The sequence below is a fragment of the Melozone crissalis genome, unplaced genomic scaffold (assembly GCF_028551555.1).
Source record: "Melozone crissalis strain CALT ecotype California unplaced genomic scaffold, PUWL_Pcris_2 ptg000018l_1, whole genome shotgun sequence".
NCBI lineage: Eukaryota > Metazoa > Chordata > Aves > Passeriformes > Passerellidae > Melozone > Melozone crissalis.
Window position 1 is genome coordinate 44,565,038 of NW_026535796.1, and position 65,620 is coordinate 44,630,657.

A 65,620-nucleotide genomic window follows, 5' to 3' on the forward strand; every position below is an offset into this window, starting at 1 on the left:
CCAGCACAAATCCATCCTCTGTAGGAGAGCTTAGCCTCTCGCTGTTTGGGTGTGGTCAACATAGAAATTCAGAAGCACAGAGGAGAAAAACAGTCACAAGTATCAATATCCAAGTCTGATTTTGTATTGGAAACATGCCAGTAGTCCTCTCTAAAGGTCAGCGTGACATGTGAGGTGCATTGGCCCCCTTAGATACTTTCAGACATAAACACACATTTTTCCATATCAAAAGATGCTTACACCTCTTTCATAACTACTAACTGTGCTCCAAATTTAAGCTTTAAGAAAACATAGGTTTTTTCCCTCTGCAAACCAACAAAACATGGAACCCATTTGATGTGTGTTCATACCTTGCTGCCTCGTACATGACTTTCCCAAGGCTCTCATGTCTGGGGCACAGGTGCAGATATAGAGCTGCCTCGAGCAATGTTTCAACATTGTCAGAAAAGCAGCTATGATGGAGATGGCAATCATTCCTTTGCAATAATGTGGTAAATAGGGATGCTATTTTTAACCAAAAAAAAAAAAAAAGGCTGTGGTGTTCAGTCAGTTGTGCAAGTATTACATCAAGTAGTTTGTTCCTCAGGGGCATTAGCTGTTGGCAATCACTAAACCCTTAGACTGTTCCTGTTAGTAATAACATCTTGCCATTCACTTGTCCACTCCATGCTGGAAATTTTTGTTGACTGAGAATGATCAGGACCTCAGTGTATAAGGGCTGGGGGACAACTGCTCAGGGTGAAAATCACTGCAAAGGGCTGTATTTGGCAGTGCTGGGTAAGTAACACCTAACCCACTGCAGGTTTTTTTTTTGACTCCTATATCCAGTGTAATCTGTGGCTAGAGGTGTGGTTTTAGATCAGCTAATTTATCATTATTAGCTTGTTATTAGAGTTTTCCTGTCCACATCTGGCATGGTAAATTCTGAGTGACCAGGACGCTCAGCCCTCTATTTGTGTGCTGCTGAAGGCATTTCCCAGCACAAGATCTGCCTATGCTCTGCCTTCTCCTTGCTGTTCTCACTTACAACTTAAACACTGCTGCACCTTCAGAGAGAGAACAGAATGTTTTCAAACCTAGATAACCATGCAAAGCCAAGCAAAAGAGAGCAGGGGTTCGGACCAGCCCTATGTCTCACCAGTTTTTCAAATATGCCTTGGGACTTGACCTGTTAAGAGTTCCCAGTTCTCTGCTCTCGTGGTCGGCTCCCAGATCTCTCTCGCTCCTCGCCTTTTCCCGGGAATGTGCAGGTTGGCAGAATGTCCACGCGGTGGCAGTTCAGTCCCCAGCAGCACGGGGACACGCGGGGAGGCTCAGCTCAGCCCAGCCCAGTCCAGCCCAGCTCAGCCCAGCTCAGCCCAGCCCAGCTCAGCCCAGCTCAGCCCAGCCCAGCCCAGCCCAGCTCAGCCCAGCTCAGCCCAGCCCAGCCCAGCCCAGCCCAGCCCAGCTCAGCCCAGCTCAGCCCAGCCCAGCTCAGCCCAGCCCAGCCCAGCTCAGCCCAGCCCAGCTCAGCCCAGCTCAGCCCAGCTCAGCCCAGCCCAGCCCAGCCCAGCCCAGCCCAGCTCAGCTCAGCCCAGCCCAGCTCAGCCCAGCCCAGCTCAGCCCAGCCCAGCCCAGTCAAGCCCAGCTCAGCCCAGTCCAGCCCAGCTCAGCCCAGTCCAGCCCTGCTCCTTTCTTCCAGCGCAGCGTGTGGCTGCCGGGCAGATCACAAACACAGGAGTGTCTCGGGATCATGTCCTTCACTCGAGGGTATAGAAGCACGTTAGAATAAAAACAAAGGGTTGTATTAAAGTTAGTTGGAACACAAACAAAAGCTTTTATTGAAGGTCATCTTTAAAGCACGAAAAATAAGATCATTTCTGCAGCGTATCCAGGCTGAATACTTAGGGGAGTTATCAGGATAATTATATTTGCCCGAGATTGTGAGAGCATACCTGATTTACTCAGGGATTACAACTGTACCACATAGCCTCTCTTCCCCATAAAAATGTATAAAATACAAAATATTTTATCACCTCCCAGTTAGCTGCTCACAAACAAGGTACAAGCAGGACTTTTTCACAGGAATTATTCTGAGACTGATTCCAAATGAAACAACAACTTACACATAGTTATGATGTATTCTTGAAGTATGCTGAAAAGACATTGATGACACTCCGAAAATCAATGTTTCATCAGGAAGTTCACTGAATGTCTTTAAAATCATGGTTTCATCAGCTAGCTTAGTTTTTAAACATCAGCTAGTTTTAGTTTTTAAACTTTGTCTGGGTGATGCTATTCTTGTTATCAGCTATATCTTTCCTATATGGATACTCATACTATGTTATCATTATATGCACTGCCTGACCAGTGGGAAGGAATGGTAGCCTTTTTTTGAAAATAGGCAGTTTTAAAAGCACAGCCTTAACAGGGAAAAAAACCCCAGTCTTGAAGACTTCCAGGGATGTGGCATCCACAACTCCTCTGGACAACCTGTTCCAGTGCCTCGCTATTCTCATAGTAAAGATTTTATTCCTAATATCTAATCTAGATCTACCTTCTTTAAGTTCAAGGACATTCCCCCTTGTCATGCTCTTGTGACAAGCTCTTTTGCAGCCCCTGCAATAAGGTCTCTCAAGAACCTTCTTATTCTATGGGCTGAACAGCTCCGACTGTCTCAGCCTGTCTTCATAGGAAAAGTGCTCTGTGAGCATCTTCGTGTCTTCCTATGGACCACATCCACATCTACATCTACACATGCACACACACACAGACAGACACCCACACACCCATACCCACACACACACACCCCCACACACACCCACACACACAGACCCACAGCCAAACCAACATCAACATACACACACCCACACCCATCATCACACACCGTGCGCGTGTTTCACAGCACCGCGCCCCAGCGCAGGCCGCCGCCGCCGGGCTCTTTAAACGGGGCCGTCCCCGCCCGCCCCGGGGCCCGGCTCGGCCCGCCCGCCCCTTGCTCCTCGGGCGGCGGGAGACGCTGTCAGTCGGCCGGGATGGAAGTGCTGTGGGCGGCGGTGGGGCTCCTGCTGGCGCTGGCCCTCCTGGCCTTGGTCCTGTACTGCTGCTACGTGCAGTACATCCACGCCAAGTACGACTACATCCCCGGCGCGCCGCGGCAGAGGTAAGGGCCGGCCGGGCAGGCGCGGCGGCGGCGGGCAGGCTCGGGGACTCCGCTGCCAGGCCGGAGCCGTGAGGCGGCCTCAGAGCAGGAATCTGCCCTCCAGCCGCTGTCCGGGCGAGGGCGAGGAGTCACACAGGCTGGGCACAGCGCTGGTGGGTGCCCGCTTCCCGGGCATCGCTGCGATCCCGCAGCCTGCTCAGCAGCACGGCCTGCCCGGCCGGGGCTGCGCGTCCCGACCTACACGGCCCGAGCGGCTATAGCGGCACTAAGGGGCGCTTCAGAGCCGCCCACAGGAGCTGCGCCATTGCTCCTGACCCTGCAGAGGGGCCTGACAGCGGCGTCGGCCGCGCAGGAGGGACCGCACCGCCCCCGGGCCTCACTGCGCCGGGAGGCACACTGACACTAACTCCAGCAGGCGCCTTCCGTGCCCTCCTTCATAAGCCGGGTGTTTAGCTTCTGCCAAAAATAAATAAAGAGGTCTTAAGTGATAAGGGGTGATGAGAAAGCTGCCAGCAAGGCAGTGGCAGAGCTGTCACAAGGAGTCATAGCTCCTGCAGGAGTGTGTGAGCTCCCCACTTAACCTCACCTGTGGGTGCACATGCCCTCCCTAACAGGCCACAGGAAGAGACACCAGCACTCATACACAGCCTTACAGGGACACCAGCACTCTCCTGCCCACCTCCAGGCTTCAGCCTGCTTGTGTAATCAGGGTCAGACACCAAAAGTAGAGAGAGGATGATCTTGTCATACCTGAACCTGCTCGTCCTTGGGTTCATTTGTGAAGTAACACCGTGGTGTGATGGCACACCAGAGGAGCCATGAGTGGGACCTTGTTTGGACCCTGTTTCCTTCACTGCAGATAGAGCAATTTCCAGAGCTAACAAAGGAGTTGTGTTGTGTTTCAGGCTTTCACATCTTTTTGGGATACTATTACAAAGGAAGAGTCAAACAAGTGGAGGATTAAAAGTTTCTGTAGATGTTGAGTAACTTTGTAGAGTTCTTGTTATTTTAAGTGCCTCCCAGTTCCAACAGTAATAAAATAAGAGCCTGTTTTTCCCCATAGCTTATTTATACTGAAAAGGATGATAACATGCCTCTCTGTCTCTCAAATGGAAAACAGATCTTGAGTGCAGCTTGCTTCATTTAGAGAGGAGCTTGGCCAAATCTTCCCTCAGATTTATGCAAAGCCAGTGGGAATTCACCATTCACAGTTGAAAGAAGGAATTGATCTCTAAGTTTTTAATGCAGCTATATTTGAAGAGTTAACAGTTTTTATTAGTTTCTTCAATTTCAATATTAACCAGTAATTATCCTCCTCAGTATTTGAAATTATGCAGTTTGGGACAGAAGGAGATGATTCCTAATTTCTCTTAACAGAAATCCATTGACAGAAAGGAAGTTACACTTACCAGGGATAAGCATGTATTAAGGAGCATTTAATGCAAATACCTCTTTCATGTACAGCAATGTAACAGCTGCAGTCAAGATTCACTCAGGCAAAGAGCAAAGCAGTTCATGGGGGATCCCATCCAGACCCAAACATCTCCTACAATACAGCATAAGAAAAAGATCTCATCCTTCATCTCTGTGCTGCTCTCCCTGGCTGCATGTGAGCACCAGCCTGTCTGTGGTGCCCAGTTCACCAGCTTGGTGAGGGCTGGGCATTGGCACAGCTCAGAGTTAGTTTCATCTTCCCTTTCAAGAAAAACATGAGCAACACTCACTGAGCAACCAGGCTTGCAATCCATACAAAACCCTATGCTGGCATTCTCATGACACTCTTAACCTTCATATTCTGCAGCTTTTTATTTGGACACCTGCCAATCATATGGAGAATGGTGAGGAAACAGGAGTTCACACCAGATGTCTTGCTGCAGTGGTAAGTTGAGGCACATCAATAACATTGAATGGGGTAGTCCTGTAGCACATATAGAGAAATCAAGGCACAAAGACCTTACAGAATTACATCAGTGAGAAGGTTGGGAAAGGAGCCAGAGAGAGAGCATTGACCTTTCAGATCTGATTAGATATTAGAAAAAACTTTTTTACTGGAAGAATGGTTGGCCACTGGAATAAGGATAGTGGTGGAGTAACTTCATGAAAATGTTCAAGAGGCATCTGGATGTGGCACTTGAGGATATGGTTTAGGGGTGATTGTGGTGGTGATAGGTTGATGGTTGGATCAGATGATCTTGAAGGACTCTTCCAACATTGATTATTCTGTCCTGTGATTCTCTCTTAATGGCTTTATTGGCAGGGGACTGCAGTATTTCCCACTGCAATGTGCTCTGGTCCTTCAAGGTTATTAGGTCTCAGCTGTTATGTGTTGGTGTTTGTACCATAATTCTCTTTTTTTAAATGTTTTCATCTCACAGGGCAGAGAAATACGGACCTGTTGTACGAATTAATGCCTTTCACAGAATCTCAGTATTGGTTGTGTGTCCTGAAGGAGTGAAGGTACTGAAATAAAGCCAAATCAATGGTGGGGATAGGCCCATCCCTCCTCAACAGAGGAGAGCTGGTGCCTGATGATCAGAGCAGCACAGAGCAGTCAATCTGTGCTTGGCTCTGGCTGGGTTAGGAGAATGAAGTGCTTTGCTCTCCAGGCTGCCCTGATTTTTTTTTTCCTTGATCAGTTAATTTATTTTGTAACTTTTATTTAAACAGCACATATAGCAAACATTTTCCATTTGTGAAAAGCAGGCTGTCTGAAAGAGCTTAGTGTCTCAAATGAATGGGGCACAAGAGACCAAACTTCTTTCTCTTAATCTTTGCAATTACAACAGAGTGAAATTTCAGGTCATTGGGCAAAAAAGTGCTAGAGGGATGCAAAGCAAGCTAGCAGCACAGGAACTGGGGAATCAGGGCACACCAAATAATTCACCTACTCTTAAGACAATAGCTGCAGAAGAGGAGAGTAGATATGTATGAGTGAAATTTTGTATTTTGTCTGGGAAACAGATTGCACACAGTACTCACTGACCTGAGGTTTGATTTTAGGAGTTCTTGATGTCACCACAGCACCCAAAGGATCCAACGGTGTATGGTAGTCTCTTCAGCCTGTTTGGTGAGAGGTAGGCAAAACTCGTCTGTAGCCACTGTGATCTGGAAAAAAGTGCAAGATTAATAATATCCAAGGAATGTCATTTTGACTCAGACCATTTACCTTAGTGTGGGGATTAATTTCTGATTCCAGACACACATAAGCAGCATGTACCTGTTAAACTACATGTCAAGTCAAATGTCTTCCCAGTCAGGGAGGAGGATATGTTTGAGTTTGTTTTGCCTTGATCATGTATCCTTTTTCCCTCTGGGGATGTCCGGTTAGTCTCAGAGCAGTCTGCTCAAGACCATCATCAAAGTTCTCAGATTTTAGAGCACTCCATAAGGCGTGGAAGTTTGCAACTTCTAAATTCAATTCCAAAAAAAGGGAATTTTTCTTTGTTAGTCTGAAGCTTTTAAAAATAAAATAATCCAGTTGTAATATTTATTATTTACATAACAGTTGCAATGAACCAGCATCTTATTGGACTCAGCAGTCCACACCTACCTGGAGAAAAAAATCTGTGGTTCGGTTGTCATCCACAGTGATGCAATGGTTGCATACTCAAAGGTGCTCCCTACACATGGAAAAATAAAAGAAAGCAGATGTGAAAGACTTACATTTGTGACTGCATGGGGTTCAGCAGGCTCCCTTGCACAAACCTGTTCCTGTCCTTGTTTTCCTGTGTGGTAGGTTTCTAGGGAATAGCTTGGTAACTGTTTGCAACCATGAGCACTGGCACAAGCAGCGGAGGATAATGGATCCAGCCTTCAGCCGAAGGTAAGGCAAATACTGCTGGGACCTTCTAGCTGGTACTTCTACTGGATTGTCATGCTCCTCCCTGTCATTATTTGATATTTGGATGAAAAAGACCCCAACATTCAGTGCCAAAATCATATTTAACATAGAATCCAGCGCTCCATTCCCATGCTAAGTATAATTTGACCAGACTTCCCACAGAGCAGTGACACCCCTATGAACACAGCAAAGACAGAAAGGTCCCAGGGTTGTGTATCCTGGAGTATGGTTATGGCTGCCTTATCCTGTTGGAAAAGAGAAGGCAGAGGGTTGATCTGGTTTGATGCATTGTGTATAGGGATAAAGTCCATGTGCAAAGGGCACAGGCCACTGCCCTTTGCCATGACACATGTTAATTACATGGCAGGGCAGAGCAGGACTGATGTAAGAAGAATGTAGCTCATTCCATAAGCTTGCTTTTTAATGTATTAAGGCAAATTAATTATAAATTTTAAAAAGCTTTACCACTTTCTATGGAAAATAACAAAGGTTATTTTAACTGAGCAAAGATCAGAGCCCCCATTACTCATCTTTATTGATTGTTCAGCTACCTGATTGGTCTGATGGAAACTTTTAATGAAAAAGCAGAGGAGCTGATGGAGAAGCTGGAGAAAAAGGCAGATGGAAAAACAGAGTTTAGCATGCTGTCGATGATGAGCCGGGTGACTATGGATGTCATTGGAAAGGTACCAGCTGTCCCTTTCTTGTTTCCTCTCAACTGGCAGGAAGGGATGGAACTGATGCCTACCAGCAGCAGGATGGGATCAGGAGCTGGAGGCAGGGACAAAGACCTTTACCCAGCAGTGCCAGAAGACCTGCAGGACTAATAGTGCCACTGCCATTCAGGCTGAGCCATGGGAAAGGGCAGGTAGGGAAGGGTTTGCATAGTCCAGGTATGGCCTGCAGGATGGAGACCCTTTGCAAAAGTCCTTTCAGCCTCATGCCTGCCACTCCTCCAAGCCAAAAGGGACACACCAGGGCTCTTCCATGCTTGGAGGTTGTATTATTGCCATTGCATGTCAGCAGGAAGGCTGCCTTATGCTGCCTTTTCCCCTTCAATGCAAGCCAGTTTGGGATGAATGGAGAATAGTGGTAAATTATTAATCCACTCAAATAAGGAGGAAACATAATGTTGATATTGGCTGCCCCTCACAGACTCCTGCAAGGTAAGATCCAGCCTGATATTTAACTGAGATATTTTTAGGGGTAAAGGCAGTGCTGTGAGGTCATCCTGCTCTTTCACCCCCACCTCAGCAAGTTGCCTTTTTCTCTCCTGCTTTTCAGGCAGCCTTTGGTCTGGAATTGAATGCCCTGAGTGATGACCAGACACCTTTACCCAACGCTGTGACTAAGATCATGGAGGGACTGAACAAGGCACGCGACCCCTTCATAAGGGTCTGTACTCCCCTCACTTCAGTCCCCTCTCCTCACATTCAGCTGCTCCTCCTTGAGTTCATGGAGCCTTGCAAGGTCCATATATGTCAGGGGAACAGTCATCTGTAGATGTTTCTCTTCAATGGGCGTCAAGATAAAATTCATTATCGCTTTAAAAAACTCAGAAATTAATTTTGTTCCCCCCCTGCATGTGTCTCCTTCTGATATGTTTTATGCTCTTGTACCCATTAAAAATTGAGATTTTTGCCATTTGTCCATGAAGGATGGCAGCCTTCACTCAGGGTGGAAGAGCACTCTTGCTGTTAAAAAATTATATTTCCAACCCAAATTCATCTACCAGATTCATCTGCTAGGACGTGATGGATGTCATATGAAATATTTAAGTAAGGAATTATTCCAGTGTCTCATGAAAGCTGCAATTCAGGCTTTTAGAGCTCCTGTTTTCCTTTTTGAGACCAGGGGTGAGATTCTGCATTGCATGCTGCAGTTTGAGAGGTGATGAATTTTGCTCACAGTGCCCAAAACATCAGCTCTGACTCTGACAAGACACGACATCAGCATGCACAGATTGAAATATTTCTTATTTCAAAGGCTCAAACCCTTCATCCCCCAGGCATTCAGTTTGTTGCATGGAGAGCAAATGTTTCTGTGCCAAGTGTCATTTAGTGCAAAACAAGGTGCTCACATGTAAAATAAAACTGACATGATTTTTTTACCAGCAAAAGGAATGAAATGACAAAAAAAATTCTGTATTCAGTTCATGCCAGGAAAGCAGAAGATGCTAAGGGAGACCAGGGAGAGTGTGAGGCTGTTGAGACGTGTGGGGAAGCAGTGCATTGACCAGAGGAGAGAAGCCATCCAGAATGGGAAAGAAGCCTCAATGGATATTCTTACACAGATACTGAAAGGAGATGGTAAGAGACACCTTGCTGTCACTGTTTGAGTGAATTTCTCTGTGGTATGTTTTGCTGTGAAATTCAGGGAGGATTGTTTAGGAGATCTAAACTTGGATCTTCCTTTAAAGTTGTTTTCACACTGAAGATAGTGAGAATTGCTTTGAAAATTCCCTGTGTCTTTGTTTTGGATCAAGTACTGGTCACGAGTCACCACTGAAGTGCCCACTCAGCATCCTCTCTTGATGCCACCTCAGCCAATATGTGCCCAACAGGGCACAGCATTCTAGCTGGTCCAGCTGGGGCACAGGGGCATTTTCTGATTTCATTTGTTTTTCTATCTTAACAGCTCTGGAGGAGACTAGAGATGATGAAAACATTCTGGATAACTTTATTGCTTTCTTTGTTGCAGGTTGGTAGCTATTTTAATGCTTGGGTATGTCATGTGGGAAGCTGTGCTCATTCTTGAGCTGACTACAAGATTAAGATTAACATCCTTCTTAATCATAATTAACATCATCATTCCATGTGATGGTGCTGCAACCAGGAGTCTCTTGGTTGGCAGACCAAGTATTACACTGGCATAGGACCAGCTGGGTGAGGTCTGAAGAGAATTCTTAATTTAACAGGCAAATGATATATTGTCCTCTTTCAGTGATACCAACACAGCAAATAATGCCAGGTTGCTGTTTTCCAACCGTGGCTTCCCACTCTGTGTTCCAGCCTCTGCCTTTCCACTGCCCACTAGGGTGCAAGGCTGTTCCCTATGGGATTCTGGCCCTTCCACTCAGATCCCACTAAACTACCCAGATCTCACTAAACCCCACCAAAAACATCTTTTACATGTTCAATGTGTCTTTGCATCACCTCATCCACATAATTAAATGCCATTCTTGCCTAAGTAGAAGGCACTGTCAAGCCAATCAGAAAATGTATGGGCTGAGTAATTATATGAGATAGTTGGGGGTTTCTTGCAGATTTTGCAGATCAAGATGAGTTAGGTTCATAAGAAGGTGTGGTCAAAATGTTGTTCTTTAGCAAGAAAGATGTTATTGCAGCAGACATCTTTGCAGGAGTCTGTTTTCTGTAATGATTAAAAATAGTGCATATGTCTATCCATGAAAAAAAGGGAGAAGTGTCCACATCAGAGAGTCACTAAGTGGGTAAGGTTGGAAGGGTCTTCTGGTCCAAACTCCCTGCTCAAGCAGGGTCATCCTAACATGTAAAGCAGACCTTTCAAAGAAAGATGATAAGAAGCTCTGTTTTCCCTCAAAATCAGTAAATCCTTCCTTTTTGGCAGAACTGTGTGTCCCACAATATGACAAGGCAAATCTTGGACCTCGCTGGCCCTCCTCTTAGAGAGCTCATGACCAGTAGGTGCTGCATGCAACCACTGCAGCTTTGCTTAGGCGTGATGGGTCATTTCTTCACCAGCTATGTCCTCTCCTTGTCATTGTTGAAAGCTCTTTATGTAGACTTTACATGCCTTTTATTGTTTCCTTTCTTTTCTAGCATATTTAAAATAAAACATTTGGGGTTTGATGTTTAAAACTTCCTATTCACAATCACCTTGTAGACCACCTTTGTATCGTGTTAGTATTTCATACCAACTTTTAAACTGGTTTTTGTTATCATTAGGTCATGAAACCAGTGCCAATCAGATGACATTTACAGTAATGGCACTGGGTCAGCATCCTGAAATACTGGAAAGGTATGTGTGCTCCAATTTTCAGACCCAGCTAGATGTTAATTGCAAGGTGAACTTAATTGTAAAGGTTATTAAAAAGATAGGATCGTTAAATTCTAGCCTCCCTTCCAAAATAAACAGTTTCCTAGTACCATTATATCCAAAATGGTACAATGGATTATTTCAGTTTCACCTAGGTGATTTTTTCAAAGCCTTTATACGTGCAGATCCCAAATGCCCCCTGATTCAGCTGCCTTGTATGCACATTGCCTCATCCTGATATGAGGTACAAGTTCAGAAAAGCCTGGATGGGAATTGGTTGGCATTTTGCCTGAGGATGGGTGTTTAAGTCCAACTCAGTGTCTGGAATGTAAAATAATGTGATTTATCAACTTGCAAGAAACAGGCATCTGCATCTCACAGGTTTTAATTGACCTGCAGGGCTCAGGCTGAAGTGGATGAGGTTCTTGGTGCCAAGAGAGATGTTGACTATGAGGATCTTGGCAAGCTCACCTACTTATCCCAGGTACTGTAGGGGTGAGGTAAGGTACCAGGCAGAGCTGTTTGGTAGCACCTCTGACATGTCATGGAGGAGCCCCACACTTTAAAAATTTTAAAAACGATGCTAATATTTTATCCTGATAGTGTTTGTCCCCAGAGAGTCAGCCAGCAGGTAGCCTGACACATTTGCAGCAGCCCAGACTTATTGGGAAGATGCTCCTCAAATTTACAGATTCCTTCACTGCTTTCCTTAATTATTACCAGTCTGGAAGCTAGAGTAGAGTTGCATAGTCCCTATCTGTTTAAGGTGAAACAATTGCTGTAATTTTAAGAAAGGTATGCAAATATGAGCCCAACCTGTGTGTGAATCCCACACACTTTCCTTTTTCACTGCTCCATTTTTGTTTGATTATTGTTAAAGCATTTCCAGCTATGATCTCACCATATGCAATAAAGTGGGATTTGAGGATTGCCAAAAATAATGGCTGGGTTTTCTAATGTCAATTTTCTATTATTCAATCTTGAAACCCTCTTCAGTCACTCGGGGGTAGTGGGGGAAAGAGTTTGGTCCTAAAAGAGGTCTTGTGTATAGAAGGGCTGGTTGGTAATGAACTGCAAAGCCAGGGTTGGCTATTAGCCAGTGTTTGTGTTGCATTTTCTTTCTTCACAACTTGAGGGACACCAGTAGCCCTCAGGAGAGGCTGAATCACAGTCCTGGCAGCTGTTCTGCATAAATTGCCCTGTGATTTTAGTAGTCCACCATGATCCTTTTTGTTTTAAACTGCTCTGCTGAGGTGAGCAACAGTGTTTTACCATGTGGCATATCCCATCCCACAGATTACTGTGCATGGATAGCAGATAGATTTCATAGGTCTATTTCTCATAAGGAAAAGGCAATTCTGTGTGATTACAGAAATCAGCAGGCTTCCTTAGGCTTCTCCAAATGCCATCACAATTATACCACTCCAATTAGGATGAGGTATCTAAGCCTTTGAGTTTTAAAACAGATCACATGAGAGCTCCTCAAAGCAGACAGTTTATTTAACAGCACAATCTTAGATCTGTACAATCAAAATCAGTCACCCTTGGTCAGAGGCAGTCCATCACTGGAGTATCAGAGACTGTGGGGCTCCTCTCCTGTTGTTCAGGCAATCCTGAATCCTTTTGTCCAGGTTTCTTTTCCATTAATCCACTCGTGCATGCACACTGTTAATTGCATTTTCAGTGTGATGCTCATGTGTACTGTTAATTAGGTTTCACTTTGATGAAATAAGCCATTCTTACAGCTCACTGACACCAAAAGAAGTGGTCTTGTTCCATTTTTTTCTCAACATTCCCTATTCATTTTCCTTTGCCAGGTTGTTTTTTGTCTTTTTGGGGCTCTGACCTGGCTCAGCTCCTCAAGCAGCAGAAGCAAAGGCAGAAGCAGACAAAGGCAGGAGCTGAGAGTGGGAAGGAGGTGGGAACCATCACCCACCCTCATGGCAGCCAGTGCCCAGAACAGCTCATCAGGGGCAGGAGACTTCATTCTTAGATATTCCCTCTCAGTTTGCTTCCTAATTCTTTTTTGCTTAGTTGTTCATCTGACTTGAGGTGTTAGATCTGTTCCAGGATCTCTTCTGGGTTTTGTGTCTTTTTCTCTCTATTTTACCAGCTGTAAGAAAGAACCTGGCCTGAAGGAGCTGACTTAGCCATATATTTTGCCCACAGGAGTCCTAGGCAGATAGACCAAAGTCAAAATCTTCCATTTAGCAGAAGCGAAAGGCCACAGGGAGGTAATTAATTTTACTTCTGCTTCCTGTAGTGTATAACTAACTGAGCTCTTGTGCTTTTTGCTGCCCAGGTTCTGAAGGAGTCGCTGCGGCTGTACCCGCCCGTCTCAGGGACGCTCCGCAGGCTGGAGAGGGAGCACGTCATCAATGGCATCAAAATTCCTGCCAACACCATGGTCTTTGTGAGTCCCATCCACCTGCAGCAGCTTGGAGCTGCCCCACTTAATGTGGATGAGAAGGCCAAAATCTTCCCTGGGCATATTTATACTTGCTTCTCTAAAATTGTGACCAAAACTGGGGTATGGATTAAGACTCTTAGGTGGGACTGGAGAGTGGGAGGCATTTATGGTTTTATACCTCTGACAGCAAAGAGGCATTTTCAGTGTGTTGCTCCTGACTAACAAAAATAAACTCTTTCTTGGCAGCTCAGCACTTATGTGATGGGAAGGATGGAAAAGTTTTTCAAGGATCCACTTACTTTTGATCCAGAGCGATTCAGCAAAGATGCACCTAAGTGAGCTTCTTTTTATTCCCATGTTATTAAATATGTATTAACAAACCATTACAGGAAGAGATTTTAAGGGAAAGAAAAGTAGAATAAAACTATTTTTCCATTCCAGTATGAGTAAAACTAAATCATCCAAATGGAAATAGAGAGCAATAAGCTTTTGTTCAAGAATTCTTTAGACCACATGTTACCTTTAAAAAAATAGACCAATGTTATTGTTATTAAATGTTTATATTGAGGTCAAAGCTTTGGGCCCAAACCTGGTTGAATATTTGCCTTAGTACATTGCAAGCATTTAATGCATGACGGCCCTGGTCCCAGGGTGCTTGAAATGTCTCCATATTAGACAGGGGAGAAGGGCCTGAGGGAGAGAAGATGCTGTTCAGCCACATGGGCAGGCAGCCTAAGTCTAGTCAGTGGTCAGGAGTGCAGTAGAAAGAACCAGTGAGTGACTAAACAGATGCACAGATCAGTACCAGCTACTTCATGAGTCAGGAGTTTTCCTTCAGCCTAGAGTTAGTCTGGTCTCCTAAACCAAACACCCCCTCACTCCCGTGGTTCAGAGCTGCCCAAAGGAGCAATAACTGGGCAGATTGTGATGTCCTCATGACAGGCTGAAGAGCATCTGGAGTGTGCTTGACATTCAGCTTTGAAATAAGGCTGGCTTGCATCAAAACAGCTCTGGCAGCTGAGCCATGCAGTTAACAGAGATGACAAGGAAATGTGCTGCTGAGCTGTATGGCTGCTCTGAAGCAAAAAAGAGTTAATTTGGGGACTGCTTTAACAAGTCCAATAGGTGAGGGGATATTTAGACCATTTCCTTGCTGCTGTGATGAAATAATTTGCTTGTTTCTTTACAACCAAGTTGTCAGAGTGACAATTTTGACCATTTTTCTTTGCAGGCCATATTACTGCTATTTCCCATTCTCTCTGGGACCCCGATCCTGCATCGGGCAGGTGTTTGCACAGGTGAGTAGAGGCCTAGAACACTTGGTTAGCAAGCACAGGACCAGCTCAGGGTGTGCTGACCATGGTGGGGGTGGGCACCAGAGGCCACATTGATGTGCACTGCCCCTCTTCTCCTCAGAGGGAAGATCTCCCCCCATGCCCATGACAAATGCTGTCACAGGAGCAGACATCCAAGGTGTCTGCAGGGAGGAGCAGCAGGCTGCACTCCTTCCAAACTGTCCTGGGTCAGCCTGCTTGAATCCAAACCCCTTAATGGGAATCACAGTCGACATTCCTTTGCCAGCCAAGGTCAAGCACACAGGGAATGTGCAGAGGGTCTTGGGGATCATCTCATGGCTACCACTGCCAGAATCAAGGCAGGTAAAACATCAGCTGGAGGTGGACACAAGATAGAAGTGGCACAGAGAAGGTGAGGAAGGGGCTATATGGACAGAAGGAACAATTTCATGTGTGTAAGTGTGGCAGAGAGACTTTCAGGACAGCCAGAGGCCAGTGCTTTGGGTCTGGGCCGTGAGCTCATCTAAGCACCAGTGCTCAGAGTGCTTTAGTTTTATAGTCTGACTTCCAAAATGGATTTAACACGGAAACAGAAAGACTGATCTTAGTGCCTGTCAGTTGTCTTCAAATCCAGGAAGTCCCAGGTTTCCTGCCCAAACTCAACCTGCTGCATTAACAGAATAATATTTAACTTTCAAATCTCTGTATTGACAAAGCAGTATAAGATAGTAGACTGACTTTAAGCTGTATTTGCTGTCACTGACTTCTATTTTCTTCTTAACAGATGGAAGTAAAAGTGGTGATGGCAAAGCTGCTGCAGAGGTTTGAAATACAGCTGGTGCCAGGACAGAATTTCCAACTCATCGAGGCTGGAACCTTAAAGCCACTAGATGGAGTAAAATGTAAATTAAAGCCAAGGATCTCTGTAAGACGCTGCCAGGCATGACTGCTCAGGGAGGGGAGCGTGGCATGCTGCTGGTAGTGGTTCTTCTGATTTTGAAAATCTTGGCACTAATCAAAGGTTAGAGTTTGTAGACCCCCTTAGAGGATCACTAGACTGAAATTATTTCTAAACTTCCTTATAATTTACTGAAGAAAACCTAGCTCATGGTTTCCACTAAGCATATATACAACACAACATGGTCTAAGTAAGCCCTTGTTTGGGGAGTTTCTTACTCACACAATGAAATCAGAAAAGAGTAGAGCGTAGACATGGGCTGAATTGAGGAAGAGAAGTTTGGAGATAGTCTCTTGGTCAAAGCAATTTTTCTATCCCTGCTCCAAATGTGAATAACAATTGATAGGAATAATCTGAAAAAAAACTCAAAAAATCAGAGTCTGAGGCCACTACTTTTTCCTCATGCTACTGCCTGATTTTTTTTCAGTCTCTTCTGCTTTTCTTTTGATATTATGCAAAGCATAAATTCCCAGTCCACACTGTAGAAAGGGATTATCCTGCTTCCTCCTGCCCTTCCACACAGCCTGTGCTCATTCTTCTGAGACATTCTTCTTTGTGGGGAAAGTCTTGCTGTGTTTATTTTAACCTGGATTCTCCCCATATTGTTTGCCACAAAGCTACAGTAACACTTAGACCAGATGGTCTAGCAGGTACAGGAGGGCTGCAAATAAGTGCCTGAACTGAATGCTGCTTAAAATGGTGTTGCCACTGAAGAAATGTGTCTGCAATTTGAGCCAGAGACAGGAAGGTCCTGCACCCCCTTGTGCTGCAGATGAGCCTGAAGATGTGTCTGTGAACACTGCATGTAGGCTTGCAGCCAGGCCCCGCTAGGGAGAAAAAAGTATCATTTGAAAATGCTGCCTTCCAGAAATGTGCATACCTAATAGGAGTTTGGGTCTCCTCTATCATGAAATACAGAGAATTAAAGGCATTTGATGCTGCCACTTTTGTTTCTTGTCTTTCTGAATTAAAAGAGCAAGAACACAGTCTGTGTGCTGTCAAGTTCCTGTGGTGGTTTCCATACCAGGAGGGCAACATCCCAGAGCTTTTCCTGACCTTGCTGCTGTTGTGCACCGTCTCATTCAGTGCAGCAGTGGGATACAGGCCCAGAAGGTTGATGCTTCAATCAACACCTCACAGTGTAGTAACATGACTTTCACCTGGGGTACCAGTACCTGTATTGCAAGGGAAGGTTTAATCCATCTATCAGTAGACCAGCTTTTCAAGACCTTGTGCTTGAAATCTGGATTATATCCTCCCCGACATTAATGAAAGCCCATTGGGAAGGCTGAGGACTCTTCAGCTGGACATGTGTTCCCAGGAGCTGATGGAGGATGTCCCATGCCAGGCAGGCTGGAGGTGCTGGTGGCATAACAAATGCCTGAATCCTGGGAATGTGTCAAAGGCAGGGCAGTATCTTGGGGCTGTGGGGAGTGGGGGGAAGCTGTGACAGGAGTGGCATATGCTGTGAACAGCACACAGACAGCTCAACAGACCCTGGCAAATTGTGCTGTGGAAATGTGAGATGCCACCCCACCAGGGCTCTGCTCAGTGCTACCAGTGAACTAGCTGAGATCCATTAGTTACACACACCTAGCTGCCTTCTGCCACCTCTGCAGTGAGGTCAGGCACCTCCAAGGAGGGCTCAAGGGGGCGTGGTGAGCATGTTAAAATTCTGCAGTGAGTTCTGTCAGCCCAAGACTCATGTGCCCAAGACTGGAGCTTCCTGACTGCTTTGTGCTTACCCTCCTCAGAGGGCCTTCCTGCTCTCTCTGCAAGCCCAAATGCCATCCAGCTCTTACAGGACCACTGGCCCAGGCCTTGCTCTTTTTCCTGCATCAAGGAGTGTCTCCTGTCAGGCTGACTGCCTCCCAGCAGATGGCAAGCACTCCTTGCTGATGCACCCAACAGCAGCAGCACTCCTCAGCCTTCACAGCTCCTCTCTTAGGTCAGGCTCCCCTCATACTGGAGGAGATGGTGGCCTGTGGGCCATGCAAATGCCCTGCAGTGTTCTCATGGTTTCATCCAGAACCTCTAGTCAGGAGGTCATCCTTTGTCTGACCAAAAACAAACCCCCAACCCCCCCCCCCCCCAAAAAAAACCCCATACAAACGAAATAAAAACCAAACAAACAATCCAAAAAAACCCCAAACCAAGCAAGTTCAGGAAAGCTGCTTCCTAGTGCCCTATATGCCAACTGGGTGCTGGCATCAGCTTTGCTAAACCCTGTTGAGAAAGCTCAGACCAGAAGTGCCTAGGGAGACAGCTGTGCCTGCCATGGACTGTAAGAACACCTGGGAGCTGCAGCTGTCTTGGGCACCACAAAAAATGACAAGATTTCTTCCTGCTGGGGAAGAGAAACATTATTTCAGTTCTAGGGCAATCATTATTGCACCAAGCCCTTGGCTGGGGTTCCTGGCTGGTAAGGCAAAAAAGCAGAGCAAGGTCTGTCTCCCTAGTTCACTTGCTTGTAGGAAGGTATCATACCTGCATCTGACTTTCTTCTTACCCTTTTCCTGGCTCTTGGGCAATACAAAGAGAAATCTGGAAATGGCTGCTGGGGTGGTTTTTTCCTGGGTGCCACCCAGGCATGGCCACACACAGGCCAGTCAGTGTTGCATGCCTGGAGGCTGGATGCAAGAGGCTTTCTCAGTTGACAGGGAGTGCAAAGCCAGGCTGCTCAGGCTGCCCCTGCACTCTGCAGAGAAGTGCCTGCCCTCCAGCAGCTCCCCTGGCTTTCACCCTGCCTCAGATGTGCGCACTTACAGCTGGACAGGAACTGTCTGGGGGCAGCCAGAGCTCAGCTGGCAGGAGTCAGGGGAACTGCTGCCCTCAAAGGCAAGGGCACCAGTGATGACATGCATTCCCAAGAGTCTTTATTAGAGCTGTCTGAGTCTTCCTCCTGTTCTGAAGTGGCTGCTGCAGGTTTCTTTGATCCCTCTCCCAGACCTATAAACTCCTGGCCTCCCCTTCTGGACTGATGCCCAGGACTTTCATGTGTGTGCTCAGAGTGAAAACTTTCCCCCCAGGATTTCTCCCCAGGTTTTTTTATGCTAACCGAAGAGCTTGATCCTATCCGTTCTAGATCAGTGTCAGAGACAAGAAACAGGGAAATGCTCGTGCCTAGATCTCTTGGGATAGGAGGGAACTAGCTAGGGAAATTGTACCCAGAGGTGTCTGTCTGTCAGAAGGCAAACACTTTCAGTGTTGGCATGGGAAAATGGGATGCTTTCTCACCCCAGTTAGTCTGGAGCACAGGAGACTCCCAAAGTGTAGACTCATCTACCCTTCATGTACAGACTCATCACATTTTGAGAAAGGAGCCCAGCTAGCATTAGTGCCAGGACAATTTTTCATGAGAGGAATCTCATTCCAGCCCTTACAGGAAGCCAGAAAAAGCTAAGAAGCGTGGGATTCAATCACACTTATTGAAATTATAGCACAGTGTGATATTTTCTGAACAGTAGACAGCCTTCTGCTCCATCTATAGCCTATAAAGGAATGAATGTAGATAAGAAAGTGCAATATACTTGTGGGCCTAGGGGAGCACACAGGTTAACCATGTGTGGATTTGCACTTGGAGGGGTTGTATGATGAGAGCTGCAACAGGAGGCCTTCCCTGGATTTAAGCAGCCTCTGCTGCTGGGACCATACAATGACAAAGCAGATATCTGTGGCATGTATCCATCTGCTCCACACAGAGCTCGCATGCTATCAAAGGCAGTAAATTCAGGCAGAACCCTCCAAGGAACTAAAAGACACTCAAATGACCACATACTCCCCTGCTACATGCCTGCTGCAGCACTTTGCTGTGTTTCCCATTTCAGGTGTCAGCTCTGTCAAGCAAGGCCACCTCTTGTGCCATAGTCTGCAAAAAGCCTTGCACAGCAGAGCCATGGTCTTGGCAGGAATCCCTAAGTGCTAGTGCAGAGCAAGTAAATAATCATGTGTTGTTATTTTTTATGTATCTGTGAGTCTTGTCTAATAGGTTTTGTTGAGGACAGGCTGAAATTAGATAATAGTACACACAGCTGGCATCTATTCCCTTGGAAACACAGGTAAAAATGTATTTAATGCCTCCCCAGTGACAATGAATATTCATTACTACGACACAGATGTATACTTGATTTGAAAATAAGAACAGTAATTAAAGAGCTATTAAGGTTAAAAAGCAACAAAGGAAATTCAGCTACTCAAAGAGCTGTTCTGGGATCAGCTTCTGACCTGTCTGTGCATGGGTAAGCACAGGAGGCCTGGGATTTTCCACTTGATTATTTTACATGCAGGCAGACCGTTTGTTTTGCTGTCCCTCCTCAAACTCTGCCATCTGGAAATGACCTGAGTTCAGAGTTCATCTCTCCTGCTCTCTTACTGAACAGCTGTGCTCTGCTGAGGTACTTTGTCTCATTGGCTGCTCCAGTGGTATTGAACCAACAAGAAGTGAAAGGGAAACTTCCTGCAGGCTTTTGGGAAGGAAGCTATTTAAAAGTGATCATTTATATACATTATTTTTATTAAAATAGCGTTGAGAATCACCAGTTTTGATAGCTGACTTGCTGTAATCTCTGAAAATCTCCATCCCACTGGCCGTGACATTGAAGTTGAATTTCTTAGGGGTGTTTCACAAAGGTTCCTTTGCAGGGGTGACTTGTGGCCATGACCCCAGCAGTGCACACAGAGAGTTATGAGTGAGCCAGAGAGAGGTACTGGCACTGCTGTGCATGGAGGTGGGAGATGGAGCAGATGTGCCCCAGGGCAGTGCAGCACTGCAGAACTGAGGTCCCACTGCTTGATGCCAGCCAGGGCACACCCTGTGCAATCTCACCCACTGTGTGCCAGCGTGTGACCTGCCAGAAGCTGCAGGCTCTCAGCAGGGCCGTGCCACAGGAACAGGGCAGCAGCATCCTCCAAGCCCAGCTGTGCCATGCATCACCTGCTCCTTCTCTGGGGAGAGTCTAGTTATGCCACTGAAAACATTGGGGCAGAAAATGAAGCAGACCAGGTGCAGAGGCAGACTATTATTTTAATTTCTAACTCGGTAGCATAAACATAAATAAAAAACTGAATCCACCCACTTGGCTGTTGTTTCAGGCTGCTCAGTGAGGAGAGTTAACTGCGTATTGCCTAAATTAGAAGCAGACAAACTGCATCTGCCTTTGCCCTAAGCTAACCTGACTGGCTTTCTGCACAGCAGAGCCCGGTGCAGATACGTGTGTAAAACAGTGACAGAGCTGCGGCAGGGACCTGTCCTGCTTCTCGCACCCGCGTCGGAAACTTTCCCGTCCCGCTCAGGTACACGTGTGTCACAGAAGGCAACTCTGAGCTGTGTCACCATCGACACTGATCGATCTCACCGCCTCACAAACGACAGATGTGTGCTTTCTGCCTGCACTGGCTGGCTTTGCTGGAGGATGGGTTCGGTTTGGTTTTTTTTCCCCTGGAAAAAATTCCAATTCCGTGCTTAGGCAGTGTATTACTGATTCAACCTCATAGGGTTTATCCTTCTAATAGGAGAAACTGCCAGTGTTTTCTCTTCTTAGAAACCGAACCTGAGAGTTGTAAGCGGCAGGGAAACGCGATATCCCAGTTCTCACTGCTTTTAACCCGCCGTACATCCCTCGGCTGTAATCTGCGGTACCCTCTAGCAGGGCTGACGATATTCCCGCCCGTGAAACCCGCGTGTTCTGCTATAAACAGCCATCGTGGAGCGTGGCCGGGTGTCTGCGAGGATGTGCCGCTCGCACCCGGCACCTCCGCTTCCCACCCCGGGCCACCTCCTGTAGCACCGCTAAGGCTGCTCCGCCGCCTCCCCTCCCTGGGCGGTCCGTGCCGCCGCTGCCCCGTGCGCCCGCGGGGCCGGGCCGGGCCGTGCCGAGCCGGGCGGGCGGGGTGGGGGCGCCGGGGGCCCGACACGCCCCCTCGGTGGCGCTCGGCTTCCCGGCGCGGCGGAGCGCGGGCGGCAGAGCGGCGGAACCGGGCGGGCAGCGGGAGCCGGGCGCGCAGCCCCGCTCTCCATGGCGGCGGCGGCGGGGCGGGCGCGGCGCGGAGCTCGGCTGAGCGCGGCCGCGCTGCTGGCGCTGCCGGCCCTGGCGCTGCTGGCGCTGCTGGCGCTCCCGGCGGTGCCGGCCGGCCGCGGTGCCGGTGGCGGTGAGGCGCAGCCGGGCTTCTCGCCGCCGCTGCTGCTGCCGCCCGGCTTGCGGGAGGAGCTGCGGCAGAGGCGGCGCGACCTGCGGCGGCTGGAGGCGGCGGCGGGCGGCGGGGAGGCGGCGGCCGCGGCGGGGCTGGGCTGCGGCGACCTGAGCCGGGCCACGGCCGTCAGCGTGCTGGGCTGGGGCTTCACCAAGGTGGTGGCGCGGGCGGCGCTGGCGGGCGGGGGCACCGTGGCGCTCAAGTCGGTGCACGGGGCGGGCCGGGAGGTGCGGCGCTGCGTGCAGCGGTACGGGGCTCCGGCCGGCTGCCGCCGCCTGGCCGCCTACAAGCTGCTCAAGGAGGTGACGCTGCTGCAGCGCCTGCAGCACCCCGGCATCGTCAAGGTACGGCACCGCGGGACGGGGGCTGCGGGAGGCGCTGCCTGGGCACGGCGGGGCGGGGGAATCGCTGCCGGGGCTGAGCCGGTCCGCCCGAGGTGCCCACGCTGTCCTCGGGCGGCCGAGATCTGCTGGCAGTGGCAGCGATATCGCCCCGACCGCGGCTTCTGCTCTCCCGCAGCTGCACGGCCAATGCTATGACAACAGCGGAGATGCTGAGCTGCGGGTCACAGCCATGCTGGAGCTGGGATCCCCGCTGGAGATGATTCAGCTCCTGCAGACCCCCTGGGAGGAAAGATTTAAAGTAAGAAAACAAAGCAAAGGAGTTTTATCAGTCGCTTTTAGACCACAAACTGGGCAAACCGGTGAGGAGCCGGTGGTGACCGCTGGGACAAACGGGATTCTCCTGCTGACACTCTGTTTGATCCCGCAAATTGTCTGTAAATCGTTTCCTTTTCATTCCTTTAAAATCACATTAACACAGTCCTTGCTTGGTATCTCACGGTGAGTTTCTCTCTCCATAGAGCGGTGTTAAAAGAACTTCATCTGGGAGGAGATAGACACAAAATCGTACTCGGTGCTGGGGCCGTGGTTAATACCTTCGATTACACGATAAAGTTCATTTTGCCTTTATACTCCCTATACATACATATACATATATATATATATATATGTATATATATATATATATATATGCAGAAGGGCTTTGGTCAGGATGCCCCTCGGCTACCTGAGTCTGACTTGGGAAACCCACATCACCATGCTCGAGTCTGTGGTTTGCTGTGTGTTACCTGTTCCAGGCAACAAGCTGAGCAAGCTGACCCTCGCCATGTGTTTATGTGGTGTTTCTGATTTTGGCCCTTTAAGAATTATTGTGGTAAAATCGCTACTAAATTGCTTTCGTCCTGCTGCAGGTGCTAGGATTGCAGCCCTTCTAGTGAGATCTGCCTCATCTCCTCGGCATCCTGCACAGGGACCCATATGCTCCCCAGGAATATAAATGACTTGTGGCATGGCACTTACTTTGGTTATAGCTTGTTTTACAGTTTGCCTCTAGGGCTCAGCTGGGGGCTCAATACTACTTGTTTGGATGCTAGGAGGCAAAAAAAACCCCATCATGTAGAAAAGCAAGGGTATCTTAGTGTCAGCAAGAAATGCTTTGGGCAAAATAAAAGCACAACAAAAGCCCTAAAATAAAATTTCTGCCTGCATGTGGTCCTGAATGCTGAAGGGGAGCCTTGCCATCTGAGCCAGAGGGGGAGTGTGGCAACCGCTCGCTGAGCTGTGGGATGCAAAGCTGGGGTTCTTATGATTGCTTCCCTAAACAAGTTAAAATAGCATCAGAGCTTCCACAGTCATTTCTCTTGGCTTGGGGAGTTTTACTTTCTTCAATTCTTTACTGGCTTCTACATAGCTTTCCTAGCACCTCATCTTCTTAAGCGTGCCAAAGTCTCCCATGATGCTGGATTAGCTGGCGGTAAAGTTTGGTGTGGTGGCATTAGAGATTTTAACAACCTCCTGACTGCAGAAGACACTAGCTCAGAATTACCCTGGCACTGTCTAGTCCTGTTTCCTAATTAAGGTGTCTAAGCATACGGGATTCCCTTGCTATGAGCCACATCAGATACCAGGGATGGTGCGAGCTGTTCCAAGGGAGAAATCCCTCACGCTGCACAGATCGCTATCGGCAGTGGCGCGGGGTGACGTGGGGCTGCCTGGCACGCCCAGCTGAGCATGCACTTTGTCTGATGCCAGGGCTCCTGATGCTGAATGGAAACTGCTGCAAAAAGCTGCTTGAGCAAAGTGCTGCTGCAGTATAAATGCACTTCTCTAGCTCTGGTTTCTATAAAAATAATTTACCAAGCTTTCTGCTGGGTCAGGTATTGTCTGGCCTTTCACTGCTGCCAGAAAGTTGTCATAAAAGCAAAAAAGCTGGCAAAAAATACACTGCAAGCCTTGACTAATTCTTCAGATGCATGATTGTGTGCCCAAATTCAAACTGCTGAGGGATGCAGCAAGGCATGAATCTGGTATAAATGACCATGGAGCCTCAGTCTGTATTGAGCAGCATGGGGGAAGGGAGGGGAATCTATTAATTTTATGCTAGACTGGGAAAAACCCTTCTGATTTCAACTGGCAAATCAATATAGCTCTGAAACATGAAGACTGCTATTGTTTTCCTCACAGCTTTCTCCTCTAGCTCTTCTGACTGCAAATGTCTCTTTTTGTGTACACACATTTTTAAAAAATGTTGCTAAACTACTTACCAGTCAAATCCTGTGGCAATGTTGATAATAAATTTTGTAGCATACATATAATTACCTTTTAAGTTCTGTATGCCTTTTTTTCTCTTTTAATTTAATTGAATGCCCTCCCCTTTGTTCTACTTCCAATTTAATAGCTGTTTTTCATCTGTTTTTTTGCATGCATATTCATCTTCTCTTTCTCAGATTTGCCTGAGTCTTGTGAAACTGCTGTTTTACTTGGCACATTCCCCCCTGGGTTCAATAGCCCTCTTGGATTTCCAGCCAAGGCAGTTTGTTATGGTGGATGGAAACCTAAAAGTGACAGACATGGATGATGCCAGCACCGAGGAGCTGTCTTGCAAGGAAGATAATGACTGCACGCTCGACTTCCCTACCAGAAGTTTCCCTCTCAAGTGCTCCATGGCTGGGAAATGTGAAGGAATAAATGAGAAGAAGAATCTGTTCAATGCATATCGGTATGTCCAGCTGCATGGGGGAAGATTTGGGGTGGCTGAGCTCACACCCTGCCATGTAGCCTCTAGCACCTTGTTCTTCTTCCATGTGGTGATTCCCCTCACCTCTGTCAGAGGGTAGTTAAGAACCACTTTGAAGCAAGTTATTTTCCTTATAAGGCAGGAAAATAGTGCAGTTGTTGTCTGGTGGGAATGAAGGCATCTTTCTTCTGCTGCTCCCTTTCCCCAGCGCCCTCTAAAAACTTGCCCCAGAGCTTGCACCTGTAAATTTGCTGTTTGCCAAACAAGCCCTGGTGCTTGACATCCACGGGCTGTGCTTGCTGAAAGCAGTGGCAGTGCAGGCTACCTGCCAAACCCCACCAACTGTGAGTCCCACTGTTGGGAACAGGCTGCCCAGTGCTTCCCTTCATCTCCAAATCTCCCTGTGGGCTCCCATGGGAGAGCAGGGGGCAGGTAAGGGCAAGGAGATGAGGCTGCTGCAGCACCTCCCATGGGCCATCAGCTGAAAACTCAGGGACTTTTGCTCACCACTGATGCTTGGCAGGTCACATCCTGGAGGGAAGCCTTGGCAGCTGGATATTTGCACAGAAGGACTTAGCAAGGGAGCCTGGATTTCCAGTGCTAAAGGGTAAATCCCTGCATAGATTATTGCAGCCTTGCTGTTGCCCCTGTCTCTTGTGCACTTGTTCCCTAGGACAGGAATTTTTTTGTGTAACAGTCATCCTGAATTTTCAGGGGCAATAAGAAGCCCAAACTTTTTCAGGGAAAGAGAAGGATCTTGTATGAGTCTTCTTTTATGCAGTTGTTTTTTTTTTTTTTTTTGGTGGGAAATAGATTTCTTAGTATACAAAAATGGCCCAGGGGAATGAGGGGAAGCTTTATTGCATGAAGCTTTGCAAGGTAGATTTCATGCAGCAAGGACCAGGCTTTCAGCCCAGCTCACAGGAACCATCTGAGGCACCAAGATGTGCTCAAACATAACTTTGTAACCAAAGCAGACTTGCTAGTTGCATATGGATAATCAAGTCACGGGAAAATGTAGACGACTTAATCACCAGGGAAATGAAGGCACTGTATTCTAATCAGCCTGTGGGATTTTTTTGCAGGTATTTTTTCACCTATCTTTTGCCACACTCTGCACCACCAGCTTTGCGGCCCCTTTTGAGTGATATTCTGAATGCAACAGGTACCAGCTAATATTCATAAACTTCTTTATTAGAAATCTCTAAATGGTATTTGTTTTGTGGAATTGTTTATCTTTGTCATCTTTTTCCTTAAATGCAGGTGATTTACGATATGGAATAAATGAAACCCTGAGAGCTTTTGAAAAGGTTTTACATCTGTACAAGTCTGGGCTCTATCTCCAGAAAAGACCTCTTCTTTTAAAAGGTAGTTGATTTTGAATGCTCTAAGTAAAGTAACTACTGAGGGAATGAGGCACTTGGTAACTGGTCAAATTCTGATCTCTCCTACGTTTAGGCAGTTTATAGTCACTAGAAAAAGCACCAAAAGTGTCTTTTTTTGAGCAGGCTTTTGTTGTTTTTTTCTGTGGGATCTATGCATGGTTGTACTGCTTTGCAGAGTAAAAGCAGTGCAGACAATCTGCATGGACATGTGTTTGCACTGTTTTTAAGTACTCTTCTCATAATGAACATCAGTGTTTCAAGGGAATGTGTTTGGGATACAAACTGAGTGGCTCCTGTCTTGGGATATCCTTATCCTTTGGGCCAACAGGTCAGTTTTCTGGGCTGATATTCAAACTCCCTATTTGACTGTGTGGCTTCTGTCTGCTGAGCACAGATTATGGAAACTTAGAGTGAGGAGGTGACAGCACCAAGATGAATGTGGCAGGGTACCTGGAGCCTCGGTGCCCTCTAAGTTCCTTTTCTCTGAAGATCTTTCTATTGGACCTGTGCATGGATAAATGTGCCTTTATGAGGTGCATTCCTCTGAAAAGGACCCATTCAGTGGTAGAGATGAGGCTGATCAAAAGGAAGTTTCAGCAATCCAGTGGTTACTGTGGTTTGTGTTTTCCTGGGCATTCACATGAGGTGGTGGGTGATGGTGTCTTGCAGAAGGAAATCTCTTTGCATGTGAAAGAACTATAATTTGCACTGTTACAACAAAGATATCTGGTCATTTGCATGGAAGGACCAGCAGCTTTAACAGGAATTACTGGTATTTTCCAACAACACCTGTCTATTGGCTTTGCACTGTGCCGAAATGATCACCATCCTAGAGGTGTGGGAAGGTGGGGAGAGACTCCTAGCAGTGAGTCCTCCTAGCCTGGACAACACCTGCTCAGGCTTGTCAGGTCTTTTGTCAGGTCTCTTTGTCAGGAGCAGGATCAGGCCTCCCTTTCCCCAGAGGGGTTCCTCAATCTCCTGTTTCTGTGGGTGCCACCGTGACGGGTGGGTCAGTCTGTGCCCCATGTAGCTTGGTGCTGGATCTGTGACGAGCTTCTGCTGTTGAGGCTGGGATGTAGGAGAGGCTGTTTGGAGGTTGGCTTCTCCAGGGAAAACATGGAGGGGCTGTGGCTTTGCACAGCAGCCTCCTCCGCTCACCCACCCCCTGCAGTGGCAGCCCTGTCCCTTTGCCCCTGAGACCTCTGACCCCTCTCCTACATCTCTGGGGGAGTTGCTGTCCTGTGCTCCACTGCAGAACCAAAGAGCAAAATTTGAGTTTCTTTTAGCTTTGCAGCTCCACCTCACTCCACCTTGGCAGGTCAGTTCAGTCTGCCAGTGTTGCAATTTTTTGAGAGTTTCCCTGATTGTGTAGTGCAGCCAGTCTCTGGAAGTGCACCTGGAGTGTTTCCCCAGACTGCCTCTTTCTGTCCCCAGACTACATCTCCCTGAAGGGTTTCCGGACGGTGGAAGGGGAAGGCCACAAGTGCTGGCCCTCCTACAGCCACCTGGGCTGCCTGCTGTCCGTCCACAGCGCTGAGGAGGCCGCTGCCATCTGTAACTCCCAGCTGCACTGTCACAGCTTCATTGTCACCCAGCACAGGACCTGGACAGGTGAGCTTGGCCAGGGTGGCAGGGTGCTGCTGTTCACTGCAGCCCCAAGATATGTGAAAAGTCTCTGTTTCAGCCTGTGTGTTCAAAGAATGAGTTGGATCTCTTCAGTTTTTGGTCTCAGAGTTGTTTATTGTATCTTATCTATAAAAGTTTTTCTCCTGCCCAGCTAAGGTCTGCTCAACAGGACAGCCAGCAGCACTCTGACTGCCCCCAAGGCAGTGCTGTCTCTATACTACAAACTACGTATGAAATGTTTACAATCACTTTCCAATACCTATCACCTGTGTTAGACAGTGAGATTCTATTCTAAACCAATCCCAAAGTGCCAGCATAACAGCAGAAGATGGAGGTAGAGAAGAAGAAGGAGAAGAAGAAGGAAAAGAAGGAGAAGGAGAAGAAGAAGAAGGAGAAGAAGAAGGAAAAGAAGGAGAAGGAGAAGAAGGAGAAGGAGAAGAAGAAGAAGAAGAAGAAGAAGAAGAAGAAGAAGAAGAAAGACTAGACACGCCCAAGTCCTTCCATCTTGTTCCCAAGACCCCCCACTCTAAAAATCCCAAAATCTACCTTTTCACCCAGTGATACCTTTGTTATTAAACTTCTGTGGCTCTCAGGTCCTCATGCAAAGCTGGCAATTTGCTCCACGGGTCATAATCAAACCCACAGGTGTTCTGGGCTCTGTGCCAGGGTCTCTGAGCCCCTGGCAGGGGTCCTGGCAGCTCTGGACACCCGGAGGGATGTCCTGAGTCCCAACAGGCAGGGTGACAGGGTGCTGCCACGTGGTGCTGCTGCCTTCCTCCATGGTGTCTTGAGCCTACAGGCACGTCTGAAAGCTGCCTTCCTTATGCTCAAGCTCAGATGGCTGCCACTGTGGGCATCCAGAAATCCCCTGAGTGTTTGTAAGGAGACACAAGAGCAATTATGTTCTCCCTCTGCACCTTTTTTCCTCTACAAATCTTGCTCAGGACTGCCAGGTATTGTTAAACACTTACTCATTTCTTGCAGAAGTGATCACTTTGGTGTTAGGCTAAACAATCCCTGTGGTATGTATAGTTTGCAGAGCTGTGGGGATTTTAGAGATGAAAGGAGCTGTGTAAAAGAAGGTGGTTACTATTGTTATAATTAAAAGAATCATAGCTTACAAGTTGTTATCCCCTCTATCAAAACTAAAGGCCCAAGCCAAGGGATTTCCAGAATGTCCCTGTAATTAGCTCTGATTATAGCCTCTTACAGTTAGCATGTTTTCAGAATTATTTTAAATTATCCCATTTAGCTGACACTTCAAGCATGGGCTAAATTGTTTCTTGAAGTAAAACACTAAATGAGGTAAATGAGTGTTTTCACTCACAAAGATGCTGAAGGATCATATTTTGTCAGTTCACATGACATTTTAAAAAACCCCCTAAATTACCAAAAATGCAGCTTTTCTGAGGGCTTGTGTGCAATTGGCATGTGGCAAACTAGTTATGTAAGAGCAGTTACATGGATGCAACATAAATCTCTTAAAGCCACCAAGTTCCACATCAGCAATGGATTGTGTGAGTTGTGCCTAACACAGCACATGTGGCTTCCTCGCAGGGCAGCTGTTAGTGCTCTGTGCAGTGCCTGCCTGGAAGGAACCCTGCTTGAAACCACAGTGAGGATGCAGGAGAAGCACTGGGACAGGGACCCTTTCTGCAGTGCCTTGTTGGGGTGCTGATCCCTGACATCCTGCACCATGCCTGAGGTCCTTCGTGCTTCCCTTCCTGGCATTTTTCTTCATTGCTGTTTCATGGCTCATCTTTGCAGCCAAGGATGCCAGAACTGTGTGGCTGAAATGCCAAGTGCCTGTTTGCCAGCTGGGTTAATGAGAGCTGTGGGAATGTGCTGGTCTCTCCTAGGGCTGCTTGGTAAAGCAAAGCAAGATGCAAAAGCCTCTGGGGCTGGGTGATGCATTCCTTGTGCACACTCTGAGCATCTGGAATTTACTGGGAGCGTAACACACATCCATGGCAGGGCAGAGTGACCCTCCATTGAGCAAGCAGTGTGTTCCTGTGCCTTTTGCAATAAATAGCATTGGTCAAGGTGAACCTCTCCCCTCTATTAAACTTGCATTTTTATTTCCTTTCCAGGACGCCCGCTCGCCTCCTTTCAGAGTAGCTGGACTGATTTAGTACCAGATACCAACGCCGTGGTCTATATTAAACGTTCAGCTTCCTCAGGGGAAAGACTTTAAAGACAATGAGATCACATAAAATGATCCTGGGAGGAACAAACTGCTGGGGAGAATTTCATCTGCTGGAAAGAATGACATGTTTTATTTTGCTTTGGGATGGGATCTCCCTGCCAGCTCAGATAGAGTCAAATGCTGCTGTCTCCTTGATCAAAGCTCAAATTTCTCATTGCTGCTCCACTAGCTTCTTTTCTGTTCCCACACTGCTGTTCCACATAAATGGTCTCAGTTTTAGTCAGATGTTGCTAGACTGTGTAATACTTAGCTTTGCTGCTTTGGCCAGCTTGTCAGCCAAGAAATAGAAATAGCTACAAGGGATCCAGCTTGGGTAGGCTTAGTTATTTCAGTCACCTCCAAAAATCTACAGATGATGCACTTTGGAGAAGGCAAGGGCTCTTTCTACAGCTGCAAACTGGGTTTTCTTACTGCTGCAAATGTAGATTTCAGTGATGAGGCCAAGATTGCAGGGTTGGGATCCATAACCAGAGGTTGATGATGGGGGTGATTCTCCAAGGAGGTCCTGATTCAGTTCCTTCCGTGCAGGGGAGGGAAGTGGTGTACAGGTCAACACTGGACCCAAATATCTGTGTGTTTGGATGCAGGATTTGGGGTTGATCCTATGTGATTTTTAATACCAGCTCCCATGTATCAACCTTGAAGGTTTTTCTCTGTTACTTTCCATGAAAGAGCGAGACATTCAAATTATTTATATGTAAGGTGTGACTTTGTATGATAAAGAATGACTCTTTATTCTAAGCATGCTGTGAGAAGTTATTTTTTTAATTGCCTAAGTCTTTACTGTAACCAAATGAAGAAATGCCAGTGTTTCCTACCTTCAGCTCACCTAGCATTGTTACCCACTCCTGAGGCCAGCCTGTGAGTGCTCCAAGCTGTGTATGAATGTTCCTGAGCCCCCTTGGACACTCAGGTCCTGAAGGACACTGTGGCTGTACTTGCAGGCTTCTGAGCAGAGAGGAGACTGTGTGGTCCCAAGAGCCTCCTGGAACTGCCCTTTGCTAAAACTGTAGATGTGGCCTCTGAAAAATAGCTGGGGTTGGTATCATTTCAGTCTGAAAGAGATGACAGTGTAATGTGGGAATCAGTCACTGTGTCTACCCTGATTCACCCTGGAAGCAGTGACTGTCCAGGACCTCTTCTGGAGGAAAAGCCTAAATCACCACTGACCTCGTGTCTGCTCGGGAAGGTCCCTGGCTTTGTGCACTACAAACACTGCTGATGCCACATTGTTTTCTGCTTGTCCCACACCAGAAATTACGGTTTTTGGGATATGGCAGGAGTCGTGCAGCCATTTCCATGTGGGACCTTGTGGCAGCTGGGCACCCCTGCACTGAAAATGCTGCAGCTCTTGCCTGGAGTCCTGCTGTGTTTTTGATGGTCTCTCCCCACGTTTCCTAGTGCAGGAGCCCATCTTTCAGCTCGTTAGGACTCGATTAACCACAGCAATGCCTTTGCATGTGTCTTTCTCATGCACTGAACCCCTGCTGCTTACTCTGGGCCTGGGGGACTCATAGTGATATCAATTAATGAGGATTCCAAGTTAGCACAGCAAGAAGGCTCTTGTGATGATGACATTGCTCAGGCTTTGTGGCAGCAGGGCTTTTTCAATGGGCAGGGACAAACCCCTCTCTCCATTCCAGCTCCTGTGGAAGTTGAAGGGAAGGTCCTGCCAGGGGGCTGCTATTGTTTTACACTGACCCAGTGAGCAGAGCTTCAGACACCTGCTGTGCTCTACATTAGCAAGAGGTAAAGAGAGTTTATTCCATGTCTCCCAGCCTCCTGAGAAACACAGCAAAAGTACTTCCCCCAAAGCAGGGCCGTGCAAGGGCCAACCTGGGGTCGTTTCAGAGAGGAAGAAACAAAATGCAAAAGTTGAAGTGGTTCCAGTTCATGTTAGAAAGACCTTCCCATCTTAAAAATTTCTCCTGGTAAAAAGAACATTGTGTATTTCAGTCTTGTGATGCTTCTTTGGCAGGTTTTTCTGTCAAGTACTCATTGTAAGGTTGCTGCCAGTCATGTGCAGCCCTCAGTAGATAGTGAAGTTGCAGGGAATGCCAGTGTCACTTTTATAAATGCAGCTTCCAGCATCAGACCTGCAGTTAGACCCTGGCACCAGAGACCACTGATCATGTCCTGAAAGTTTTGAACACACAGTAATAAACAAACAATAAGAAGAAGAAGAACATAGTGAAAAAGGGAAGATAGGCTTTAAAGAATTACAGTGCTCAATCTGCTGTTGCCACAGCAAGTGCCTCTTGTAGGACATTTAGACCACGCTGTGCAAAGGAGTAAGCACATTCTTACAGCATGAACCCTCATTCATCTGGCTGGCACAGAGAAGTGGCCAGGGCACAAGCACACCTTTATGACCAATGCTGTTCATGTGCTAGACACTAAGAAATTGCCACATCTAGAGCTGTAGTTTGACATGCATTTGAGGAGACACAGTCATTGGGAAAAGCAATTCCCACCCTGCTTTTTCCCAGCTTCTTGCTGTTTTTGTCTGCTGAGAAACTTTTACCAATAGTTGTGCCAGTTTAAAAGCATGCAGGATTATCTCTTTGCCCTTCTGCAGCCAGCAGCTTGTGACCCCCAAGTTTCAGGCAGCTCACACCTGGCTCAGGTGCTGGGTCTGTGTGAAGCACCAAGCTGTTACCAGCCCTAAGGGGAGCCTACAGGAGGAAGCATCCTCTACACAGCTTTTGGGTCCATGTGGCTGCTTTGTAGTGCACTGTCTTTGTGCCCCATTTCACTCAGTCAGCCTTTACTCATTCTATCCTTTTACTAAGTTATAACTCAAACAACTTTAGACTTTCAATGCCACTGAAATTTTCAGTGCATGCCTAAAAACTGTATTTCAGTAACTACAGTATATAAAACCTCAGATATAAACATTTACTGCCCTTAAAACTCCCACTTGCTGGAGTCAATTTTTCTCTGCTGATCAGTATTTCAGCCACCATTGTGGAATTATGCAACAGAGCAAAGTGCTTGGAAGGAAACAGCAGGGGATCAATTGTAATGGAAACCATGTGTGTTGGAGGAATGATATTTACCTAAATGTGTCTATCACATCTTCCCAAAGGATGCTGCCTTTAGGAGAGAATGGGTATGAAAATGTTGCCTCCATAGGTATTTTTTTTAGACAAAAACTTTAATGCTCTTAAGTAATTCTGTATTGTAATAACAGATGCTGCATTACTCATGTTCAGCATGTTTGCACAGACATTTACATGACCAGTGACTGCATGACAGATTGAAAAGCAGAGTGAGGCAGACAGAGCCCAGTAATGAAAAATCAACTCTTGGTGCATCAGACAGCGTTCAAGTACCAATGAGTGTCATAACTCTATTTTGACATGGCATATTCTACAAACTTTGATGATCTAAACAACACTAAGATAAAATTTCAAATTAATTTAGGGAAAGAAAAGAGGAATCTATCACAGTCAGCTGGAGGCCCAAATGACACATCTGGATTAACGCTGATTTCTGTGAGGACATCCATAAATTGTTGTACCAACCACTGAACTTTGTGGCTGGAAGTCAGAGCACTTGGTTCTTCTGGGTCAAAAGAGCTGGGCTTGGGCTCCAGTTTGAGGAATCAGTGAAGTGTAACTCCAGTATCCAGAATGGCCCCCCATGATGGATTGGTAGGACTTCAGAGTGGACAATTCCTGCTAACTGTAGTACTTGGAGCAATCTTTGCCCTTGGTCCCATTGTCCCAGAGTACCAACATGTCAGCACCAGCAATGTGGAGGTGGGAAAATTCACAGAAGAGAATTTTATGAGAGGTAACCATGAGCCCCTCTGCCTCCTCTGCAGCATCTGCTTAGTTCAGGATGGTGGATTTCCCCTGAATTATAGTTCTTGGCTAATGGGAAAATGTATCAGGTTCCATCAAACAGGTCTGGGTGGACCGAGGATGGGTGATAGCTGAAGGGAACAGCTGTCAGACTCCTCTGCTTGGAATTCAGCTCCTGGCTCTGTGTGAGAGCTCCAGCCAAGGGCTTGTGCCTCCAGAGCCTCAGCCTGCCCAGCTGGCCAACTCAGATGGCAAAAGTTCTGGGGTTACTGGTGGAGAAGTCTTCTTGGCATAGCTGTGGAGGAGATGGAGATGCTGGTAGTGTTTTAAGAAATTCATATGCCTGGACTTTCTGGGCACAGAATGACATCCCTTCAGTGCCCCCACTGCCACAACAGCCTTATCCTCCCTGCTCCCAGGGACCACAGGCACTACTCTCCCCCAAGCCCACATCTGTACCTAAAGCCTGCACACTCAAGTCTCTCTGTGCTGTCATCACTTACACCCCTGCTCCCCTGTGCCCTCCCAGCACACCTTCTTGTTAACCCCTTGTACACCCTCAACATCCCCACATGGCCCCACTGCCTCTTACTCTTACAGCCAACACATGGAATCACAGAATCATTGAGGTTGGGAAAGACCTCTAAGGTCATCTTGAGTCCAGCTATTAACCCAGCACTGCCAGGTCCACCACTAAACCATGTTCCTAAATGTCACATGTGTTTTAACACTTTCAGGGACAGTGATTCCACCACTTCCCTAAGGAAGTAGTACCACATAGGGCTTATTTCTATTTTGAGAGCCCTTATTTCCCTTTTATTCTATTTGGGAGCCCTTAATTCTATTCTGTCAGAGGTGAAATAGCCCTGTGTGCAGCAGGAGGCCACATCTGAAAGGTGCAACCACAAGGTCAGCCTGCCTTTGATTTGTAACCTCTCTTTTCATTTACCATCAATGGTTTCTAGATTAGCAAGTGCTAAATACAATGTAGTAATGGCTTCCTGAAAAACAACCAACTTTAAAGCTGTCCATTAAAATCACATTGCCTTAACTACATTGTATGTCACATGGTGCATCACACCTTCCAAATCCAAGTCTAGACAAGGCTTAGGGAAATGCAAATTCTGACATTATGTTACATTTGTCAGTATTTATCCTCCAACCTCATCAAAATCAATAGGAGTCTCAAGTGGACTTTTTGGCTAAAATCTGTTGCCATACTTAGAGTACTGGAAATGTAAGATATAGCCTCAAATCTAAGTTAAAGACCAGCAACCCCCAAAATTACAAAACAAACACTCAAATTTTCCGATTCTTGTATCTGTGAGTTATATCTCCCACATAATGTCTTTAGCAAGTGAATTGTTTTTCTTTGCTGGGAAAAACCCTGCTGCAAATTCCCTCACTACTTCAGATGACAGATCAGAGAGCTCAGGTTTAGATTAAAAACTTGATAATGAAACCTAAGGACACAAGTTTATCATCACAACAGATAGATGGAGAGGTGCTTTATGAATGTCTTGGAAACACTGGAACACAAAGGGAATTCTCTTGGACCTCCAGTGGAAAATGTCAAGAAATATTTTGGCACTGCTGCTGTGCCCAGTCCAGTGCTGTTCCTCATTCACTTGGGGAGGGAGTCATTTACTCCCACTCCTAATTAATCTTGCCCTTGTTTGTTTGTTCTGATTCTTTAAATACACAAGAAACAAACCATTGTCCCTCCCAGTGGAGTTAAGGCCGTGGCTTGCATTTTTCTGGGCTTGACTCTTTCAGTTTGTCTAGCAAAACTATTGTTACATAACTATATCAATCAACATTACCTCTGCAACGAAGCAGTGGCACCCACCTAAATTCACCTGAACCCCGGAGTTGTGTCAAACCTCAAAGTTTTACTGGCACTGCTAAAGAGCAGGTTTAAGATGTACTCTGGAAATTGCCTAGTCATTGAAAGTGATTTATTTGTTTGCTGGCTATATGAAAACAACAACTAAAACCTCTATCAAGACCCTTATAAATCAGCGACATGTTGTTTGATTCATCCACAGAACCTTCGGTAGAAGCTGCTTTCAGCACAGAATTATTAACTTTTCCTAAAAAAAGTAATGGTGTTTAAGGACTGCATCTCATTAAATGGTTTTAAATTTTATTTTAACAGAGTGCTTCATCTTTGAAAGAGAACTGTGAATCAGTGTTATTTTAACAGGGCTTCCTCCATCTTACAAAGACAACACAGAAGCATAAGGATCAGTCTCTCATCCTCACCTTCTGTTTTTGTGCTGATAGTGGCTGTCATTCCATGCTAATGGAGAAGCCCATGTGCACATGCCAGTGATGCCTCCAGGGAGAGGGAGGACGGTCTGCAAAGCCTCACTGCAGGACCCTGCAGGATGTCACCGAGGCTGTCAAGGGAGCTGCCACCCTGGGGCAGAGGAGTTGGACACAGCATCCCCCATCACAGCCCTCACAGCACTGCCCTGGCTGTCCCCAGCCAGAGATAAGGCAGTGGCTGCAGACAGTGACTGGGATCTGTCCATGGAGGAGTGGAGGCACCTCATGCAGGGACTCAGCCCACCCATGGCTCTCTCTGGCAGCACCCATGGATGGAAACAGAGCTGGGGCTGGGTGGGACTGGGACCAGCTCCCCGTGTTTTGACATCTTTTCAGCCCGTGATCTGACAGATCGCTGTCCTAGGGCTGAATCTGATGGTGATGTGCATCAGCCAACATGTGCTGTAGCTTCTGTTTGAAATACAGATATCAGGAATTCTTTGTTTGGAGCCATTGTTCAGCAAAGCAGCTTCATTCCTGCTAGTCTGTAGATGAGCTATCTTGGGAAAGGGGAATTGTTCCCACGCCAGGAACCAAATCAAAGTTTTCCTTCATGCTTAGAAGTGCAGTTTTACCTTGCCTGACCCTCCCACCCTCCCCAGACCCCACGCTGGAGAGGCTGAGCTTTGCACGTTCATGCTCAGGAAAAGAATGGGGAGAACAAACAAAACACCCCACCCTCTTCCACTCATGTGAGATCAGAAGGAGAGTGTAGGCTAAGCCTAGAGGACTGGATTTATGGTTTCAGAAAAACCTGGTTATTAAAATGTTATGAAAGTTTTCCTCTCCTTTAAATGCATAAATATGCAGATGAAAGGAGCCATGTGATCTGGCCAGTGGCCATGCTGCTGCAGGCTCAGTCTAATTATCAGCTGCCAGCTCTGCTGCATTTTAAGTGGTGAACATGATTAAAGATACACAGACAATTGAAGAAAGTTAGATCAGTTCTTCAGGCCTGCTTCTATTTTAAAACCACATGGCAGCTTGGCCTTGAGACTAAATCTGCCCTTAGATGCTGAGGGAGGGAAGCTCTGCTGATCAGACGGGTTTTTACAACCACAAGCTCCACGTGCTCTTGAATTCATCATTTTCATGGCAAGTTATTTGCCAAGTCAGACTGTTTCCCTTCCCCAGTCTGAGCAAAAGGGGGCTCTGAAGGGGGAAGGATGCAGGTAGGACCACGGGTGTGTTTGGGGGTCAGGCACTGCAAATGTGTGGCCAAAATATTCAAACTCTCCCAACCAGAGAGGTGCAAACTTATTTCAAGTGAGTTTCAAAACCAGCATTTCCTGGGGCTTCTTCTTTCTCTTGGGACTGGAAATATCAAGAAACCCAGATGGTCTCATGCTTTTGGGGGAGAGCCACAGTCCTGCGGGCAGGACAAGGAGCTAGGGCTTCTCTTCCAGAGCTGCCAAGTTTCTGAGTGTCATTGCCATTGCAGTGACAGCAAGGCCAAGCAGTCTGGCAGCATCTGTCCCTTTGTCATTGCACTCACCAGGGGCCAGGGGCTGGCTCTGCAAAGGGGCAGGCCTGTCAGATCCCACACACTGGGTGTGAATCTCACACTGTGGGGCTTTGCCTCAGTGCTTCCCACAGCCATGGCTGGCTCTGGTGCTGTGCCCAACCTCAGCCCCATCCCAGGGCTCAGCAAGGTGGATGATCTGCTGGGCTCTGCCTGGGAGCTGCTGTCCAGCTGCACCATGCCAGGGACTTGAAAAGTGGCAGGCTTCTGAGTCACCTGCTTTAGTGCTGTTTGTGGCTTTCCAGAAAGACATGCCTTTTCAAAAGACGAATATCTGGCTGGTTTTTAGCACCGTTTCAAGTGTGGCACAGCTATCCATACAGGCCTGGGGGTGAGATGGTGTCTGCACACCTGCCATGGCCCATTCCAAGAGCAGCTGGAGCCATTGCCTGCCTGCACATCCCTTGGATGGGCACAGCAGCTCTGCCCTGCCTCAATCTGCTGGAGCAGGGCAGAGCAGATTGGTGCCCAAGCATTTGGCATCTCCAGACCAGGCTGCTTCTCTGTTTCTTAAGCCAGGTAAGCAGCTGGTGCTAGAAGGGTGCAGCTTGCTTCAGCCTAGCCCAGACACCCTATTTCATGCATGTTCTACTGTTGCTTCAGCAGAGCCCCAGCTCCAGCTGGGATTTCAAGATGCCTCGGATATGCACTGGCTGCCTGTGCAGGCTCCCTGAAAGGAACAGGTTCCGTGTGGATCCCAGCTCCTGAGCAGCCACTGGGGCCTTCCTGTGGGCCAGCTTGGCCAAGGGCAGCTGCCTCAATGCCACCAAGCTGGGCTCCAGGGTGCTGCTGTCTCTGGGAGGAAGCTGAGGCTCTCCCCAGCCACATGGCCCTGTATTGTATTGTCAATCTGACATTCTGACATTGGTGAGGGAGAGAGAATGATGCATCTGACTCCATCGTCAGAAGGCTAATTAATTACTTTATTATACCATACTATGTACATTGCATCTAAACTGAATCTGCTGTGCACTCACTCTTGCTCACCACTGCACAGAACTGTGCTCATCTCTGATGCTCTCCTGACTGTCCTGTGACAGTCTGACACACACACACACACACACATACACACTCACATACACCAACACACTCACACACACACACACTCACACACACACAAACACACTCACACTCACACACACTCATACACACACACACACACACACAAACACACACACACACAAAAACACACACACACACACACACACACAAACAGACACACACACACACACACTCTCACACTTCTTGGCCCTGCTTGGCCAAGGGAACAAAACATCCTCACTTTGGGTAAACAATCTCCATATTTAATTCTGCTTTAGCACAACACAGGCCCAACAAGAGAGATAAGAATTTTGTTTTCCTTCTTCTCTGCTGTCTCACAGCTTCTCTCTGTTCAGAGGGCATGTGAACCCCACAGTGTTGTGGCAGTGCCAAGCTGCAGGTGCTGTGCCCAGACACCAGGGACATTCCAGCAGTGATTTGGGGCATCTGTGGCAGAGGCAGCAGGCTCAGCACTCCCTGCAATGAGCAGAGAGCAATGGGCCCTTTCTGGGGCAATGCATTTGACCCCCATTAGATACCTACCCCTGCACAGGGTGAGTTACATCCTCAGAGCACCTATTGATTATTGAAGCAGTCCAGGGTGAGCAGTTCAGACACAGACTTGTGAAATGAATCCCACTCCAGGAGCTTGGTGCCAGCACTTGTCTGTATGAGCTGAGACAGGGCTGGTGCACTCCCTGTGCTGCTGGAAATGTGACCCTACCCTGCTGCTGAGCCAAGCTCCTCAGCTCTCAGAGCCTGGGGACAGGAGCCAGGCTGTCCCCTTGCTCCCTGATTTATGAGCTGGATGCTAACAGAGCCACTCCATCCTTTGGAAAGGAGCAGCACATGAATGCATGCAGCTCTCTCTTTCCAAGGTCAGGGCCTCCTCAGTTTCTTGCTGATTTTACCATCACACATCCAACCCATAAACTGAGAAACAAGGCTGGAAGGTAAAACTGATCATTGTGCCTCGCACCTGGGCAGCCCCAATGGCCCCCACCCTCCTGCACGAGATTTGGGGTTTTGGCCTCCTTGTGTTTTATTTGTCAAGACACAAACCAGTCAACAAAATGCATCTCCTGTGTGCCAGAGTTCTGCCTTAGAAGCCCCACTGCAATTCTGTGCTCCCCTCAAGGGTTCTGTTTCACTCGTGGGACTGGAGCACTGCTGTTCTCAGACAGCCAGGGATCCCCAAAGACACAGTTTGTGATTACAGATGGGCTAAGGTGGAAATTTGCATTTTCCCTACTCTGCCCACCCTGCATTGCTTCCCAGATCACATTCTCTCTTTTAGGAATAAAGAAGTGTTGTGCTTTAACTGCTCAGTGAAGGCTATTTCGAAACATAATCTCTCTCATTGTTTGACAAAATAAACATGCCTCTTCCTGGAGATGGTTCCATTGCAAAAGATAAGCAAAATGGACCAATTATCAGTGCTGGCTCTTCTGTAAAGGCCATTCCATACTGATCCAGTACACAGTCAGGCCACAGAAGTCTGCTTTTTCTGACACATTAATAATGCATAAACATGCTACTCTTTCTGGTCTCAGCCAGATGTCTCTGCATTATTAGCCTACTCTCACTAATATATTCTTTGGTAGAGGAAAAGAGGATTAACAGCATGCAGAGAATGGCAGGAATATATATATATATATATTATATATATATATATATAATTTTCTGTTCTCAGTATTTGTTTGCATTTAAACATGAGGACAGGGTGGGAAGGGATTTCTTGTCAGCTCCTCTGTTTCTTCAGGGCTGCCCCTGAGGTAGACCACAGCCAGGGCTTCTGAGATCCTCTGCCCTTGAAGTAAAATGTTATCTGTAGATTTGTATCTCAACCCTGCTATCAACTTACTGTTTATCCACACTGCAGTCATATACTGGCATACATTTTGAGTTAGGGAGCTGTTAAATGGATTGGTTCAGAGGCTGGGGGGAAAAAAAGTGACTACATTTACAAGCCCAATTCACATTTTAAAAACTCCATTTTTATCAGTACAGGGAGGAAAGAACACAAGTAATTGGAGAGAGAGAACAAACAGAAGCATCTGACTTCAGTCTGTCAAGCCAAAGCAGCACCTCATTATTGCTAAAAGGGTCTCACAAACTCCTTATCTGCCCTTGACTCTGAGCTTCTGCCAGGTACCTTGAGCTCCTGCTAGGTACCTACCTCCTTGAACCAATTTCACCCATTAAAATGGCAGAAAATTTTCTGAGAAAAGAAATTAAAATTAGTGTGTGAGGTTAGTGAGAAAAAAGCTGGCTGGATAAGTGCCAGAGAAGGAGGGAGATTGCTGATGGGTTAGAATATATTGATAGAGAAAGGCTGGAGAATGGGCAGGGGGACAGCAAAGGAGAAAGGGCAGAGCTGAGGCAGGTAGAAGCAGCCTGGTACAGGAGCATTGCCCTTGTGGTTTTGTGCTCCACTAAAGCAAATATTAACCTGTGTTTCTGGAAAGGCTTCACCACCACTTCCCCTGCACCATGCCCTGCAGCAAGGCTGCTTCACAGCCAGCCAGACCAACAGGCATTGGAGACAGAATGAACCTGTAGCAGGCATCAGAGACAGAATTGAACCTGAGCAGGCATCAGAGACAGAAATGAACCTGAGCAGGCATCAGAGACAGAATTGAACCTGAGCAGGCATCAGAGACAGAATTGAACCTGAAGCAGGCATTAGAGACAGAAATGAACCTGAAGCAAGCATAGAGTTAACCCTGCTGTGAACATGTGGTTCATGAGTGCGGTCTGGAGGCCAGGGAGGCAGGAGAACGTGGCTGCCAGAACCAGGGAGCTGCACAAACCTCACTTTTCCATCCATCCTCTGTGCAGACTGAGACTGACACCTTCATTAAGAGCTGCCCTCTGGCTCTCCTGCCTGGGGCTGGGCCTTCCACCCTGAGGCTCATGTGCTTACAGCTGCTTCTGAACTGTTTTAATGGGACACAGAATGATCACAGAATGGTTCAGATTGGAGGTCATCCTGTCCAACCTCCCTGATGAAGCAGGGCCACCTGGGTGGTTTTTTATTATCTCTGAAGAGAGAGATTTCCCGACCTCCCCAGACAGCCTACTTGCAAACACAACATGAACAGCACAGTGCTCATCAGCTCCCTTCTACAAGGGATTTCAGGGAAGATCTCAAATTTGAACTTGTGAGATACTGCATTTCATCACCCTGCCTGCATTCCTGGGTCTAGTTGTCCCATTGTGTGATAGGGCAGCTGAAAATGCTCTGTCACATTGCTTTAAAATTGCTTTGGTCAGCATGGTCCCATTCTTGCCTAATGGACACACCTCCCCAAATGGAGATACACCCTGAGAGGCACTCCCAGCCCCCAGAGACTGCAGTGAGACAGTGCAGGAGCTTACCTAGCAGAAAGTAATTATTTATTTTTTTTGCCAGGTCAGTTTTCTGCTGGTTTCATTTCCTGATCTGCCTTACCCCATGGTCAGATAAGCATCATGCCAGCAACTGGGCATACAGGAGGGACTGGGACAGCACAGCAGGTGAAACACTTGGTTACTGATGTTAACTATTGTGCAACTACAGCTTGCACAGTTCTAGTAAGCAGTAGCAAAGCTCTTGGCCTCAGAAACCCCAAATCTCTAAATACAATATTGCACAAAGGGATTCTGCAGACCCATTAACTGGATTTTGAGTAAGGCCAGGATGGCAGCAGTGCTGAGCATTTTGCATGGCTCCAGGTATAAGAGTTGCACCTCCTTTGCATTGGCTCTTGGCCTGATTGCTGATAGCAGGAATCTGCTCTCTCACAACAGCAGCATCCCCTTCCTCATCTTCCCCAGCTGTGGGACCCTGCCAGGCTGAGGTGATGGCTGCTGGGGAAGGGGCTCTCATGCACTGCCCTTGGTGAGGCCCCAGAGAAGGTCCCATGTGCCCCTGAGGGCAGAGTTCTGCACGAGCCCTTTCTGCGCTCCCTGTGGGAGCCCTTGTGCTCCCATGGGGTTGTGTCCCACCCCAGCCAGCGGCCCCTTGTTCACTCCCCCACACTGGGACTGGGGAGAGAATCAGAAAGGTAAAGGTAGAAAATTCCTGTTTGAAATAAAGACAGTTCAGCTGGGGAAGCCAAAGCTGCACAAACAAGCAAAGCACAGCAAGGAATGAATTTACTGCTCCCCATGGGCAGGCAGGTGTTCAGCCTCCTCCAGGAGAGCAGAGCCCCATCACATGGGATGGTGACTTGGGAACAAAAGCACCACTCCAAATGTCCCCCCTTCCTCCTTCTTCCCTCTGCTCTATATACATGGATCTGGAATATCCCTTTGGTCATTTGGGGTCACTCACCTGTCCTGGTTTTGTCCCCTCCCAGCCTTCCAGGCACCTCCAGCTTCCCTGTTTGGCAGCACAGAAAGGAGAAAAGGCCTTGGCTCTGTGCAAACCCTACTCAGCCATAACAAAACATCTCTATTACCAACCCTGCACTCAGCACAAATCCAAAACAAAGCCCCATAACAGCCACTGGGAACAAAGTTAACTCTACCCCGGCCAAAGCCAGCATAAATGAACATAAGTCTCCTTTTGGCTTGTGTCACCCCTCTGTCACCCTTGCTGGTGGCAGCCAGTGGCAGCTTTGTCACTGTGGAGCATCTTCCAACAGCTCTCCCAGGACTGGGGGCAGCTGAGGCTCCCTGAGAACTCAGATTTTTGAGGCATGCTCAAAATCCCTCTTAGAGGGTTTCATTTCCTCACAAGACATTTACAATTTGGGTCTGTGTGTCACACAGTAACTTGGAAGGGACAAAAGCATGAAGGGTACAAATCTTTTTTGATCACTTAGTCTTCTAATGGAGATGAATTTTTCCCCTCGTATGAGTCAGTAGAAGAGAATCCACAGCCCACAGCTAAAAATCATGAAGGAAATGTTCAGCAGTTAAAACAATCAGAATTCGAGGCCTGTCTACTAATTTCTGAAAAATATGGGGGGAAAAAAAAAAAAAAAAAAAAGGAGGAAGGGACCAGATCAGCAGGTGGTGCCAGGACAGCTGTGGATTAACATTAGTGCACCAGTATGGGAAAAGCACCTCAAAAAAGTTGGAAAACTGAAAATAGCACTCTGCACAAATGAAACTAATGGATGTAGTGATGCATAAACAGCAAAAAAAGCACTGGAATTTAGGAGAAACCTGCTTTCTGTGCCCTATTTTTCAGCCTGCCTTGCAGCAATGGCATCAGGCCTCCTTTTGGTGCTCCTGCATGTTTACAAAGGAGGCCCCTCCAAGAAGACTTGCTGGAATTTCGAAGCTCTCCCCCTGGCAGTGCTGTGGAGGCAATGGCCCCGAGCTGCATTGCTGCTCCCCTCCTTGCCCAGCAGGGCTGCATGGAGCTGCATGGAGCTGCATGGCTCCCTGCTCTGCTGCTGGCTGCACAGGAAAGCTGTGCCTGCTACAAAATCATGGCGAGGTGAGTTAATTAAACTGCTACCAATCTCTGCTATAAACACAAAACAAGAAAAAAATGTATCCTTGCTTTAAATCCTGTGTAATGTCATGGATGGTAAACACAAGGGCGAAGGGAGGGTGAGCTGGCTTGCAGGTGCTTACGTTTGGAGGCTGCACTCAGTGTTTGATGTAAAGGCAGCAAAGCTGCTGCCTAGCGTTGGCAGAAGGTAGGACAGCAAAAAGGCAGATTTGTGGCAGTGAAATCATTCTTATTATTCTTGTTGAAACAGCCAAAATGTCCGTTGTCTGTGGATTTTATTGTGAAGTTAGAAAGTTTCCCAGAAGAGGTGAGAGGAGAAGAGAAGATGGTGCCTGTGCTGGTTTACTGCATTTATCCCAGCCTGAGGAGTGCAGGTGGGGAAGAGCTGCTGTGGGGAAGAGATGGGGTTGAAGGGAAGCAGGAGAGGAAGGGGCAGGGCAGCACTGGAGGTGCTTTGGGCAGAGGCTGGGCTGCCTGAGCTCAGGGAGGGCAGATTGCTGCTTGGAAGGATGTGGTGGGAAATGCTGTAGATCCTGCCCTGGCAATGATCACCCTCTGGGAAATGCTTCTCACCTTGGTCTCAGATGCTGGGTATTTCAGCTTTTCTCTCTCTGCTGCTGCCCTAAGAGCATGGAGACTCCAGTAAAAGGTACAAACACATGAACTGGAAATTAGACACTCACAGGCTTTCTGCTGCAGTCTGGGATGAGGTATCGTGGTCTTGCTCCTTAAAGACCATCTGCTGTGCTCTCCAGACAGGCACCTCTTGCCAAAAGCACCATATGGAAGTTTGATCACGGAAAACATGCCAGGGAATGGGAGAAGCCCCAGGAGAGGCTTCCCTGAGACTGAGGGAAGGATAGATTACATGGTCTGTGCCACTGGTGTGGAAGGCAGAAGAGCACACAGGATGAGGATGTTTCCCTTCCATTCATCCAAAATTAACTGTATCAAAGTGCTCATGACTTCTCCAGGTGCTGACACAATGCTGATTTGGTAGGTCCTGTGAGCCATCTCTGGTGCAGCTCCAGAGGAAGGAGAGGCTGTTCCAAGGGGGCTGCACTGCGGCTCCAGAGCTCAACATCTCCTTCCTGCTGCTGCTGCTTGTTGAGGTGCATTTCCTGGACTAACAAGGCTTGAGGTGGAACCACAATGTGCTATCTCTCACCAAGCTTCATCTGTCCTCATTTTCAAGCCAGATTTGACAGACAGAGCTGCCACATTGCTGTCAGCCCATGGCATACCCACATGAAAATACAGAATCAGAAATTAGTTTCTGCCCAGTCCAACCAATGAGAAACAGGGGTAGTTTGGGGCAATTTCTTTATTCACTCTAGTGAGTGAACCAAAAATTCACTAATTCAGATGATCCTAACTTGTCCATACAGGCAGTCACCTACCATCACCCTATGAGTTTGTAGCAGAGCTAGATGTAAACCACCAAATGCCTCAAGGTATTTTTGCTGGTGTTTCCCAGACTGACTATGAGAAGTGTTTATTAACTTCAGCACAGAGCAGTGCTGGCAGGGGCTGCTCATCTCCTGACTCACAGACACCTTGTGTCCTTGCACCATGTGGCATGGAGGAAACAGATCTGTCTACAAAAGATTGTACAGATATCACTGATTTCTGGTCTTAAGCCTTATTTGTGAATTTAGGTTTTATCCCCATTGCAGGTGGGGTATCCAAAAACCCTGATATTGCTGGTAAAGTAACACTTGAACACCTAGTACAGCAAATGGTTGTGATACAGAGGAATCATACCATGCCCTGCAATAAAATGTGGAGAAAGCATCCTTGCTGAGGAAGTCATAGACTTACTTAAAGTCTACACTTCAGCACATCAGAGGAGTCATACAATTAAGTGATTTCACTCTTTCCACCTTCCATTTAGCAATCAATGAAAGTTCTCCCTCCAGGGAAAAGCTTGATGGGGGGGAGCTCTTGGCCCATTGTTTTGCCTGGGGTGCCAAAAAGAAATACATCATGATTTATATGTTAATGAGTAATTCTCTTTAGGCAATGCATCCTGCAAGGTGTTGCAATGGGGGACTGGGAGGCTGATCCATCAGAGGAAGCTAATTCATCATCAAAGCCAGTCAGGGAGCTCCCTGGTGAGAGCTGTAAATAGGGCACGGGGAGAGTGACAGATCGCTGGGTGGCATGTGTCCCCCCCATTAGCACTCCCACTGACAGCCCTGCCACTGCCAGCTCCCGGGCTCCAGCCCATGCACATTATTTATAGAGCATTCCGCATTCCTGGTCGGTATCCAGCCGATGTTGGTTTCAATTAGAATAAATGCTTATTGATTGAGAGGAGATGGGCCGGCTGATGAGCTCCTTGGGAAGCAGAGCACGGCTGTGGGGGCAGGCTGGGCTCTGCACAGAAGCAGGAGTGCATGGGGCTCTGAAAAGCTGTCAGGGAGAAGTCTTCTAGATTAAATCAATTCATTGAAGAGTCCATCTAATAAAGATAAGCAACTAACTTCATTAGGGAATTAATGATAGACCTGATTAAAAATCCCTGTGGGAGCCCTGTTGACTTCAACAAGCTTCAGATCCAGCCCAATATTTGCCTTGAAGCCACAGTTCCCCACCTCTGATTAAGCTGCTGAGCGCTGTATTCCTACAGCCAGGCAGTGATCAGAGCAGGCACGCCATGCCCTGCTCGAGCTGAGAAGCATCTGGACACGTCCACCCAAACCAGAAAACAACTGTATGTACATTAGGGAGGGATTCAAAAAAAGAAAAAGACCCCCCCCCCTTTTTTTTTTTTTTTTGTTTTTAAATAGGACATGAAAGAACACAGGCGCACACTGCTGCTCTCAAGGTGAAGAAAAAAGGGAAGTTTATTTTCTTACCCCAACATTTATAGTTTTCCAAAAGTGACAGTGCATTGGAGGGTGACAGTGCCACCTCTCCAATGACACTGGACAAACCAACAGTCCATCAAATTTCTCCTCCTCCATAAAGGAATGCAAAACAATGAGTTATTTACAGAAAGTGTGTGAGAAAGTTCGTTACAACAATGTAAACATCAGAAGGCTTAGAAAATCTTCAAAAATCAGGGCCACAGCTCTCTGAATAGGCATCTTAGCTGGTGGATAAAAGCTCCCTGAGCATGAAATCACAGCGCATCATCCCTTCCCCAGCGCGGTGTGCGCTGCCATGGGCACAGCGTGTTCGGGCAGGCGTGACCTGCTGGGAGCCCCACGCGTGCCGCGTCCCGCAGGTGGCACAGCCCACGGGTGGCACATCCTGCGGCTGGGACCGCCCTCGGCTCTCGCTCGGGTCACGGTGTCGGGTCGGGCTGCCCGCACTTTGTCACACGCCATGTGAGGATGGTCCCGCTGCGCTGAGGGGAACCGGGGGGTCCCGGCCGCTCCCTCCTTCCTGCAGCCCCTGCCCGGGGCTCTGCCGGTGCCCCCGTCCGCGGTGAGGGGCCGGGGCACAGCCCTGTTCCCATCAGGAGGGACCGGGAGCCATCAGGGGCTCCTCCATCCCTCAGTGCGGGGCTGAGCACAGCTCTGTTCCATCAGGAGCTCCTCCATCCCTCAGTGCAGGGCTGGGCATAGCCCTGTCCCATCAGGAGGTCCTCCATCCTCCATCCCGCGGGCCGGGCACAGCCCTGTCCCTTCAGGGTCACAGCCCTGTTCCCATCCGGAGCTCCTCCACCCCGCAGGGCCGGGCCCAGCCCCGTTCCCATCCGGAGGGCCCGGAGCCGCCCGGTGCTTGGGCTGCGCTCCCCTCCTGCGGCCGGGAGCGGCCGGTGCAGCGAGCGCGGCTGGGGCAGCCCGGGCAGCGGCAGGGCAGGGATGGATGGGGGGAACGGTTACACTTTTAAACAGTTTTAAACTTTATATTTTAATTTTCCCCCTCACTTCCTTTCGCGTTTTCTTGTTATTTGAAGAGCGCACATCCCTCTAGGTACACGGCCAGGCTGTACTTGGAAATGTTGTGATTTGTGGGCTTGGGCAGCGATCTCGGAGCGGATGAGCTATGGGCTGCAAAACCCTCTCCTGATGTGACTTTTCCCATCCCAGGGACAGCGTGACCTTGCCAAGCACGAAATGCTCAGTGGGATCAAAAGAGAAAGATTTCAACATGAGTCTCTGATACTGATGAATCCACAGGAACAGCTATTCTGTAAATGATTAATGAGTCCCTCCATTATTCATGCCCGTGTCAGGTGCTGCCAGGGAAAGTCCCACTGCAATCTGCCATTGCCTGCCTGCTGCTGCCACAGGTGCAGGTGCTCCAGGGATGCAATTTCTGGGCAGTTTCGCTGTGCAAATACCAGATGAATGGCATCAATGGCACTAAAGTGCTGCTCAGATACCACTGCCTTTTTATGGATCTCCTTTGTCATTAGTGAATAGGTTTCAATGTTTAATAGGGTCAGGCTATTCATTAGCAGCTTTTGTGGTACATCATGCAGCACACAAACTGAAGGACAATAATGGGCTTTCTAGAGGTTAAAACCTAACAAAAATCAAACCTAACAAAAATCTCACCTACCATTTTGTTTGCAGCCACGACAATAAGGGAGGAAATTCCTTTGGAGTCCACACACGTAGGAGGAGTCAAACCATTTGAACAGGACTTCCCCTCAGCGGGAATTTCTCCTCTGGCCCAAGCCTTGGGAGGTGAGGCCAGGATGCTCTGCCCAGGAGGGACATTCAGAGCTCACCATCCTAGCCCCCCTACCCTGCAGCCACAGCTCTAATTACCCCTGTCATTATCTCAACCTGCCCTGCTGGAAATGTTGTCACGGAGTATGGGGATTTGCTGGGAACACTCCTTCCAGTGCAGGACAATATAATTATTATTGCCATCAGAGAAGGGAATGACTTATAAGGACATTCAGAGAGCATTTCCCTCATCCTTTGCTCCATGGCTTCAAAGACAACTTTAAAAGGCATAATTAAGCAGCTCAAGTGCTAAAACTGCCTTGGCTCTTTTAGTTAATCTCTTTCCAATATCAAGACACGAAGCGGACAATAATTTCCCAGCAGGCCAACAGCTCCACCCTTAATGAACTAATGGATCTTACATCTGCCCACTCTCACGGTTTGCTTTTGCTGTGCACTTTTGGTGTTCACTCTTCCCCCTGCTGATTCCAGTGATACTGCCCAGGAGAGGTGACTGGCCCATTTTCATCTCACTCCAAGCCCTCTTTGCAGAGGAGCTCCTCACAGCTACAGAAGAATGCTGGGTTTTGAGGACAATCTGCTTGAGAGATTAGTTTGATTAGGCAAGAGATTTGAATGTGCTGGTATGTTCATCACTCAGCACAGGTTAATTTTGTAGAGCATGAGCTGTTCTTCAAGTCTTTCTGGGCCTGCAGAGAGAAAAGTTGGGCATAGCATTGGTGACTGTGGCAATTTCTCCTGTGTTCCTTGACCAACCATTCTTGATATGATGCCACCAGCTGGCACTGTTATGTTACACAGTGTTCTTTGTTTAAAATATTCTACTTACAATAGTTCCACATAGTGTAGAGTTAATTTTGGGGGGTTTTATTGCGTTAATTTTTTTTTGTTTCATTGTTTTTTTTCCTGTAAGGATGACTAAACCACAGAGAAGTCCTATGTAACACATCCATTGGGCTCTCAGAGCATGACCATGGTGTCCTGTCCCTTCCCAGTCGCCAGTGCTCACACCTTCAGTGAACCCCAAGGAGCTCTCCTAGTACAGCTATGGTTTAGGTGGTGGCAGGGAAAGGGCTACATCTGCTCTCCCACCCTATGGGTTTCAGCATCCCTGCCTCTATTAATAGGAAAGAATGATTGCAGCTCACCCCTTCCCCTTTTAGTGAATTTGTTCTTGTGGTAGTATCAATGCCAGCTTTTAAAAATATGCATAAACCTAAGACACAGCCAGGCCCCTAATCCTCATTGAACTGTTTCCTAGCATTCATTTTAAAATATTATGCTCTTTTCTATTAAAGCAGCTAATTCTGCTTTAGGTTTTTTCTTCAGTAAAATGCCTTAAAATGAGTTACTGTAAATAAAAAAAATTTGGAAGGCTAAAAAAAAAAGAATGTTTAAATAAACCCACACATGCTTTTCTGACCTTCCTGTATTGAAGTCAGCTTTCAAAAGTAGCAAAGCAGGTGTCTGGTATTCCTTTACACCTCTGTGTGTCAAGGGAGGCTGCTAAAATTAATGGAGTAGTACCAACATAAAGGGGGGATAATGAATTTGATTGGTTTTATTGCTTCACCCAGTGCCACTGAGAGGTGCTAATCTGTCTGCAGAAGATGTTGCAAGACACTTCCAGGTGCTTAAAGAGCTCAGCCAGTGTAATACTGAATATGGGGCAAACCTAATGAGCCTCCTAAATGATTAATTACACATCCTCTTTCCCACAATGGAGACAAATTAAGCATTTTAATACAGTAGTCAAAATTAGGCCAGGTATTTTGATGTGATGTAATGAAACCTGGCTTTTCTGCTCTCCAGGTGAGGATTTGAGCAGCCTGGCCATGTGGAACACATCCCTGTTCTTTGTTGGAGGGGTGGAACCAGATGATTTTTAAGGTCTCTCTGAACCCAGGCCATTCTGTGATTCTGGGATTCTGAGTTGCCCAGAAGAAAAGCTCATTATCTGCACAGAGCAATGATGCTTGGTAGCAACAATATGAACATTTACTGCTCTTGGTTATCTCTTATCACCTGGTTATAAGGAACTCCTTAAAAGCGAATTTAGACAGAAATTAGTGCAATCTTCTCCAAACAATTAACATTTATAAAAATATGAAATTTGCTTTTTGCTAAACTCCTTGTATTAATTACTTAATTCTTTACGGAGAGTCAGATCCTATGCATGCTTTTTGCTGAAAGTGCTAAACAATGGGTGGCAATGGCAATCTGAAAAAGCACAATAAATCTATGTGTATTCTTGATTTATTCTCAGTCATTGTTATGATTAATGTAATAATAAGAGATAATAATGTACATAATAATCTACATAAGAGATAATAATGTACATAATGTAGCTTAGAGATGGGTATACCTGCACCAGCTACTAAAACGGTTTTTAGTAAATCTGGTAAGATGATAATATTAGTAGCTGTAAAAAGAGCAGATATACATACGAACTGCTGCATGAAGAAATAGATCAGTTATAACTATGCTCTTAGAATAGCAGAAAATTCATGTATTTATGCCTTTAGTTCATAGATATGTGTGCAGTGCATGTTACATATATAGCATACAGTTTTTATTTACATACTCTATACATAAATATCTTTTACACACAGGTCCTATACATATAACTCTAAATAGCAAAAAAAGTAATTCCCACAGGTCTAATGTTCAGCTGGTTGGAAGAATGCAGCAGCAACTCCATCATGTTCCAGGAGAGGGCAGTCAGATATGTCCACAGGGTTTACAAGCCGTTTGTAAACCCAGAGCATATGTAGGGTTACCTAACAAATATGAACATTCATTTCTGCTTTCATGGCCTTACTGATTGCAGTTCAGACTAAATCACAGCCCTGAACTTTCCAAACCATCAGTTTGGTATCAAAAATTCTCCCCCTAACATTACAGCCAAAGTTTTCACTCCCCTCCTGAATGATGCCTCTTCAAGCAGCTGACAGACATTGAAGCATTGCACAAAGACAAATGTAAATACTGTGGGGCAGGGATCCATGGACATTTCTCTTTAGCATGGCTTCTTCAGGAAGAAGGATGGTGCTGCACCTTCCCTGCAGCTCAAGCATCCCCACAGCAAGTGGGTAGTAATCCAGGAGTAGCTACATCCCTGGGAACCATCTGAGAGGTGCTATTAATCTCTTTTGTTGTGCTAATGGAAGATGCAAGTCAACAAAAAATATTAATTGCAAACCTGTTCAGCCAAAGTGCTTAGTGCCAAGGAAGCATGGTAATACAGCTGAGAGGCTTTGTGTTTTATATTAATTAACTCAACAAGAAAGGCAATAGAAATGAAATGTTTTCAGTTGTGTTTCCCAGTACTAATCAGCAGCTCGTTATCTGTAATCACGCCGGCTTTGCTGCTCTTTTCCAGCAGGTGACAGAGGGGCTGTGCAGGACTGTGGTGGTGTGTGACATGGATAAGGTGAGTGCAGCAAGGAGAGGATGGAGGATGAGTGGGGACAGAAACCCCTGCCCGCGCGGAGAGAGCTGAGCCCTGCCACCAGCTCCACAACCACCATCGCTGGCGCCCAGCAGAGGAGCAGCTCCAGCTGCTGTGCTGCCATTTCATCAGCCTGTTAACATTCTCCAGGAGGTCACACAGGCCATGCTACCACCAGGCAGGTGGGTCCCAGCCTTCCCTCTCCCCCATCATCCTCACAAGCACTGATGGCTCTACAGGTGGCACTGCACTCACAGGGATTCTCAAACCCTCATGCATGGTTGCAAACCTCACCCTCTAAGGGCTGCTCAAGGCAAAGGAGCTGCACAGGCAGGATGTCCTGTCCATAGGCAGGATGTCCTTTCCAGCCCCCTCCAGAAGCAGTGTGCAGCTTGCTTCATGGTATCAGCACCTCTGGTCCCCTCAGAAGCAGGCATGGTGCCTAACTCACTCAACAGTGTCAAGCCTGAGAGGGCAAGGGCAGTGACAGGGCTCTTTTAAGGCTCTACCCCTGTCCTAGGGGCCTCTCCCTCTGTGCACCATCCAAGGGACCTCCTTGACTCTCCAGCAGCAATCCAGCATCCCCAGGGTGACCAGAGCCACATCCACTGAGCTATAAAAGTGTGAGACTCTGAACTCTTACTGAAGTTCTCATAGCTTGTCACTGCCTTCAGTTCATTATTTTCCTACATCTTCATTTCTTCTCAGCACAAGGTGGTTACAGGTTAACAGAGTGACACCTTGTTGGGTACCAGATTCAAAAGGCCTTTTCTATCCTGAAATCATGTGTTTCTGTTGACTTGCTGCTCTGTCCTCTGAGCTCCCCATGTCCAATATCGATGTTTCTGTCTCTGTGTCCTTTGTCACTGACTCAATAGCCTGTGTCACCTCACCATGGAGTTGTATTGGTGCCTGTGCTTTCTGAGTCATTTTGGAAACATCAGGCATCTACACGAGTCCCAGAATGTCAAAATTTGATTGTTTCCCTTTTTTTTGTGTTTTATATCTTGCAGCATTTAGTACTGAAAAGATCAGTGATGCTACTCAAAAGAACTATTTCTAGGGCTATAGATATGAGCTTGAAGCAGTGTTTTGCTGTATTAAATTATGCAGTGAGAGAGTAGGTAGTGGATAACAAGGTGTGGATAAGTCAACCAAAAGAATGCAATCCTTCTTTGGAAGATCCAAATAACAAATTAAACTCAGATGCAATCCAGAAAGAGAGCCAGATAAAAAGCCAAGTTTTTGTTATGGTTACATAAAATCTCATCCAATAGTTTGAGCTTGCAGAGCCATCCCAAGTCTGAGATTTTATAGAATCATAGAATGATTTGAGTTGGAAGAGACCTTAAAAATCATCTAGTTCCAACTGCCCTGCCATGGGCAAGGACATTTTCACTAGGGCAGATTGCTCAGGGCCCATCCAACCTGGCAATGTATGTATGTGTCTGAATCACTGGTAAGGAGAGATAGCAGAGCCAGCTACTGCCAAATTCCAGATGGAAAAGCTCAATACAATGCAAATGCAGATGGTCAGCAGGATAAATTATAGACACAGAACACCAAACGTGAAATTCTACTTTTGGGTATTAAAAATCTTCAGGGGAATGTACCTGGTCTCTAACCAGGCTGTATTACCCACGGTTGGGTATTGGCCCCGTACCCTGAGAGCTGTGGCAAATCTCCCCCTGAGCTCAGCTCCTCCTTGCCCAGCTGCTGGGTGGCTGCCCAGGCCCTGGACAGGCAGGGTCTGTGCAAACAGGCAGGGCAGAGCCTGGAAATGGTCCCTGCCATGGTGGCACGTGTCCCTGCAGAGAGCTGGGCAACTGCAGCACCCCATGGCCCTCAGACAGAGAAACCAGGCCCAGCAGCCTCAGCTTCCACATGCTGCAGAAATGATGGGAAAAGTGAAACCTGTATTCTTTCCTGCTCAAAGCCCAAGATTCGTAAAGCAGTGTTTGAAAGCCCTTGGGATCCTGGGTTCAGACCACCTCAGCTCTTCCTGGAGTTAATGTCAGTGCATCTCCATCCTGCTGCAGCCTGACTTGCTGTGTGATGGATTCAGTACACATTGTTTGAGCATGTGTTGCACCAGGCAGATCTTCCAGAAATGTTACCACTTTTTGTTCCTTTTTTGTTTTTCCCAATTGATTTGGTTAGAAAAAAACACAACTTGTCCAATATCTGGTACGTCCATAAACCTAACTGCTAATTTGTATTTTTGGAGAACCTCTGCAACTTTTTCATAAATGACCATCATTGCTATGAAAAGCATGGGGTAAATGACCACCAGAAATAGCTGTCAGGGATGACAGTGCTCAAGAACTGAAAACTCCACACATGCTGGAGCAGCAGCCATGGCCAGAGCACCTCTGTTTGGATGCCTGTGATGTATTTCAGGTTTCTTGCCTGTACTGTTGGATGCCACATAACACTGGGGGTCAAGTTCACTCCTGGCATAGGCTCAGTGAAATCAAATCATCTGCCTTTGGGTGACTGGTGCTGCACCAGGGACTAATTTGGCCCTTGGTGTTTCGTTTCGATCGTATTCAGTGGGAATTAGCATTGATCATTTCCCACAGCAGGCAGGCTTTACAAACAGGAGTTTTCGCTTCACCTCCTGCTGTGTGCCTCCCCACACGTCTTCTTCCATCTTTGAAAAATTATTCTCTTTATTCCTATTGTATCTGAGGGAAGTATTCATCAATGGGGAGAGAAATGTGGATTAGCCTCACATCTGCTCTCCTCCCTGCTATGGAGAGGGGTGAGGCTGAGCAGTTTTGCCACAGGAAACAGTAGCAGAGAGCGCTGCTGATGTAGATAGAAGTAAAAAGTCTGCCCTGAGGACAGCTTGTCAAATGAAGCCTCCTGTGCCATTAATTACAGTTCCAAGGTGCAGATGAAATATGTATGTGATAGAAGAGCTTTGCCTTTTAATGTGTGATTTGAGCAAAATTTTAAAGAGACAGCATCAAGCCAAACCTTCTCTTCACACACTGAGGGTTTTCTTTTCTTGTGGCTTGTAGACTCTTCTAATTTAATTCCTGCAATGAAAGAGCAGTGCTGGTTACACCTCCAAAGACTGATTTCTTCCTGGGAGGCCTATGGGAAGGGCTCTAACATTGACAGGCTGTCTGTGGCCACATCAGCTCTCACATCAATATTCACAAGTATGAGAGTAATCCCAAAGTAATGTTATTTGTTAGAGAATTACAACTAATTAAATGGAGTTGCATGCAAAATTAAAAAAGCATATTGTGAAGAGCTATAATTATGCCCTGGTTAGTATTTTTGTGTTTCATACCACAAGTGTAACAAGAGCTTGGATGAGAACAGACCATGACTCTTCTGGCTACAGAAGCACCTCAAGATCTCAGCCAGGGCAGGGGGTCCAGGGACAGGAGCAGTGTGAACAAGCTGTAGAATTGTATAAGCTCCCACCCAATATGATATGTGAACAAGCTGCAGAATTGTATAAACTCCCACCCAAGGCAGGTTACAAGAGGGAACTTTGCTGTCTGCAGAGGGAAACTGAGGCAGGGAGAAACCTAATCTTTGATTAGTGCTGGAGAGGTGATCCCTGGCAGAGGCAGGAACTAAACTTAGCCTGGCAGCAGCAGCCCTTCCCTGGGACAGGCTGCGTTCCTCCCCAGCACCCTGAGCAATAAATAGCAGCCAGCAGGGAGAAGGGAGAGCAGGGAGAGCTGGGGCTCTCCCCTGGGATTGGGGATGTCCTGGTAGAGCAGTGGGATGGCCAGGGAGGAGGATCCACAGCTGGGGAAGCAGGGCAGGAGGGGGACAGTGGAGGCAGGAAGGTGAGGATGATAAAGGTGGCTTTGAGAAACAAGAGATAGGTTTGCAGCTTCCTCCTGGGAGGGCAGAGCCCTGCAGGGCTGGGGTGAGGCACTGCCTGGGGGTCAGGGCATCTCTGGGCCCTGGGCAGGTCGCTGGGAGCAGCCCCTGAACCCTGCAGTGCTGGGGAACACTGGCTCGCTTCTCCCTGTGTTTTTCGGCTGCAATGACTCCTTTTTCCCACCCCAGGCTCTCCAGCATCCCCAGCAGTGCCCATGGCCCCTCCAGCAGCCTCCACTGTGGTGCTGCCTGACACTGCACCCTCCCATGTGGATCCCCACCTTGCCCCTGTGTCAGTGTAAGGCTGTGTGTGCTGCTGGCAGGACAGAGGTGGCCCTGCAGGGCAGCTCTGGGCTCTGTGTGTGCTGCACGGCCACCCTGGCCACATCAGTGGCTGTGGGTGACACTGCCACCTGCCCCTTCACAGCATGGACAAGTGTGATCCTCAACCACTCCAATTTCCCCTCTCTAAAGAGTCCCAGATGCTTTCTCGAAGCTGTAGGAACTTTCATGTCCAGTGAAACTCATTTTTACTTGGAACTAGGGACATGGGGTGAGGATTTATTGCCAAAGGCATTGTGCAAATCTTGTTTCTTGAGGAAACAGCAATGGAAAAAAAAATTTAAATGTCAAAAAAGCACTGGGACAACATCTTTCTCTAGATACATGGATGGGAGTCTTGGTTATTTCAGTGCCAAGCACTGTGAGCCTTTCCAAGGGCTCAACTTTTATCTGGACTGGCTGGGCCACAGGGAGGAGTAGGGAAGGGAGCCATGACCTTTTCAAAACGAGCAGCCAGATTTCTGAATTCGTGTGTGCTGAAAGGAAAACTCACTTTGCTTTCTCTCCCTTCCCTTCCCCCTCTGAAAAACTCAGCTCAAAGGAAAAAACTTCTCTGCAAATGGAAATACAATTGCCACATTGCTCTTTGCAAGAGAAACAATCTGACATTTGACCACACGTGGAATTTCCTTAGATGTGGGCTCTGCTGCAAGACAAATTTCTCTTGGGCTTCTGCTGCTTGCTAAATTAAAGGAAAAGAATATCAGTGGTGGCTTAATTCTCAGCTCTGCAGACTTTGGGGTTCTCTGGTCTATTCCACACCAAGTTTAACATCTTGCCAGTAATAAGGTTTAGTAACTTTTAAGTATTATTGCAATAAAATGTAACTAACTATAGAGTGATGAGGAAGGCCAGGATCCCCGATCAGCTGCTGCAGTGATGGCCTGGGGATGGCCCTTCAGCACATCTGGATCTGCTCTGCACACATAATGATGATTTCATGTGCCAGCCCTGTTGATGAGCTGCAAACCAGGTTTTCAGAGGCAAGCATTCACCTGCTACTTCTGATTCCTGTCATTTCTGTGCATTGATAAAAAGATGGATGAGGAATGGATGTGGGATAAAGCAGAACTCTTGGTTTGGGTCTGTGCTGGAGGAGAGTAAAGGCACAGGATGGACAAGGCATCCCTGAGAACTGCAAGAGGCAGCCCTGGGGAATGTGGAGAGGCAGGAACAGCCCTGGCTGTGCCTGAGATGAGAGAGAGCCCTTGGGTTTGTTTAAGTGCATGTGAGAATGCTGGCACTGGCCTCACTGCTGCAGGGAGGGCACACTGCCTGGGTGCAGGAAAGGCAGAGGGGCAAATTCCATCCCACATTCTCCCTGGATCACAATTGGAGAAGAAGAAGGAAAAAGCAGCTCCATGCATCAAATGAAGGAATTGCAAGGAGCTTGTCCCTCCACTTCTAAGCATAAAATGTTTGATCTGAATTTCCTGAATGCCTCCAGCTCCCAGGGCAGGCTGGGACATCTGCTCACACATTGAAAGAAGCCCTTGCTGCTGGGCTGCTGAGTGTCCCAGGAATGGCTGTAAGATGTTTCAGTCACAGAAGGGATTGCAGCTCACCAGGGAGCAGCCAGGTGGACACCAAGCAAATCACAAAGCTGCCACATCTTTGTGGGGATGCAGCAGCTGCAGCCAGGCTGGCAAGCATCCAAAGGGCACTCCTGCACCAGCTGCAGCACTTTAGTGCACTGAGGCAGAGGTTTGGGGTAAGTGAGAGGATGTCACACACCTAAAGCCTCATTTCCAGCAGTCCTGCAGCAGCTGTACCTGTCCAAAACCCCAAGTGATCAGTGACAGATCAGCCCATCCCACAAAAATACTTTTCTGTACATTCACACTTTTAATAAAAAAGAGGAAAGGTTGTTACACTTTTCATGAGCATTGAATGGAAACAGATATTTTTAATATTTTATTTTTTATAACCATAAACAAATTAGACTTCGATGTTTGCAGGCAGCACTCCAAACTGATTTAATGAATTCTTTCCTTTGCCTTCTAAGGGGCCAGGCTCACCTACCACCATGCCATAGACTCACAGGATGACCCCAAGGAAGTCACTTAACCCCTTCCAGCATTTCCTCATCTCCCTGCTGGCAGGGGGGATTCTGATTCCTGTCAGGAGCCTGAGCTCAGTTCCAAGGCAGCCCCTGCTCTGCATCTTAGCCCAGCCTTGCCATCTCCAAACCCAAGAGTCTGACCAAACCAAGGCAGTCTTGAATTTCTTCATGAGACAGCTAGAGATGCCTGTAGTGAAAAACATCAATATCAGAAAACCTAAACCAAATCTGTCCTGTTTTCAATGAAAACTGTTGGAAAAAACTACTTATGTGCTACTTAAGCAGTCCCAAGCAAGCTTTCCTTTTAACCCCAGCAACATGCCTCACCCACAACGTGACTGAGAGAGGTTACTTAAGTGGTAATAATCTGCTTAATTCACTATTCCCAAGGAGTCCTGTCCTCTCTGCAGAAATTGCCAACAAGGTCACACTTCCGTTCATTGTGCCTGTGTTTGTTACAGGCCCAGGCGGCTCCAGTGAGTGAGGATGGAAACTCCTCCCAGACCAGTCCTGCTGGCAAACACTGGGGACAAATGGCTGCAGAAAAGCAAATGAATGTGGGTTATGAAGGGCACCATGTTACAAACTTCATAGATACTTTAATGAATAATTTTCCCTGCTGTTCGCCTCTGATTCCATTATCAGTGTCTTAATCAACTCTGTCTCCCAGCATGGCAGGCCTTCCCTCAGTGTTCTGGGGACAGCAGTTGCTTTGCTAGAGAAAATCAGCTGGACAGATGATCAGCTGGACCATTATCAGATCAGATCTCTCTGCTGCTCTGTTTCTGTTGCTGGTCATTCCCAAAAGCACAGTTTGCTCCTGTTCCAAATTTGGGATGAAAGCCTGATCTCTTGGTAACCTGTTGTGGCCAACCTTGGCCAGTGACAATTTTAACATCTTCAGCTTGGTGAAAACATCTTTCTATGCTTTGTATAGCACAGAGCAGGGATAAAGTCTTGGGGATGAGAATGGAAATGAGATGTAATTTGTCTGAAGTCAGGGCTGTGTTTGGCTGTTGTAAATACTCTGCCTTGGATAGGTGCACTCTGGGGCTGCCTCTAGCTCAGGTAGGTGGAGGTGTGATCTCTCTCTGACTGCAGTGGACAGAGGATGCTTTCACTGCCTCAAAACAAATTCCAGAGTTCCTAGGATGAGCCAATAACTCAGTGTGGCTGACACCTCACCTTCCTTTATCACCAAACTGATATCCTTGATCACAGACAGCTGCAATTAGTCCCCAGAGCACTGATGGCACATGATGAGCACTGTGGCTCAAAGGATGACACTCTGCCTCTGTCATTGCTCTCGAGGTTTCCAGCTCTGACGCCTTTGTCAGCTAACCTTGGATACACAAGCTGTCTGGGGAAGTTATTGATTCCTCTTGTCCCCACCTCCTCCCTGCCCACTTAGACAGATTTATAGGAATTTTGGTAGGAACCACTGAAATCCTGGCAGACATCATTAATCTGTGAATCTTTTAAAGACTTCCCTCCTTGCAGAGACCATCTGCTTGCCTGAGTGCTATTTCTGCAGCTGCCAAATCAGGTTTGCAAGGCTCTCACCTTCTCCCCAAACCCACCACATGATACTGTAATATTTACATTCAGGGCTCGACACTTTTTCCTACCAGCTCTGTGCAGAGCAAATGCAGCTTCACCCATCTGTGCAAGACTCAAACCCAGTAGAATAAACAGCAATAATGCCCCTAAAACCAAAAGCAGCAAGATCAGACTGAAACATATAATTTCCCTTTGCTTTCATGTTCACTGGGAGACAATTCAGTAGCACCTGAAACCTCTGCAGAGGGAACTGCCAATAACTGTAATTACAGCATGAAAATCTACCATGTATTGATGGGAAAAGAGCTCTGGGCTACGTCCCCTGTTCTGAGTGACTCCTGCAGAGCTGCCCAGCAGAGAGCCACTCATGTTTGGCAGCAGATGCCAAAATCTGGCCTTGTGCTGCCATGTTCACCTTTTCTGCAACCTTGTGCAAATGCATCTCACCTGAGCGCCGCAGCAGGGCTCATTTTGGCTCAGTGTGTCAGAGGACATTGTTAGCTCTGAAGCCAGTTCTGTCTTTCAAATATAGTTTTTTGTTTCTTCACATCATTGCAGTGGCCGTTCATAACTCACCCCCAGAGAATGTAACCTTTTATAAATTAGATGGGATGAAAATGCCACCAAGATTCAGACTGTCAATTAATTTATTTTTTAAGATAAATCCTCTTCTGAATCTTTGGTCTTCTTATTTATTGTATATTTGCACATTTGCATAAAGTATTTTCTCTCTGAGCCAGCAATTATCACTAGTAAGGTTCACATTTCTTGGAGACAGCAGGAATTTCTACCCCATTTTCTTTTTGAATGTGCAAAATTATTTTCCCTGGCTGCTGGATTTGTGTCACCTGACACAGTTAATCTTCTAATCTTCTCTCTGGGGTGACATCAGAGGAGATGATGGAGACATTTCCTTTCTTGAATACAAAGCTCAGATTCAATTTTTACTAGTGGAAAATCTTGCTAATAACATAAAAAAATAAAGATAAATGCCAAATTATGACATGCCTAGTTATTTTGGGGGGGCTGCTATTACTCATGTATTTGTTTCTTCCTAGAGGACTGTTTTAGCTGTCAGCTTGCCTATTTTTACTCACTCTTCCTTCTCTGGATGAACCCACATGAGATCTTGTCAGAGCATCGGCTCCTCTTGAAGTTGCATCCTTACACTCACTCCCCATCCATCAAGTTGAAATGCAAAGAGAATGTGTCAGAAAACAATGATGAAATAAAATTCCAATAATTGGGACTTCCTGGGCACTCTGCTGCTCACCGAAGGGCTGCTTTTCCTTCTAATGGTTGCTGTGCAGAAGTTCCAGCACATTTGAGCATCAGCTCCCTCCTCTTCCTCACGTCCCCATGGCACAGCATCCCACTGGCTCTGGCAACATCCCACTGGCCTGGCTTTGTCCCGCTGGTCCCACAGGTACCTCTGGGCCCTCCCCAAGGCCCTGGCAGTGACTCAGGGGATGTGAGGCTGACAGTGGGGGCTCCTCCCTTGCTTCTGTGCCCTATAACTGGGTGCAATCCATAAGCTGGGGTTGATTTTACCCCTTATATCAGAGGCCAGAAAGGCACATTCTATCCCCACCACTGCAGGGTTTTTTAAGGGGGAAAGACGTGTCTCAGCCAACAAATTCCAAACATTTTGGGCTCTTCAGGGCTCTGAGAGAAGGTCACCCCCATCCTGATGCCAACCTGCTTATAGCAGCTTGCAGTTTCTCTTCTCGCCCCGTCCTTCCCTTCCCCCTCCCCGGGCTGTGGATCCTCCGTACACAGCAGTCAGGAATCTCTTCACAGGGCAGGAAAAACCCGAGGGAATTTGCATAAATTAGAGGGGAGAAGCGCATTTCAGGCATTCTCCCTTTAAACGGGGTGCAAATCACGCTGATGGCAGAGAGGAGCGCCTGCCCGAGCGGGCAGCGAGGGGCTGGCTGCAACCTCATGGAAAACTGCAGATTTAATAATCATGGAAAATTGCAGATTTATTAATCAGATCTGGCTCGGTTAGCTAAAGGAATGATTCTCACTTCTCACGGTTTCCCTCTGTCAGGAGAGAGAAAGGCAGAGGAGAGCAGAGCAGCTCAGCCGTGCCCCTGCAGCAGCGCTGAGCTTAGCAGAGCAGCAAAGTCAGCAGCAGGGCTGAGATCCCACCCTGGGAGCTCCCTGCTTGTCCTGAGAGGTTTGGGTGAGCCTGGCTCCATCCATGGCTGAGCAAGAGGCAAGTCAGCAGCAGCAAAAGCTCTGGCTCAGCTGGGAGCTTTCAGGTGGATCAGGCTCTTCGTTGCTATGTCAGTCAGGTCATGGGGAAAATGATGACCTCCCCATGGGATTTAAAATCCTAAAGCCCACATTTCCCATGGTATTTAAGCACTTAGGCACAGATCAGATGGGATGTGTGAACATGTAGGTGAGAAACAAAGTCCCACTGCATGTGTTACCTGTGTAGGTGACATTATTTGGGCTCTAAGGCAACTGTAAATTTGTGCCCTGCACCCAGGTTTCCCCAAATATTCCCTCTTTCCTCAGGCAAATCAGCTCAGCTCCAGGCCTTTTATATCTCAAAAGCTCTTGGCACTGTCAGGACTGGCCTTGAACATGTGGAGGGATGGGACACTCACAACATTCCTGGCAGATAATTCTTCCTGGAAATCTCCAGGGAGGGGAGGACATCATAGCAGCTGGCTAAGTATTCTGAGATGCAGCAGGAAAATGCAACTGTTTTCCACAGGAGACTAAATAGTCCAGAAGAATCTTCTTTAGGAAATACTCCAGTGACTTCCTTCCACACGTTGCATTTACTGCCCCACTCACGGTACTTGCCATGGGTTTATGCAGACAGCTGTCTGTCAGGGGGTAGAATGAAGCAGAGAGATTTATAAATGGTTCTCTCTGCTTGTTGACAGATAAGCATCTTCCAGGTTCCTTGGAAAGCCTCAGTGAGAGCAGTTATTGGCAAATATTTAGCCCATTTCACCTGTTAGTGTGATACCTGCTGAAATAATGTGTGCTTTACCTCTCACCCTTTATTTCAGTTTTTGACTTTTGCCTTTTTTGCCCTGACAGACACCAGGCTTATTCATAAATATCCAAAACTTTCTCTGTCAGCCTTAAATTTTCCAGGCCTTTTTTTGGCCTTTTTCCAGGAGCAAACATGGCTCTTCTCTTTTCAGGCTGCAAAATGGGGGAAGCTAAAAAAAAAAATACTCTGTTAAAAGAAGCTAAAAGAAATACTCTGTTTTAATCAAAGAAAAAAAAAAGTCTTGTAATTGATCAAAACCTAGCATTATAACTAAAGTATCCAGGGATCAAAGGTAATTTTTTGATTGAAGTATCCACATCAAAGGAGATGTTTGTTTGTGAGTATTGTTGTAATAATTAGGTCTGATCTGTTCAACTTTTGACCTGCTTTGGTGTTTCACTGAAGAGCTCTCCCAAGGCCAGATCCTAGTGAGGGCTCTGGCAGATGAGCTCTTGCCAACTTTGCTGTAACTGTTTGGGATGTATTTGTCCTTCCCCCTCAGTGTTCCCTGCCCCTCTCCCAGAAGATGCTGACCACCTGCAGCAGACATGGCCGTGGACAATGGTGGGGGTCACTGAGGCAGAGGCTGCATGAATTCCTCTGGAGGATGAGACAGAGCTGAGCCACCAGCCTGGATCTGGCATGCCTCCCCTGCAGGCACTTGGCCAGCTCTGCTAGAGGGCTCCAACCTTCAGTGCAGGAGCACCAGCACACAGCTGGGAGGGGGAACTTCAAAACCAGCTGCAGCTGTTTGCTGTGAGTACAAGGAGAAATGGTGGGCCCTTAATCCTGCAAATACTCATGCACGTGTTTATAAATGTGAGCAGTTCCAGGAACTTCAGCGGGGCTTGAAGTGAAATTGGCACGTAAATGCTGCAGAGCAGGGAGCCTGCATGTGCACAGGGCCGAGCTGACAAAGCTTTGATTCTCACACATTGGAGCAATATGTCTCTGCAGGCAGATGACACTGCAAGAAAAGTCCCCCAGTCTGGTTTAGGCCTTCCTTTCCCAGCTGCATCCTGAGATCAAGAGCAGACGCCTCCATGACTGCCAGAGCAGCCAGTGGCCACTCCCTGGCTCTGTGGGTGGCAGCAGGATGGAGAGGGTGGGCACGGTGCCCTGCACTGCTCCTCCTTGGCAGAGAGCACAGCCTGGGGCTCTGCTTCTCTCAGAGCTGCCCTCAGGTGAGCCTCACCCCGGAGAATATCTCCACGTGTGCTGCATGAGCAGAGAGAGGAGAAGGCACTGACAAGGGCCGTCCTGACAGAGCTGTGCCAACACATCCTCATGCTGGCCAGACACTGCTGGCTCTGCTTGCCCAGCCCTGTGTAGGCAACCCGAGGAATTGTTTTGGGAACATGTCACCATCTACTTTTGCAGCTATTTTTGCTTCTTAGTCAGAGGCCTGACATCCTGAATTGAATCCGTGGCTAGCTGTGCTGCTGAGTAACCAGCAGAGTATAAAAAGGCTTCTCCTCAGAGAGAGCTCAGGCAGTGCCAGCAGTGCCAGCCTTTGGGTGCTTGGGCTGAAGCATCTGAGTAAAAACAGCCCACATTTGTCAGAGGTACTGGGCACCCTGAGCTCCGAGTGTACTTCATGTAATTTATGCTTTTTTCTTTTTTTTTTCTTTTTTCTTTTTTTTTTTTTTTTCTTCAAGGCATTTTGAAGAAGGCATTCCCGATGGCTCATTTCCCCAGGGGCTGTCTCTGGCCGCACGGTCTGGAAGTGCTTCCCAAGGACCGCCTCCCATGGATCCCTCCCTGGCTTCCTCCTGCTCCGGGTCTGGAATCCCGACATTTGTGAGGAGCTCAGACACCGAGGGTCTGGGTCAGGCCAAGCCCAGGCTGCTCCTGGCTGTTCCCGGGACAAAAAGTGGCAGCAGATCAGCGCCCCCGGGAGCCGAGGCTCCCACCGTGTCCCTGCCAAGCCCAGCCTGGCTCTAACGCTGCCAGAGCCTTCGCCGGCACTTCATTAAGGTGCCTAATGAGCACACCAGTGTGCAGGGGTACTCTGCACTGACTCTGCGAGTCTGGGCACCTCATACCCATCAAATCCCACATAAACATTTCCAAAGATTAAAAAAATAACTTGTAGGAGCAGCCGCTAAACTGGCATTAAACTGGCGTGTTTTAAGCAAGAAAAGCCATGAAGTTACAGAGAAATCCGCACTCGCGGTATTATTATAAACTACGAAACAGCCTTTAGCAACAGTGTCACAAAACAATTTCTCACATATTACAATATAAACAAAGACTTTTTATTTTCCTTCCTCCTTAAAGAGATACACCCTGGCTTCTGCCCCCTTTCCCAGCAGTGCTCGTACCCGGACCCTGCAGAAGGAGAAGGGTCAGAGGGAGCTGTCAGAGCCTCTCCCCC

At 47.3% G+C, this 65,620-nt stretch overlaps 2 protein-coding genes across 2 annotated transcripts; both read left to right on the forward strand.

Annotated features, from left to right (window-relative positions):
* The first annotated feature begins 2,961 nt into the window (after positions 1-2,961).
* LOC128936917 (cholesterol 24-hydroxylase) lies at positions 2,962-16,654 on the forward strand. Its single transcript, XM_054276204.1, has 15 exons — positions 2,962-3,142; positions 4,944-5,021; positions 5,518-5,599; positions 6,143-6,216; positions 6,879-6,965; positions 7,531-7,669; positions 8,268-8,378; positions 9,136-9,292; positions 9,621-9,683; positions 10,910-10,982; positions 11,400-11,484; positions 13,303-13,413; positions 13,657-13,745; positions 14,642-14,708; positions 15,490-16,654. Exons 1-15 carry the CDS (start codon positions 3,015-3,017, stop codon positions 15,649-15,651), a joined length of 1,506 nt encoding a protein of 501 aa, XP_054132179.1. The 5' UTR covers positions 2,962-3,014; the 3' UTR covers positions 15,652-16,654.
* Positions 16,655-21,677: 5,023 nt separating this feature from the next.
* LOC128936450 (extracellular tyrosine-protein kinase PKDCC-like) lies at positions 21,678-30,888 on the forward strand. Its single transcript, XM_054275384.1, has 8 exons — positions 21,678-21,779; positions 21,822-22,196; positions 22,372-22,494; positions 24,641-24,912; positions 26,016-26,095; positions 26,194-26,298; positions 27,750-27,926; positions 30,032-30,888. The coding sequence occupies exons 1-8, from the start codon at positions 21,678-21,680 to the stop codon at positions 30,133-30,135; spliced, it is 1,338 nt and encodes a 445-aa protein (XP_054131359.1). The 3' UTR covers positions 30,136-30,888.
* Positions 30,889-65,620: the final 34,732 nt, after the last annotated feature.

Coding starts and splice junctions, on each gene's coding strand:
- LOC128936917 (XM_054276204.1), top strand. CDS start 3,015: ATGGAAGTGCTGTGGGCGGCGGTGGGGCTCCTGCTGGCGCTGGCCCTC. Junction 13,746..14,641: donor TTCAGCAAAGATGCACCTAA/GTGAGCTTCTTT, acceptor TTTTCTTTGCAG/GCCATATTACTGCTATTTCC. Junction 14,709..15,489: donor TCGGGCAGGTGTTTGCACAG/GTGAGTAGAGGC, acceptor TCTTCTTAACAG/ATGGAAGTAAAAGTGGTGAT.
- LOC128936450 (XM_054275384.1), top strand. CDS start 21,678: ATGGCGGCGGCGGCGGGGCGGGCGCGGCGCGGAGCTCGGCTGAGCGCG. Junction 22,197..22,371: donor AGCACCCCGGCATCGTCAAG/GTACGGCACCGC, acceptor GCTCTCCCGCAG/CTGCACGGCCAATGCTATGA. Junction 26,299..27,749: donor AAGACCTCTTCTTTTAAAAG/GTAGTTGATTTT, acceptor TTCTGTCCCCAG/ACTACATCTCCCTGAAGGGT.